Genomic DNA, 72,089 nt, shown 5'->3' with positions numbered 1-72,089 from the left:
TTTACATAGTTCTAAAAGAAAATTCATAGTCAAAGCAAAGCAAGGAGGCAGAATTTAGGCAACAGTTTTAGAATAACAGTAATTTCAAATGTTATCACACCACTGAGAGCCATTTTCCTCAGCTTTTTTTTTAATTCCTCCCCCAAGGATTTTCTTTCCCACATGGCCAACATTGAAATCATATGATAATTTCACTTATCAATCAAAGATCTTTTCTTTTTCTTAGGCTGGTGATGATGGAGATACCTAGATTTGATATAGTGCTTTAAGATTTGTGAAGTTCTTTATAGATATGATTTCATTGTATTAAAAATTTCCAGCAGCTAAATGATTCAATGCAAAGAGTGATGGACCAACCCATCATCAAGAAGAGCTAAATTCAAATACAGCCTCAGATAGTTATTAGCTGAATGTACCTGAACTAGTCACTTAATCTCTGCATGCCTTAATTTTCCTCTACTGTGAAATGGATATACTAATAGCAAGAAGATTTAATAATAGTTGTAAATTAATTAGCACAGTGTCTGGAACATAGTCGGCTCTTAATGCTTGTTTCCTTCCTTCCTTCCTTCCTTCCTTCCTTCCTTCCTTCCTTCCTTCCTTCCTTCCTTCCTTCCTTCCTTCCTTCCTTCCTTCCTTCCTCCCTTCTTCTTTCCTTCCTCCCTCACTTCCTCCCCCCTCCCTCCCTCTGTCCCTTCCGTCCTTCCTTCCGTCCGTCCTTCCTTCCATACTTCCTTCCTTCCTTCCATCCATCCTTCCTTCTTTCCTTCAGTCTTGGAGAGGAAGGGGAAGCAACTGGTTACATATTTAATAGGAAAAATATGAAATATTTCATTGCAGATCAGTATTTTCTTAAAATTTTAGGTATGATCAAGAGGTCATTAACAGGTAGAACAAGAAATTTAGAGCAAGATATCATGTTACATGCATGTATGCATACACATATACTTATGGACACATGTATATACATGCATAATTCACTATGTATTGATACATATGTGTACACATGAAAATATGGTAAATATGAAAATGTATGCATGAACTATGTGTGTGCATATGTTTGTGTCTCTATATATATGTGCATCTCTATGCATATACATGTAATATGTAGCCTAGAGGGATAAATAATAGTGGTGTGAAGAGGCAAAGAGGGAAATATATGTGCATGTGATTCAAAATTTGTTTGAATAATTGATAACTCCAACACTCCTCTTCTCACAGATAGCTAATTGCCATTTCTGACTGCCTTTTCACACATGATGTATTTACACTTGTCACTTGGCTGAAAATGTGACTTAAAATCAATTGAATTTATGCATCTCTCCCTGATTAATCACTCAAATATGGTTTCATTTCCCCCATTCTTTACCATGACTTGGGCTTAAAGATGCCTCTCCAACATGTTCCCCTTCTATTGTTGAATATCCTTCTTCTGATCCCAGTCACTTGATTGTAATGATGGCCTTTCAAAATGCTGCCTTGACCAAATATTTAACACAATGATCAGAATGTCATTACACGAGCTGAATAGAACAATAGCAATCATTAAAAAAATAATAATGTATCTAATTCTTTAAGATTTCTAAAGAACTTTATGCTGTTCATCCTTTTTGAACTTCAAAATTGTTCTGTGAGGCAGGGGCCAGAATTTAACCCAGTTTATAAGTGAAGAAAGGTTAAGTGTCTCAACTTGAGTTACTCAGTGGGTAACTGCTTAAGATTGGATTTAATTTTAGATCTTGCTGATTCCAAGTTCAGTCTTCTATCCATGGCACAAACATAATAAGTAAGGCAACAACAAAATGAGGCTCACAGCACCAATAACAACAAACAACAACATCTCTCTCTTAGCATTTCACAATCATACATGTGTATGCTTGCATATCTACGAAAGCTTGTTTCAGTGTCATGTTAAAAATATAAGTACATATACAAACGTAAATACAAGTTCATACATTTCGGTATATATGTGGTCCCATATATGTACATGTTTTGTGCTCATGTTGAATATGTCTACATGAAAATATGAATTATATATAAATATTCATACAAATATGAAAAATAAGTTGAATATCTTTAAATCCCATGGATGTATGCACACAAACTTACATATATAACCGATGAATGCACAAACACATATGGATATACAATTTATCTACACCAGATTTTGTACGTGTAGCTATACAAGTCTTCCTTAATAGGCTGATCCTTCTCCTGGAAGGTGACCATCAAGCTGAGAACCAGTGTGGCTTCAGAAATATGCATATATAGATACACACATATGTGTGTATATACACATATACATATATATGGATACAAGCTATATATCCATTGACAAACTATAGATCAGAAAAGTTTTACTTCTCATACAGTCCTAGATCAAGTATTTTTAGATAAAAATGCTTGTATTTGTTGATGATTTTTAGTTCATGATCAAATACAATTGAATGAATGATTAAGAATGCCCCACAAAAGCATGTGTGTGGGGATGGATATACATGGTACGTTATTGTTAGAAAATGAGATTTCCATATCCTGGCTCTAGGAATTACCACAGTCAAGGGTGTTGGCAATATTGAAGCTATGCTAATCCTTACGGATGGCTGAGCTCACTAAAGGGAGTACAACACAGGAATTAAAGGCCTTTTTGGACTGGGCTCCTGAGTGTTTCAGGAGATTTCTAGGGGAAAAAAAAGATTGAAGCTCTAAGTGGGAGGCACAAGTTAGGCAGAAGCAGAAATCCCTAAGCCTTACAATATACTCCTTAAGGATTATGAAAAATGGTTTAAAGATTACAAAGGAATTGTGAGAGGCATTTAGCCTGTTGTTCAGTCATTTCAGTTGTGTCTGACTTTTGAGGACCCCATTTCGGATTTCCTTGATTTGCCACTTTGTGGTTTTCTATTACCTTCTCCAGGTGATTTTACAGGTGAAGAAACTGAGGCAAACAGGGTTAAGTGACTTGCTGAGAGTCAAACATCTAGTAAGTGTCTGAGTCCAGGTTGGAACTGAGGTCTTTTTGTCTCTGGAGTGGTGCACTATCCACTGCTCCACTCAGCTGCCCTGAATTTAGTTTGGATAACAACAACAGAACTCAAATGAGAAGGGAATATAGAGTGATGACAGCACAGAGTATTTGAATGATCCATAGGTCTTTTTGAAGTTGGCCAAAAAATTTTTTTCTATACCCATAACTCTGGCAGGTGGGGTGAGTGAACCCCACACCCACCCCTAGTGAAGGTGATTGGGAAAGTGGTATCTTTCAGAATGAGGCAGGATTTTGTGCATACTAGGATATTCGAAGACCACAAAATAAAGAAATCTAGGATGAGAGGTTGTTTGTTACAGTGACAGAGCAAGGGTATAAGACAATGAAGTGGAATGATTATGTGTTATTAGATAATAGAAATAATTGAACAGTAAGAATGTGCTGGATAGACATAAGAGCCTGAGGTTCATAAGAACATAAATTAGAAATAGAAGGGACCCCAGAGATCAAGTGCAACTTCTTCATTTTACACAGGTATAAACTGATGCTAAAGGTGGTTAAGTGAGAAGCTCAGAGTCACACAGCTACTAAGTATCTGAAGCAGGATTTGAACCTGAATTCAAATGCCTGTAAGCCCAGCCCTCTATCCACTGGATCATGAAGATGCCAAAGTAAAGGTAGAAAGGGGGGGGAAGTATTTAAATGAAATCCATCTAACTGTACTCACATGGCTCAGTCTTTTTGTACAGTTATTCTGTCAAAAAAAAGAGTGGTGAGGTTGGTTTGAGATGAAAATAATCAGTTCTTTGTTCATTCGTTTGTTCATTCATTCATTTGTTCGTTCATTCCTTCCTTCTTTCCTTCCTTCCTTCTATCCTTCCTTTCTTCCTTCCTTCTATCCTTCCTTCCTCCTTTCCTTTCTTTCTTTCAAATAACTGACCTTAAAGTTATAGATTCTACTCTCTTCCTTAAAAAAATACATTTATCTTTCTTTAGATCTTCCCACATTTTTCATGATTGTTCTAAGATCACCAACATTTCAAAAATCTGTCCTGCCAATTCCTTGAGCTGAATTAATCTAAGGGAGTAGTGATTTGAATTCATCAACAGTATCTAAGAGCTGACTTATTTACTTCGAATTTATTTCATGGGGGCTGCTCACTCTGAAGCATGTTCTGAATTTCTCTTCCTGGTTCCAGTGACCATGTCAGTGCTTTAAGGGTTGCTTATGTTTATGTGGCAAAAAATGTAATATAACGAACCATTCATGGTCCCTTGATCATACTCCTGACCTCTGAGAGGTGCATGCAGCTCAGCCCTCTTAATGAGATTTTCCTGTGTGACTATCCAAGTGAACTATTAAATTTTATTTTCTCAAGTTGGGGCTAGGGAGGCCTTATATGATCCCAGATACAATTCAACAAGTTTTCAATGTCCCAGTTCCCCAACCCCACAAACAAAACAAAAATCCTCTTCCATGTCCTTCTTTGACTAGGTAATAAAATATGTTTCTCAAAGTAGAGATGTCCAGGTGCAGAGAGGACCTTAAGAGTTTTAGAAGTCTGGAGGTCTTCGCTAGAATCACAGATGTCTTTGATTGTAGAAACAGCAGAAGGTAAAAATAACAGAATTGGCGGGAGCCTAGCTCTTTTACCAGCAGACTTGTATCAGAGGTGGTTAAGATAGCCTAACGCCAAGGAAAAATTTAAATAAAGAAAGAACAACAAATAATTAGCAATCCTGCAAATTGTTTTTGGTTCTGATGAGGTTTAAGTGTAGTACATGGTGCAGAATACTGGATTTGGAGTCAGAACAATATTTAAACTTGAATCCAGACTCTGCTATTTAATTACTCCATCTATGACTTAGGGCCAATCATTCAAGTTCCCTGGGCCTCAGTTGTTTGTTTTTAATTTGTAAAATAAAAAGGATGGGCAAGGTGATTTACCAGGTTCATTCTAGCTCTAAGTATAAGATCCTATTGTTGAGGTCTAGGGGTACTAGGAACCCCCAAATTCAAGGGCAAATGATACAGGTCCTGCCTCAAATGAATTTGACAAAAAAGGTTTATTAAAACATTAGTTGGGGTGCGTGAGATTTTAAGAATTTCTGGGCATTTGTGATGCTGGTATTGACAAGTGGGCCAGATTGAACCTGAGCATTTTTATCACTAATGCAAGTAGGTCAGATTCTTAAGGAATCTGAGTTATTTAATGAAGGCAAGGTGGATCTTTTATATGGATACTGTGGAAAGATCTGGATGTTATCTAGGAGTGGCCAAGTAGTCTGATAACAGAGAAGGGGTTGGAATTAAGGAGTAGTGGGTTAGGGTTGGGGAAGGTGAAGACAAAGAGGACCACAATGAAAGTATTAACTGGGAAAGGCTGGGTACCCCAAGTGAATGCCAGGGATGTGGGCCACATGGGAAAGTCCAGGCGCTTTTCCTTTTTGGGGTCTAGATCCCAAAGACATGGTCTTTTCCTTTTAGGGGTTCTGATCCCATCCCCATCATTATGAGCTTAAATATCAGCCTTAAAGCAGATTGCGTTGTAACACTAGTTATGTTGTTATAATTTGAATACTAGTGGTGTGCTGCATTTAGCATTTCTTTTGTATGTTGTGGTTGTGGTTTGTCCCCTTTCTCCAAGGGAACCATGACTTCAGGGATATGATGACATGACTTGTGGTTGACTTTTATTTGAATGAGGAAGTTCTGTGCCAAGTCACAAGCTTCACTTTCTCCTCCAGAGCCATCTGGATCCAGTGGCCAGATATTCTTAAAGACTACCGGAGATAGCCCAGTAGCTCCTCTACTTTTGAGGATTCCCTCAGAATGAACCAATAAGTAAAATTTTCCCCAGCAAGGCAGGTTGGGGGACATAGTAAACCCAAGAGTCTGAGGACAATGAGTCCCAACTTGGCAGTGGCTTCACTTCCCAGAAGAACCGAGGCTAAAACAAAATATAGATCTAGGTACATAACAAAGAATTGTGCAGTACTCCAATCCCTCTGAGCCCAGCAATCTGTTTTCTCAAGGATAGACTTGGTCATCACCCTTCCATTAAACATTTTAATTCTCATAATTTCAACGACTTCTCGACAACTTTGCCTCCAGGCTTTCATTCTGTAGTGCTTCTCATCCTTCCTAGATAGATTTGACTTAAAGAATGTTAGGCCATAAGCCCAACTATAGTTTCCATGAAGTGCAAGAATTCCATTTTACTCATTCTCAGCTGCCTGGTCTTCCTCTCTTTAGTCACAACTTCAAAAATGGAGCCATCAAATTGCCCTTAACTTCCTGCTCATTTCTACTTTGGCAACTAATTCTTCCTTGTTAGTGATACACAGTAGTAAAGGTTCTTTTTGTTGCATCTACCAACCTATGAAAGAATGAAATTATCATTGTTAAGCCAAGAATATATTAACTACTTTGCTTTTGGCAGAGAGGAAGTGCCAGCAGATGTCTGGATAATTGAAACCTCCCATCAGTACCATATCATGCCTTCATGCCAGATATGTGATCTGTTTCCCAAGCTCCTCATCAGTTGTCTTTTTTTCTCCTACTCCCAAATTAGTCAACAATATACTTCCTTGAAAATATTCCTCGTTTTCATTTCCATAGATCTTTACCCAAATGATCTCGCCTTGTTTACATCCTGTTATGCCTGGATGTTTCTCACATAACTACGTCCTTAATAGCCAGTGTTATTTTACCCTCAACACCTGTTTAATTATTGTGTTTGTGTTAAATAAAATATACTCTTCTTGAGTCATATTCAGGTTAACAAGAGCAACCTGCCAAGAATCAGGGGTAGGTGTCTACTTTGTCAAGTTTTGCTCATTGAAAGGTGACATAACAATTGTAGCCCTAAAATGACCTGAGTTCAAGTCTTGGCCTAGACACTTTCTAGCATTATTAGGTTAGTCAAGTCCCTTCTCCCCTCCCTGCCTGTTGGTCTTTAATATAGAGATAATAGCCTCCATCTTACAGGACTGTTATGAAGACGAAATGAGGTAGGATACATAAAGTGATTCACCAAACTTAAATGACTCTGTAATTGCTAGCTATAATAGTAGTATTTGTTATTAATTGCCACCACACTTAATGCATTACCCGGATTTTGTGATTTTTTTTTGTACTGGCATCTGAGGGAATGAATTCTGTTGGCTTCTTTGTTGAAACCATCCTACTGATATCTATTGGCAATCCTTCCTACTACTCTTCTTAGAAAGCTGCAATTATCTCCTGATCTCTATGGAATCTAGCTTGGCAACTAAACCAAGATTTCTGCATCCTTCTTTCTCATTTTAAAAGCCCACTTCATCGATTTGCGTGACTCCAGGCAAGCATTCGTTTTAAAATCCTCTTGCACACACTACAAACATGGCCACAGAACTGCCATTCTTATATTTTAAGCCTTGTTCCAACAATTCCAGTCATTTCCTCAAAAACCGTCTTCTTAACCATCTGTTCATGTCCCATATGTACATTTCTCTTCTGAAGTTTCAGTCATCAATCAGCTCAAGTGATGAAAATATCACTTATGCCCCAAGGGTCTTCAGTTGCTTGCCTGGACTTCAACATCCCCAGTGATCCATTCAGGTATTCATCTGGGAAGCATATGGTGCTCCCCAGTGAATCACCAGCAGTTGGTACTGCTGATCATTTAGTTTTACACACCATGGGGCATTTTCCATAATATCTTTGAAACAACCCTAGAAAGATTGTACATGTCTCTATTGTAAATATAAGGTCAGTCAAGTTGCTTTAGTACCTCAGCAATGAATCAGCAGACCACAATCAGAATTCCCCCCCCTTCTAATTCTTACTGGATCATCTCACATTAATGACACGTATGGATCCTCATAATCTTTCCTTAGAGTTAATGGGATTCATTTTTCCTACGAATGTCCAGCTTCTCTCTATTTCTACAAGCAACTCATGCTCATTATTTATTTCTTTTTATGGATGGCTTTTGTTTTTATATCATATTTTCTTTTCTGAATTCCTTGCTCCATAGAGCCTACAAAAAGAGTATTCACTCATAATAATGATTAAGGAAAAAAATCTAAAAGTTCAACCAAACATCAAAACCCATATCAGTTGCCACTATAATCTATTTTTTTTTATAAATCCCTATTTCTTCACTGAAGGGAAGAAGGCATGCATTTTCAACTCTTCTCTGAGACTCAGATGGTCATTAAGAGGAGAGATTGGAGACAAGTATTTATTAATCACCCACTATGTTCCAGGCACTGTGTCCTTTACAAATATTACCTCATTTGTTCCTTACAACAACCTTGTGAGATAGGTTTTTTATAGTCAGGAAAACCAAGGTAGAAAAAGATTCTGTGACTTCACTAGTCTCACTCTGCTAGTAAGCATCCAAGATCACATTTGAACTCAGTTATTTCTGGCTTCAGATGCAGGACTCTATGCTCTGTGCCACCAGCTGTCTTGAAACTATACAATATTCAGTTTCACTCTGTTGAACTCTACAATATTAAATTTTACACTGCTGTTCTCTCCATTAATGTATTGTATTAATTTCTCATTCATTTCTATAAATCTCCAATTACCCCCCCACACACACAATTAAAATTTTTCATATTCATTTTTTTCTTATATTTCAACGCCATTCCATTATATCTATGGAAAACTATTCAGCCACTGAACAATTGATGGGCACCTATAAGGGTCTATCTATCTATCTATCTGTCTATCTATTCATTTCTTGTGAGGGCCATCTCTGGTCATCCTGATCTAAATCTTGCCACTGGACCCAGATGTCTTTGGAGGAGAAAGTGAGGCAGGTGATCTCGCACAGCCCTTCCTCACTTAAATACAATTCACTTGCATGTCATGGCCTCACCTCCCTGAGGTCACTGTCCTCTTCAAGAATGAAGGACAAGCAACAATAACAAGAAGAATTCCTAGTATCTGTCTATAAATTAGTCTTCTATTTATTTCTATGTTTATCAATCTACTTAGTTTGCATCTGAAAAAACAGAGCACACATTATTTTGGAGCCATTTTTTTCAATGTATTCATTCTCTTTATTTGTTCTTTTGTTAATCTCTTGCTGTATATGCTTAATAGGGAGATGTTTAAATCAAAGAGTGTGGACGACTTGATCACTTTTTGGCACAATGAAAATAACTTCTGGAATAGTTGAATTAATTCATCATTCCACCACTGTCAATTGTTAAGTTAGTGTGCCTGTCTTCCTTCATCTCATCCAATGATGATTATATCCATCTTTCATCATCTACAATATGATGAAAATGCTATGAAATCTAAGTTTACATTCAAATTTATCTTAATATTAATGATATGAGCTATCTTTTATATGTTTTAGTTTTTTCATATTTTGACTGCTTAGGAGTTTTAGTATAGATATTATTACTAGATATTTATTCATTCCATTTATTTCTTGGGTAACATACCCTTTACCAAGATATTTGACACAATTTCCCCAAAAGACCATTTCTCTACTCATCGTGGCTAAATTCATTTAATTCAGGAAAAAGAAGGCTTTTAAAATTTCATGTGTTGAAATTATGTATTTTATCTTTTACCATGCAATCTAGTCATTGTTTGGATAGGAATTCTTAGCCTAGGTAAAATTTTGAAAGATGCATCCATCTACTTTCCTTATCTTTTTCTACTAATGACATGACCTGTATTGGTTAGGTATTCATTTGTAACATACTATGGCATGTGGTATAATTTGTTACTTAATATAAACATAATTTGTGCTAACGCATTTTGCAGTTTCCCTTGTGCTATGCATCAAATTGGAAGGTCTTTCCCAAGCGGTTAATTCCGTTTGCTTTTTGATATGTCTCATGAGTATTAGGTTATTGGATTTGATTGTTTTATTGAATAAATGAACAAATGAACCAGTTAATAAGTAAGAGAATAAAAAAATACCATTGAGTCCTTACTATGAGCCAGGGATTAATCTATATTCTGTGGATACAGGTTTTGTTTGTCCTTCATTTGCAAAGAGGACCATGTCAGCAGAGAAATGATGACATGACTTGCAGCTGACTTTGATTTGAGTGGGAGAGGGCTGTGCAAGGTCACTAGCCTCACTTTCTCTTCCAGGGCCATCTGGATCCTGTGGCCAGATATTTTTCAGGAGGACTGGAGATGGCTCAGGATGCAATGGGAGACCTTGGCTTTTTTAGGCTAAGGCCTTTTCAAGTTCTCACTTTGAGTGAGGTAATGCCATTCAGTGAGTAGGCCTCTTTAAGAAGTGAGTCAAGGGATGGCCCCTTTAATTAGAAAAAAAACAAAAGAAAAATAATTAAGCTGGGAGGGGAAGACCCTCAGGGTTGTTGTTCCTAAGAGAAATAGTTACTATTGAAATTTACTCTAAGCAAATAGGGCCCAAAATATAGCCATTAAGTGGAGCTTTGGCAGGGACCTATTGTGGTCCTAACTATGAGCTTCATAGTGAACTGGGTTTAAGGTGTTGGCAAGGAAGGAAGGAAGGAATGTAGCCATTAAACCCCAAGTTAAGTAGGCAGCTTCTGGCCATTAAAATTTACCTTCCTTTTGGAGAAGGAGAGGGACAGAGAGCTGAGTTACCCAATTAGCTGGGGCCCCATTCTACAACTAAGGCAATGAACAAGTGGTAGAGTAACAGGGTTACTGTAAAGTGAAGGTGTAAGCTCCCTTGTCAGACTCTCCTGTGTCAGGGAAAGAAGCCCACATTCGACGTTTAAGAGGAAGTGGAGAAACTATTTTCAGTAAGCAGGATTTGGAAATAGCCAAAAAATCATGTTGTCTTGATTTTGGGAAAGAGAAAGTGAAAGTTCATTTATCAGAACTCAGAAGCCGAGGGAAGGGAGACAGAGTTCGTTTGGGGGAAAGAGAGAGAATGTTCAAGGGCAAGGACTGTTTTTAAATGGCCATTTTCTTTATCTAAACTTTGACAAACTTTTCAATTCTTTAACGATACAAAAAAAAAAAAAAACAACCAAACAAACATCACTCCAGAAAGACTAATGCCCTTTATTTCTATTTGGTTCACTATTACATTGGTGTTTAGGACTTCTATTTGTGTGTGTATGTGTGTGTGTGTGTGTGTGTGTGTGTGTGTGTGTGTGTGTGTGTGTTTTGAGATGCATGTGTATATAAATTCATATATGAGAATATATAAATGTATTTATATAGGTATATGGGCATATACACATGCATATAGGTACATACTGTTAAACCTGAAAATTTGGTTGAAGGAAACAACAGAGCTAGGTAATAGAAAAATCCATGTTGTTTATTATTTTCCCTTAAAGCATAGCGGAGCTAGCTTACTTGTACGTACAAGGAGTCAGAGTATAAACTCTGGCCGCCTGAACAAAGCAATGAGAAAACTTATATACGTTATTTTAGCAGAGCTAGCAAGCCTGTATGACCTCATTTTTATGACCCCCATGTATGTTTAACCATGATACAAGAAGAGGATTTTCCTTAATGGAATAGAGTTGTAAAGGATGTTGACAAAAGTCAGTTGAAACTACAGCCCAGCGTCTCTGTGTCTCATTACATTCCATAACATAGTATATACCTGTCGAATATTAAGCAAGGTAATCTCTCTTGGGGTTAGGGTAATGTCCTTAATGATCTAGCCTTGTTGACAGAGGTAAGAGCATTGCCTGAGCAAACTTTTAGAGAGAACAAAGAAGCCCAAGTCCTGGATCTTCATCCAGTTACTCATTAATGGAGGCTCTGGGTCTGGTAGAAATTAGAAATGATATAAAATAGTATAATATTTTCCACAATACAAATACATATATTCTAATATATTTCTAATATAGACATAAGTAAAATGATTGGTCGGTGTGATTACTATACATATGTATATATGCATAGATATTATAATACATATATTCATATATCCTTATGTGTGTATATACCCATGAATGTATACAAAAATCATATATCTATATCTACATAATTAAAAATCGATGGTATTTGAATTGGTCTTCCAGAATCTCTCTAACATTTTATCCACTATCCTACCTATAGGCATATATGCATGATGATGATGCTGATGATGGATGACTAAATCTCTCCCCATGTACAGTCTAATGATGGGCCAGTATGGGGTGTTGGCCAACTCTCTACTTTCCCAATCTGATGATTTCCTTCAAGATGTTCCTTCTGCCTGCAGTGATTCTCCTCCTCCAACTCTCTGCTAATTCCAGTGAAGTGCTTCCTTCTAATTATAAGGCAAGTTCAAATAACATCAATTCTATGCTACTCAAACTCATGCAATATTTCCTGTCCGTGAGATGATGGGAAACCATAGCAACTATCATCCAGGGTAGTATGCAGCTTTAATAAATAGTGTTGTTTTATCAGGCAGAGAATGTCATAATTCCTTATTGTACTGAAGCTGGAATGGAGATAATCTCATCCCACCTAATTGCATGGATCATAAGTCCTCTCCAGTACTCAAATGGATCAAGCTTTTCTCTTTTCCAATAAGAAAGATGACAATTCATCCATAGCTACCTATCCTATATGACTTTCATATATTTCCTCCACAAATTTGCTCCCAGGTCTTCCCTTCAACTTACTGAATGGATTTTTTTTTCTTTTTCCAAACACTGGAAAGGTATCAGGGTAGCACATTAGCTTTCTACTCACCGGTCATCACTTAAACTCACCATTTGATCAGCCCATCTCTTTTGGCTGACATCATTCTTTTTCCATACCCTGTGTGCCTATTCTTCCCAATTTATCATTGGGAATAGGTTGCATGCTGCTCACACCTGCCGTGTACCTTCCTGCCTGGCAAGTAGTAGGCACTTAATAAAATGTTATTGATATATTGGTTATTGGTTAATGCACCTTTCCATTGTCTTGAGAGTGATGATCATCTTCAGTTCTCTAGAAGAAACAATGTTTCAAGCCTCGTAGACATATAGCAATCTTGGCTGAATGTTTTCCCTTCTAAGATAGTCCTTTGTTCATATAGCAAGTTTATGATCATTAAATGTTCTTTGGAGTTTCTGCAAAGCATTCTTGCTCACATCATTTCTCCCTAGTCATTGTCCATTTCTATCTCTGTCATATCCACATGCACATGTATACATATGTGTGTATGTACATGTATGTATCTGTATATATATGCACAAATATATTATGTGTACTATATGTATATATACACACCTACATTATATACACAGTATAGTATGTAGGTGTGTAGCTAGATACATAGGTAGGTAGGTAGGTAGGTAGGTAGATAGACAGACAGACAGACAGACATTCTCTTAAGGGTGTCAACTCAGATCCATGTTGATATTGGGAAAGTAGGTTAACAGTGTCAAGTAGCTATTTATTGGGACTAGCTGTGTCTTTAGTATTTTTTTAACTACATTACTTCCATCCATTAAGTTTACATTTTGAACAAACTGGAATACAACCTTCCATTTCCTAGCTTCACGGATTTGCCTAAACAGTCACCTATATTCCTATAATTTCACCTTTCTGTAGGTGCCATTGCCTCTATGAAGTTTTTCCAAATATCATCCTCTTCTGCCCTGCCCCCCATACTCAATGGTGGCTCTTCAAATTAGATTTTATTTTACTCATTTGTTTTTATGTTCATTGCTATAACTACCTGCTCAGGTTCTTGAGGGTACACACTTTAATGCCTTTGGATCACCATCATTTATCATAATTCCTGGCACAGAACAGACACTTATAAAGGTTTGATGTGGAAGCCGAATGATTTTTTAACAAAACATCCACTAGTCAATTCAATTTTAATCAGTCCAAGCATTTAATGTGAGCCTACTGTGCACTAGAAAGCCAATGAGGAAGTGGGAATACATGCTGCTGTGATAATCACTTGTTAGCATAACAAGAATAACATTCCAGTGGTGTGTAGCAGAAGGAAACAACTGGAGAATATACCCTAGTGATTGTCTCCAATGTATTTACCAAAAGTCAGGTTACGGAGAATATAATATATAAGTGAAAAGAATTCTGGTAACAGTCTTGATGCACCCCAAAGGTGCATGCTTCTAGCATTTGACTGAACCTTAGGGAGGAACTTTTAACTTTCTCTTCATCATCTCCTGGCTTCACTGCATAGCTTGAAATTTCAGCCAAGATTCTGCAAGAATCCTTTCTCAATCCTCTTTTATTTTAATGCTTTGCCTCTGAGATATTTCCCCCAATTTATTTGTTATAAGTCCTGTTCATACAAGTTGTTCTATGTTATATCTCCTGATAGAGTCCTTGAGAGCAGGAATTTTTCTTATCTTTCTTTGTATTGCTAAAACCTTCACAACTTCTAGCACATAGCAATGGATGCTTTTAGAATAAATACTTACCGATGTGTTCTGAGAGATTGTGGTTGGGGCGGATTTAGATGAGTCATTGAAAGATGGTTCTCATGGAAGCAGCTTACCATCTCAGTTGTACATTCTAGACATCCAGGTCATTTACTTCTTTGGGTTTCCATGTCTCTATGAGCAGGTGGTCACCTGCTCTCTGGGGGAAGTGTCTAGCAACATGGTTGTTGAATATATGACTCAGGTTGCCTGAGTCTCTGATAGCATAGCTGTGTTACTTAGGGAAGTCTTTGCACCACCAAGGGACTTGTGTGAAAGACCTATGCATGGGATAGAGCCTAATCCTACAAAACTCTCTATGATGGCAGAAATCTCTTCCCTTCCTTGGGAGTCAGATCCCTTTCATGTGCCCAAGGAAATGGCACCACTAGCCCTAAGGAACATTGATATGTATATAGCATGGTCATTTTTGTGGCATATAGCTACTTAACAATTCTCTAATTAGGTTTCATTCATTTTTGCCATAGACAAGAATTTATCTTATGACTGTGATATGTAATTTCTTTCAAATTTATTCTAAAACAGACACTTGATGATTAATTGCCAATGATAACAAGAAAGAGATTCTCAATATGTATTGCCTTTAGATATTTGCCAACTCTTGAGATGCCATCAGCCTATGGAAGATGATGGCAAGGAGAGGTGCATTTATTAGTTGAAGGAACAAAAGACCTCTTGACTAGGAAACATGTGATGCTGAGTGAAGAAGATTTGGTGAGGGCATGATAACTTTCTCTAAGGATTTGCAAATTTGTTTATGTGTAGGAGTCATTAGATTTATTCTACTTTGCCAGAGAAGTCAGAACTAGGAACCATGTGTTGACATGGCAAAGAGAGAAATTTGGCCTGGTTGGAAGGAAAACAGCAAAAAAACAATAAGATAGAAAACAACAAGGAAGACAACAACTGAACTTTCTAACACATAAACTCATAACATCATGCTAAAGAGTTACGAGTTTAGTTAGAAGATAGGAGGTAGCTCCTTAAAGGACTTCCTTAATCAAAAGCTGAATGACCACTTGGTGGATATATTGTAGACACATTAAATTATCCTTGTGTAGGCACTGGGTGGACAAGGGTCTTCCAAAGCTGTTTCCACATTTCTGATCTTATGAGCATGGCATAAAAGGTAGGACAAAGAGACTAGGAGCTTTAACCATTTCAGGTTGGAGGAAGGGTATCAAAAGTCAGCAAGAACAATGAGGGTAGTAACTTTCCTAGTGACCAAGAAAAATCCCAAGAGATTGATTTGATTAAAGACCCCTTTAACCTTCCCACCCAATGGAGTAATTTTTCTTTTACCATCATACCACCCAGCCTAACAATCTTTAATGGCTATTAATTACCTACTGCACGGAACAGACTTTTTTGCCATTTAAATGACTCCCTAGCATTTCCATATGCCACCTGTCAAACCACATTTCTATTTGTCCCCATGGTATTCCACTCATATTATTCAAGTGAATTTCTTTGTCTCCTACAAGCCATAATCATCTTTTCCACATACTTTTCGACCCAACTAGAAAGCACTTCTTCTGCTCTCTGCCTGAATTAAAATCACATTCATCCTTCAAGGTTTAGTCAAGTTATTTGTATTTCCTTATGGACACTCAATCCCCTGCTTTTATAGTATGCAAAGCTAATTTAACAATAAGCTCACTGTTTAGCACTGAATTGTCCCTAACTGATTTTTGTGACGTTAACTTTGTCTCCCAAAATAACACATAAGCTTGTTCAAAGGTGGACATTATATTTTACATTTCTTTTATATTCCTTGATTTCTTGCCAAGAGGGATTTTGAATTATCCTTTTCTGTATGTCAAAATTAAAACAAAAATTTTTATCATTTTTCTGATCGTATATCAATTGTACTGTTTGGTTTGTTAGAACTAAAAAGCAGAGGGACAGTCTAAATGTTCTCATCTGAAGATTATATTATTCCACAGCATAGTAATAGAAAAATATACAGAAACGAACAATCAATTTAAGCTCATTTATTTGGGAGTCAGATTCCTTTCATGTGCCCAAGGAAATGGCACCACTAGCCCTAAGGAACATTGATATGTATATAGCATGGTCATTTCTGTGGTATATAGCTACTTAACAATTCTCTAATTAGGTTTCATTCATTTTTCCCATAGACAAAAATTTATCTTATGACTGTGATATGTAATTTCTTTCAAATTTATTCTAAAACAGATCCTTGATGATTAATTGCTAATGATAGCAAGAAAGACATTCTCAATATGTACCAATATATCCCAAATTAAAACACTCTTCAAAATGACCTTGAGCTTATGGTACTTTATCAATAGAGTTCAAATGTATCTTCCTATTCTTAAAGTTCAGTTTTCTAATTGAAAGTAGAAAGGTCCTGAAGTTGCATGGCAGACAAACAAATTGATGTAGAAGAAGAAAAGAAAGATGTGAAAACTTCAGATAAACCTGGTTTGGTCAGCATAATAAGTGGATGAGTGAGGAATGTCATGATGAATTTCTAAGGAACTAGATGAGAATAAAAGGAACAAGGAAGCTAGAGTGGTAAGAAAGACAAGCTTCTCTATTTTTTCCTTAACTTATATTTATGTCGGTTTTTTAAGGTTTGTAGAATACTTTCTATAAAGAATCCTTCTGAGGCATTGTACTGGTAATATAGGTGGGGCTCTTTTACTGTTTTAGAATGCTAAATTAAGTGTCTTTGAGTCTTACAAGGTGCAAACCTCCAGGCACTTACCCTTTTGCTAACGAGGTGCTAAACCCCAGGTGCACGCTTTTGCTGTTTAGGTGTGAATCCTTTGGACCCCGACATGGATATATAAGATCCAAGGTTGGTCTTTGACTTTTGGGGCTCTCAGTCACTAGAAGAGTGGCATGAGACTCTGGGCAGCTGTTAAGAGCCTTCCGGCTTGTCAATCCAGATGTTGATGCTTTCCTAGTAATTACGAATTGTGATTTGGTCTGTTTATATTGTGCATGTTTGTAATTTGTTTGTATTTGCTCTGAAGTTCAGGTTGCTGGCTTTTCCTTCTGAACTACATCAGTTTTATTTGTATGTATGATTAAAGTAAGATTGTTAAGCCCTTAACGTTGCTTTCCTTAGTAAAGCAGACCAAAGAACCTGTGTTAGTGGCCTTATGTGTGCTGGTTGTTGTTGGTTTTACACAGCCATAGTAGCTGTTAGCCAGATTGTTGCTACAGGTCTGCATTGCAAGTATAATTAGCCCCATTCTATACCGATGTGGAAGCCAAGAACAAGAGAGACAAAATAACTTGCCTAAGAAACCAACGCTAGTATATCCTAGGATCACAGAATTCTGAGCTAGAATTGATCGTAGCAATGATTTATTCCAAATCATTTATTTGCAGATGAGAAAACTAAGACACAGTAAATTTCAATTACTTGCCTAAAGTCTCAGAGATGGTAAATGACACCACAAAGATGTGAACCTCTATCTCTTCTCACTCAGTAGCCATTGTTCTGTCTGTGACCTTAATCACTACAAGTGTTAGTTGTTTGGGTTATTATTACTGGATTATTTTCTTATACCTCTTACTTTACTTTACTGCTGTAGAGAATTCCTAGCTCAGAAGCACCTTCTGACAATTAAGATCCCTTCCTGTTCTCCCACTTAAATTCTTAGAGATTTGAGTGGATCATTGAAAGTTTGTGAATTGCCCCAAGTAATAAGTTATATAGCTAAGAACTCTGAGAGGCACACGCGCGCGCACACACACACACACACACACACACACGCGCGCGCACACACACACACACAAACATACCATCACTCTGCTCATAGTTAGAATTTGTTCTTGTTTCATATAGCCACAAGCATACGTGTATGTAGATTTATATACATGTGTATGTATGCGCATATATACATATTATATATTGTATTGTACAGACATTAATGCTCCATACTTTATACTTTGTGCAAGATATTTCATTTCCTGTCTGTTCATTTATACTAATTGTTTCATATTCATGAAATTTTCTCCTTGCCTGTCTCTGCTCTCTAACTTCATCAGGTTACTACAAGTACCCATTAAATTATACCCATTGCCAGAAGCTTTTCCTGGTTCCCCTTAATTCTAGTGTCAGCATTAAGACCTCTCTGATTATCTCCTTATACATATTGTCTTTTCTGATTATCATATTATAATCTATGATTTTCTTCTTTTTACATTCTATATATCTTATTTGCACTAGTTGTTTATATGTTGTCCCCGTTGTTCAATTGTTGGCTCCTGGGGGCAGGGACATTTCTTTGGCCTTTTTAATCCTCACAGTCATCCCTGGGCTGGGCATATAAGTAGTGCTTGTTGACTTTATAGACACATATGTTATACATATGCACGTATTTCTATACCTATAGATATAGGTACAGATATACAGATATATGTAGGCAAATATATACTATGTGTGTATATCATGGCCATGATCATCATCATCTCGTTTCACATTTTCTAAATTTCAGCACTAGCAAAGAACGTTATTAAACATTTTATTTTAACTAAACGTGAGTAATAGCTTAATCTCTCTTTCATCCTTGCCATGGAGGAGAGGGACATGAAACTTTTACCTGCCTTTTAAAAGCTTTCCCTATATCCTCATATATATCATTATGCTGCCGTATCATTCTGGCTGATAAGTGCAGAGCTTCTACTGAAGATCTTTGTGCTAGAGTTTCAAGATGAAGGAAGTAAACTTGCCTGCCAAAGTTTGTTCCACACAACCAGCAAAGCTGTACTTTTCCAGGCAAAGCTTGAAAGCAGCAAATCTTTATACCTTCCACATTTTACTAAAGTAACTTAAAGCCATGGAAGCTAGCCTGTTATAAGTTACATCTATTTCAAAAACCATAGGTCAATTTTCTTACTTGGTGTAAAGGAAATCTCTGAGGGTGATTCCATAAGTATCTTTCTGTGAAGTTGGACTTTGCATAGAAAATAGCAGGCCTAAGGGAACATTAATTTTTCATACACATTTTCAAGATCCCATCAATTGAATGCAGCATTGATAGCAGTTAACGAGTCATAGATTTAGATGTAGAAAGGGACATAGAGATAATTTAAAACCTTCATTTTTACCAACAAGCAAATGAGCTCTAGAAATATGTAGGGCCTTATCTAAGAACAAAAGTCCTCTGACTCCAGATCCAGAATTCTTCTCTCCTTACATCACTTTTTAGTGCAATCCAATCCAATAAGCCACCAATTAAAACTTTATCGATTCTCTATTACGTGCTGGTGGCTACGTGTCAAATATAAAGACTGAAAAAATGCTTACTCTCAAGGATGTCAAATTTTAATGGCAGCCAAGACAAGACTACATATGTATGGATGTGTGTATGTATATGCATATGAGTGTGCACATATATACATAAACACACACATATGTATACATATATATGAATACATATAAATAATAAATGTATTATTTCAACATATATTTTAATTATTTCAATTATATAATTTATCTATAAATATAATTTAATAATTAAAATTTAATATATAATAATAATAAATATGAAGGGAGTGAATAAAAATAAGGAAACTAGGGAGGGAGGAGCTAACAGTTAGACATATCAGGAATGTCTTTGTATAGAAAATAACTTCCCAGGGCAGCTAGGTGGAGTAGAGAACCAGCCCCGAGTCACGAGGACCTGAGTTCAAATCCAGCCTCAGTCACTTGACACACTTACTAGCTATGTGACCTTGGGCAAGTAACTTAACCCCAAACGCCCTGCCTTCCTCCCTCAAAAAAAAAATAACTTTGAATCTAGCAGCCATTTATTTTTATAAAGTAGTAAATTTAAGATAATATGATAGGTATCAAAGATACTAATACCAAAAAGAAGCTAGCTATACTTTTTGAATTCAAAATTTGAATATGATTTTGCAATTTATAGATCAATGGTAACTTTGTAGAGGGAAAGGTTAGTTACAGTTAATGTTAGAATCCAGATTGTAAATTGAGAATCTAATTAAGAACCTAATGTACCAACATTCTCTTGGTACCAAGTGTGGACAACTTTCTAAAGAAGTTAATCCAGGAAATATACTAGAGTGTATGTTGTTTATTTTATTTTATGGATAAAGGAGGATATTTGTAGGAAAAGAGCAGGCAATAGTTGGGAGATATTTCAAAATTTGGGAGGGATTGAGCAGGATAGGGACAGACTTCTGGAGAATATGTGATGGGGTGGGATCACGTGTACATCTTGACAGGTTTGCATTGGGAAGAATGGTCACTTTTGGGGGAGAGATGGATTGAGGGAAATACTGGGAGAAGATATCTGAGTGATATTAATTGGAAAGGGAAGAAAGGGAATATGTTAATGGTCTCATGTCATTTTAGTGGCTGAAATAGGAGAAAAATTCCTTAGTCCATGATGGGAGAAGAGTACCAGGGAAGTCTGAAGAGAGAAGAAACATTTTAGAATAACTGCTAAAGTGAGGGAGAAAATAACATGATTAGAAATGTTGAAAATGATTGCCTTGCTGCTGTGAGGGACCAGTAGACGTCATGTAATATAATTGTGGTGGACATAGCACATTTTGTTGACTTCATCAATATCCATTCAGCAGCATTCAAATAAGGGTGAAATAAGTGATGAGAGAAATCCAAGAATGGGATTTAGTAAGGCATAATTGGCAATAGGACAGTGGGGAAAAGGATTCAGGCATAGAGGATAATAGGGGATTGAAGTGATTACACAAAGAATTGAAATGGGGAAGGAAAGAGATTATTATCTCATTTAATATTATCACATTTGATCTTTAAAAGAACTCAGAGGTTCCAGAATGTGTGATTTTGTTTCTCCTTTAGAGAACTCCTGAATGCAGAATCTCCCTCTGGCAGATGTTCTGGAATTTATATTTTTAGAGTTTCCTGGGGGAATCGAGAGGTTAAGTAACTTCCCTAAAGTCATATGGTTAGTGAGTGCTTGAGTTAGGATTCAAACTCAGATCTGAGCTCTAACTTCTGCTGCCTCATCCATTCATCATGGAAAACTCAAAGGACATCTCAGGGATGGAGTCCAAGGCCCTGGGTGGAAGTGGTAAGATGGGAGATATCTATGATGGCCATAATATTAGCAGCAATGTTGTGATAACCATGAAGTATAGAAACAGGTAGAGGCAGTGGGGTAAAGTATTCTAGGCAAGGCTAATAGTGTAAATAAAGGTTTAAAGGGAGGAAAGATATATGAAAGGAATACAGAATAGATGAATCTTTCTAATTCCTTTCAGTCCTTCACTCTTAGAATAATTCCAGGTGATGAATAAGCATGCAATTCCAATTCGATTAAATTCAATTTAATTCACTTCAAAATATTTATTGAGTGTTGACCACTGGAAGATCATATATTCAGTTCTGGTGATACAAAGACCAAGAAAAAAGGAGAAAAGGATTTCTAAGCTCACAGATTTCATTGTCTATTGGAGGAATATGGAATTTCCTTTAATAGAAATTTAGCTGAGTAGACAAAGACCATTGGCCACTAAACAAGGAAAGAAAATCAGGGAAGGTTTCATGAAGAACATGATAGTGCTATGATTCCTGTCTTTCCCACTTACTATCCTGATAGAACAAAAGATCCATGAGGGCAGGGACTAATTTGACTTATTTTTGCTTTTTGCCCTATAGGACTGAGCAAACACTTCTGGCATATAGATTCTTTTTAAAAAATGCTTCCTGAATTGAATATTAAAGAAAGAGAAGATTCTGAAAGGTAGAGGAGGAGAAGAAGGTAAACCTGGAAATGTATGTTGCTAATTCTCTAATTTCCAACCCCATCCCCTAAATGAACTTCATTTTCCCCTACTTGGACAAAGGAATAAGAGGTGTTGGTAAGAGCAGTGTGGCTGACTGTCAGACCTCTTGAGAAAATTCACATTTCAGAATGATGCAGCTAACCATGCAGGAAGCAATGTGTTAAATACTCAAATATTGTTTATTTTTTTTCTTAAATGGCTTCTTATCATCTTTCCATAGAGACAATTCTTCTCTGTCTTCAAGCTAAAGATGCCCTTTTCCTCTGCCATGATAAGGTGATGTGTAATTTGCTATTCTCCTAGTTAACCCAGAAGGCAGTGACCTTCTGTCATTTTCAATCTACCTGAAACCAGTCAAACCCAAACAAGCCCAAGACATGACTGCAGGGTGTTGAAGGGGCTCACAGTAAAACTCTGTGATTTTAGTTTTTTTCTCCTAAATTGAGCTTTTGTCTGAATAGTTTTCTAGTAGTTCAACAGAATTTCCAACTGGTCCTTTTAGCATGTGACACAGCATACATGTATCCAATGACTCCTATTCATTTTCAGGTATAATTACATTTTACTAGACTTGAGGGAAGGACAACTTGTTTTTCACTCTCTTCTCCCTCCAAATAAAGCTAGGGGAGGGGGAGATCAGCATCCAGCTTTGTCCCCTCCCCCACAGATGAAGCATAGCACAGAGGAAGGAATTCTAGGTTAGGAATGAGGAGACCTGGCTTCTGTTGTAAACATGACTTAGTGGAAAGTTTTGGACTTGAAGTCCAGAAAAATGATTCAAATGCTACTTCTGACCCATTAGATTGCAAGCCCTTTGAGAGTAGGAGATGTTTTGTGTTGTTTTTTGTTTCTTTGTTCATTTGTTTTGCCACTTTTTGCATCCTTTGGGATTAGCAGCCTAGCATGCAGTAGGTACTTAATAGATGCTTATTGTCTGACTGGTGCTGGTGTGACCTTGGGCAAAACACTTTATCTCCTTGGACCTCAGCATCCTCTGGTGAGAAATGAAGAAATTGGCTTAGGGGCTTCTGATATCCTTTCACCTCTTAATCTTAATCTAATTGTTTAAGTAAAGATAATACCTCACAGGCTGTTCTGAGAATCATTCAAGACAAGATATATAAAGTTGTTTATATGCTCTCAAGTGCTAGATAAATGTCAACTATGTTATTTATAATTAGCTGTATAACATTGATCAAAGTCATTTCAAAGTTCTGAGCCTCAGTTTCCTCTTCTCAAAAATGAGTAATTAAATAATTCTATGCTTCCCCTTTGTAAGTGGCATGTAATCTCCCTCTGCCTTCCATTTGAGAATTTAATGGTTAACTGGGCATAGACCTACATCTTACACCATATACCAAAATAAAGTCAAAATATGGTCATGACTTAGGAATAAAGACTGATACTATAAGCAATTGGGGAGAGCAAGTAATAGTTTACCTATCAGATTTATGGAAAAGCAAAGAATTCATGACACAATGAGAGATAGAAAGCATTACAAAATGCAAAATGGATAATTTTGATTATGTTAAATTGAAAAGTTTTTTTATAAAAAAGCCAATGCAACAAAGATTAGGAGGGAAGCAGAAAATTGGGAGAAAATCTTTACAACTATGGTCTCTGATAAAGGCCTCATCTCTAAAATATATAGGGAACTGAGTCAAATTTATAGTAATACAAGTCATTCCCCAATTGAGAAATGGTCAAAGGATATGAACAGACAGTTTTCAGAGGAAGAAATTAAAGATATCTATAGGCATATGAAAAAATGCTTGAAATCACTACTGATTAGAGAAATCCAAATCAAAACAACTCTTAGGTACCACATCTCTCCTGTCAGATTAGCTAAAATGACAAAACAGGAAAATGATAAATGATGGAGAGGATGTGGGAAAGTTGCAACACTGTTACACTTCTGGTGGAGTTGTGAACTGATCCAGCCATTCTGGAGAGCAATTTAGAACTATGCCCAAAGGGCTATAAAAATGTTCATACCGTTTGACCCAGCAATACCACTTCTAGAGTTGCATCCCAAAGAGATCACACAAGTGGGAAAAGGACCTGTATGTACAAAAATATTCATAGCAGCTCTTTTTGTAGTAGCAAAGAACTGGAAATCAAGGGGATGCCCATCAATTGGGGAATGGCTGAACAAGTTGTGGTATATAAATGTAATAGGATACTATTGGGCTATAAGAAATGGGGAAGATATGGACTTCATAATAATCTGGAAAAACCTATACAATGTAATGCTGAGTGAGCAGAGCAGAACGAGGAGAACATTATACACAACCAAAGATATCTGGATTCTGTGATGACTAACCTTGATAGACTTAGTTCTTCTCAGCAATACAATGTTCAAAGACAACTCCAAAGGACTCATGAGGGAGAGAGATATCTACATCCAGAGAAAGAACTATGGAGACTGAATGCAGATTGAGGCCAACTGTTTGCTCTCCTTTTTTTTTTCTTTTGTTTTTTTTCCTCTCTTTTTTTGGTTTTGTTTCTTCTTTCTCATGGTTCATTCCTTTGCTCATAATTCTTCTTTACAACTTGACTCTTGTGTAAATAAGTTAAATGTGAATTTATACGTAGAAGATATGACTATTCCCATGCCCTCTTGGGGAGGGGGGGTGGATACAATCTGGAACTCAGCATCATGCAGAACTGAGTGTCATAAACTAAAAATAAAAAAAACAGTTAATATAAAAAAAGAATTTAATGGTTAACAAACATGAAATGGCATTGAGATACCTTGATAGTATCACATTTTGTTGGCATATGCTAATATCTGTTGGTATATGTTGGCATAGCTCCAGTTTGAAACACTCTGAAGTGCAGCTGGTGATTGGTCGAGTCACAAAAACAGAAACTAAAAGAACTGGGGGAAAACCATGGGGATAATTTAGGCTAACCTACTCCACCTTCAGAAATGGTAAGTGAAAACTAGTAGTTGTAGAGGTTAGGCACAAGTCAAACAGCTTGTTAGAGACAGAGCTGAAACTAGAAGTGAGGTGTCTTTAATCAGCGTTCAGTATTCTTCTAACTCAACTGTGATGTCCAGGTTTTGGATGTGAGAGTGTTAGTGAAAAGAATTCAACAGTGTGGAAAGATGATTTTCCTAAGGAGAAACAGGATTCTAATGGGAACTATCAAGAACTTGGTCTTAAGAAAAAAAATAGGATAAATAACAAAAATAAACACACACTGTTGATAGTTAACAAGTACATGAAATATCTATTTCTATTTCAATATAAAAATTCTAAGTTATTAATAGTAATTCCAATATTATGAATGTATGTATAAGTATGTTATCAATAATAAGAAAACACACGATGTACAGAATTGCTTGTGAAAACATAACAGTGAATTGTTTTGACTGGCAGAAGGGTAAAACAGAAGTCTTTTTTTTTTCACTTCTTCTGTGTTCTCTTTCTCTTCTAGGGTGGAATTAAGTCATGCCATTGTAGGACTTTTTTTTTTGGGGGGGGGCAGAGGAAGGCATTTTTATTACGCTCCTTGAGAGAGCGGGTGTAGTGCTCAGGGGAACACTCACAGCTGCAGGGACAGGGGTAACCATTCCCTCCACTCCTGCTAGAGTCATGGTTAGTTTACAATCTTTGTTTTTTTTACATAGTTTTCCTAGGTTATACAGTTTATATAAATAGGATAATAAGGATACAGAAGCAAAAGTGAAGTTAATTAGATTTTCCTTGTCTTAGTTTAGGATTAAACTATATTCTTTTACTTCCCCTACTTTCCCTCTTTAACATATGCAAATTATGCAAATCAGTAGGCCTGGATTCTTGACCAAGACCAGACCCTAGATAAGCTTGAACTGGTTCAAGTGGGTTTGGCCTCTCTAATTCCCTAGACTGCCTTCTCAAAAAGTATGCACATGCTTACAAGCCTCTGACCTCTCACCTGACCGACCTTGAGGCCTGGTTTCTTCTAAAGCTGGGGTGGGGGAGGGTGGGGAAGCACACCTTTAGTTCTGTGGAAACAAAACTCCTCCCATTTCTTACAATTTCCCTCTCTTCTTTTATTCAAATTTTTGTTTCCACATTTTTAATATTCCCTTACTCTCTTTCTCATCTGAATTTTTCTCCTTAATCATGACCCCCTTAAATATGGGAATGATTGATCGACGCATTGACAAATCAAAGGGGGCAGTCCCCTTTGTAAATACAAATACAGAGACCCAAAAGAAAATGACAATGCAACCATCCCTTTAACATTCAAAAGTCTCTTCCCATAAGCTGTCTGGCAGGGAACATCAGTGAAGGCTTCTGGTCCTTGGAATTTGTTCCAGCCATCTCCAGCATCTTCTTCTTGCCTTCTTGTAGGAACCAGCTTTCTTTCCATTCTCCTACAAAAGTTACCTTGGCACAATTTCCTAATCCTTATACCCTGATCATTTTTATAAATTCAAAATTTGAACTTTGGTCAATTGCCATGTTTAAGAAATTTTACATCAGAACCCAGTTCCTCATACTTTACATTAACTCTTTACATACTTTACTTAACATACTTTGCATTAACATTTCCTCACCAGGAGGATGATTTTTCACTAAAGAATTAACAGCAGACTCCAGCACATACATAAATACATTACATAACCAATTCTTAACACAGTACATATAACATCATAAACTTTTGGTCATGCCATGTTTCTTTGATGGCATTTAGAGGATAATACACAAGACTTTCTTCTTTTAACATTATTAACTGTAACAAAGCTTTAGACAAGCATGATATTAACTAAATAACAAAATATTCTCACAAGCCCTTGACCTAATTGTCTCCATACCATTTCCAAGAAAAAACCTAACAACACTAGTCCCAGTCCTAGAGTAATCTAAGATGTTCCATAATCAATTATTTTAATAGATTTACAAAACCTTCTGATTATAGAAATTTGCCACCAAGAGAGTAGGGACTTAGAGTAAGGGGACTATATTTTCCCCAGCTTCCTGTCAACTCCAGGTAGAGGCTATGTCAAGCTGCAAGCTGCATCGAGCCAGGCCTAGTCTGCCAGGTTTCAGTTGAAGCATCAGGTCAAGACGGCATAAAAATAGATGATAATGGACAGGCTGTAAAAGAAATTACTAATAGTATCAGGAAACTAGCACATGTCCCAGTTCAGACATGGACCAGTCCATTCAATCCTTCTTGGTTTGATTGGTTCAAGGGTTCCTGGTGGAAACAAATTATTGGAGTCTTCCTGCTAGCATTATGTGGCCTATTCTTGTTACCTCTATGTATACCCTGTATTATACAATTGGTTACCAAAACTGTACAGAGTACATACCATTCAGGGTATGGGGGTGGTATATTTTAATGAAGGAGGGAGGGTAAAAATGTTGATTGCAAAAACAGATGATGGGAAAGATGATGAAGAATGTGAATTAATGTTAAAACAAATTGAGAATAGCAGTGAATAAGAAGTGTGGGAGCAAAAATCCGAAAAGGGGGGGGGGGAGTTTTATGAGAGAATATTATTGAATCTTTATCCCATAGACTAAGGCTGGGATTTAAAGTTATATTGTATCTATGTGAGATAGGGTCCTTAGATGTTTTAAAGTGATATAAAAGCAATTAGGTATTGATACAAATAGTGTAATTAATCACTGGAACTAAATCAGAGACATCTTCAGTTTAGGGAAAGGAATTTCAAAGTAAGTCTCTTTAGGAGAGAAGTTGTAGAATATTTATGTATTGATGGAAAAAGTTAAATGTGTATTGTTATTCATTCCATCGTCTAAAACATAAAGATAAAAATTATATGGTTCAATTCTTTCAGATCAGGTATAATTAGAGAAGAACAGAAAAATAGAGGAGACACTGATGCAAATGTGTTAGAGCAGTAACTTATGATCTTAATGGGAAGATTTTATGAACAAGGGAGGAAATGCTTGCAAGCTATTTAGAGCTAGCTTTAAGGATGTTCATGAAGCAATGCGACTTTATAGTCACCAATTATTGGAACTTGTCATTCAAAACTTAACGGGACTGTTAACTGACTGTTTTTCTGAGTCTAACTCCAGGTGTGAGTATCAAGGAAGGCTGACCCAAGATGGCAGCAGCCCTGTGGGAGGGCAGGCATGAGCTGCAGGTATGATTTCTTGGCAAAGTTGAGGGGGCAACTGTTCAGCATGTGATGAGATTGTAGGACTATTTCAATCCTTCTTCCTCCCTCTGCCTACTACTGTTCCATCTTTCTAAAGAGAAGAGAGACCAGAGCAAGAGAGCAGTGGCACCAAGTACCCAGTCCTCTAACCATTAAATAGATAAGAGGGCGGGAGCTGAGTCAAGCTGCTGACTTTCTAATGGTGAACCAGGTATAACAACAATGTTGCTAGCAGCTGCTGTGGAGGTGAAATACCAACAACAAGACGGACAACAAGAGCACACAGGAGGGATTCTAGTGCAGGTCCTTTGATCTGCTTTTCTAAGGAAAGTGACTTTAAGGGGTTACCAATCTTACTTTAATTAAACATACATATACCATTCACTTAGTTCAGGGGGAAAAGCCAGCACCCTGAACTTCAGAGCAAATATAAACAAAAACTACAAGCAGATCAACAGACAGGCTTTTATCTGTCTGACCAAATCACATTACATACACGGTTACCAGAGAGAAGCACCAATATCTGGGTTTTCAAAGCCAGGTTAGGGAGCTCTTTCAATGGCTACCCAAAGTCTCATCACCAACAGTCTTTCAATGAATGTGCCCTCAAAATGCTAACCTCTGAGTTTATACATACTTCTTCAGGGTCAAAAGGCATCACAACCATGTGACTCAAACCTATGTGAACTAAGCCTTCCCTTGACATAAGCAAGTCATCAAAGACTTCTGATTCAATCAAAGATCCCTCAGTGCTGAGAAGCACTCCAAAACAAAGACAACAAAGAGTCTACTTTGCTTGCCATTACATGTGAAAGGCAAAGCTCGTCAAAGTTACTTGATTACCCCAGCATTCCAAAAGAGAAAACAGTAAAACTAAGGCCCACCCTAATTACCACAACACCATGAAAGAAGAGAAAAATTAAAGATGGAAACAATTTTTTAACTTCTGTTTTCTATACTTCTCTGCCTATAGAGGGGAAAAAGGAGTTACGTTATGAAAAGTACCCCTAGAATACTTGAAACGACATCCACTACTTTTGGTTAAATGAGCTTAAAGTGCAGTCATTTTCCTATTTATGAAGACTCAGCATCACTATTATCTAAAGTACATTATACTGGTTTGGGAAGACTGAGGTAGAGTCATGTTATTCTACATGTCACCTCCATCTCATCTTGAATTTCCAGATGAAAAGACAGCCATAGGGTATCATTTATTTACTAAGATATTGCCAATGATGTATGACAAGACTTCTGATAGGAACCTGTATAAGTGGCCTAATAGTCTTTTCCATTGGCACACTAATGATTTCCATAAATATAATCCAACAAAATATGATTAAACAGACAAAGTCCTGGAAGAGCAATAGTCTGGCTAGTAATACTCCCTTCTAATGAATTTTGAAGCTGGATATCAATGTCAATGGTATTCCAGTGTGAACATTCTCTTAAATATATGATGTAGTCTTACCTCTTAATTTCAAAAAAAAAACATGGCAACTAAAGGAGTCAAGAAAGAAATGCTTCAGTCAGGGTCCCATGATAGAGAGAGAGAACTGGAAACCAGATTGTTCTTCTTAACTCAACAAGTATATTTCAAATGAACCATAACAATGATAACAGAATTTTTTTCTGAAATTATTAATGGGAATAATACCAATGATAGTTAAAATCAATATATGAAAACATACAAATAAACATGCTGGATATTCTAACACTTTCTTGACTTTAACCAAAACCCTTAATGAGGGCTCTTTCTGCCACATGAGAAAAAAAAAAAACTTAATAGTATAGATTATATATATATTATACATTAACCTGGAGAAGCTTCACATATTGTGTGGACACCTTACTAGAATTTGCTAGTCAATTTCATGATGGTTGTATATGCCCTCTTGATACATATTCCATGGTTGGAATTATTTGATGAGAGACAGAATTTAGGGCCAGTTGGACTCTGAGATTAGCAAAAACAGCATTTCAGATTTTTTTTTGTTATTGTTCTTTATTATAAGGCTGGACTTAAACATGGATAGCTTCTTGTTGGACTTAGAAGGAAAAATCAAGCCTGTTTTAAAAACAAAACAAAACAAAACATTGAGGCAAGCACTTATATCACTGCTTCAGAGCCAATTGTATGGAATGGTTTCACCAAACTGCTCACTCTTGCTGTCAGTCAGGAACTCGCTGACATAGTAGACAGGAAACTCCATCCAAGAACAGATGTTCAACTCCAGGCCATTTGGTGGTTGGTCTGAGACGCAAATCAGAGATGGCCAGTAAAGTTATAATCTTCTTTGCATTTTCACTAGCACCAATTTTGCTGATCTGGAGGCTTTAAGTCAGCTTCAGCAGTGACATTGAAAATATCCAGTGGCCATTTAAATCACCCGGCCATTTCTTGGTGTGATGTGGAGTTTCTCTTGCTTCTTTGAAACCATAAATTGCACAAAAAGCCTTTTCCAAATCCCCCTGAAGAACACTTCCTTTCCTCTGATAATTATCTCCAATTTCTCTCATATATATTTTGTTCGTACAAAGGTTTTTTTTAAATATTTTTTAATGTTGCCTCCCTCTTTAGACCATTAACTCCCTGAAAAGAAGGATTTTCTAATTATTATAGAGCCTAGTACATAACAGGTACATAATAAATACTTGTTGTTTGACTGGCTGAGTTATTGAAAACTAAATAACATAAAGAGATTAAAATATTTAAGGCCAAGTTGGAATTGCAATCAATCTGAGTGGTTGTTTCAACAATCCAGCTAGCAACTGTTGTGAGGGTGAAAGACCAACACAAGCCCAACAACAAAAATGCTGCCAAAGCCTGTTGCAAAAGCACAGGTTCTTTTGATCTGCTTAACTAAGGAAAGCAACGTTAAGCGGTTGACAAGTTTACTTTAATTCAGCATACAAATATCATTCATTTATTTCAGGGGAAAAAAAAAACAGAACCCTGAACTTCAGAGCAAAATACAAACAAATTACAAACATCGACAGACAGACCAAATACAGATTCATAGTTACCAACATCTAGGTTCAGCCGGGGAGCTCATAACAAGGGCTGGCCCAGAGTCACTCACACCACCACTGCTGTGGGTAAGAGCTCCCAAGAATAGAAAGCCAACCCCTGGTTTTATAACTTTTTTCAGGGTCAAGGGTGATTCACATGCAACTCACCCACGTGACCTAGAATTGTCACAAAGAGGCAACTTAAACCCAAGTGGTCTAAAAGCCTCTGTTGTCCCAGACATGTCACTCAAATTCATCTGTAAACTAGACCCTCCCCTGAGGCAAGGAGGCACCAAGGACACCCAAATCTAATCAAAGAAACAAAGGCCAAACCCCTCAAAGTCACTTTGGGTGAACTGAGTGCTAAGAGCCATTTGGCTTACCAACACAGTGGTCCAATTTCATCATTTTGTGGAGGAAGAAATTGAGTGCCATACATACTGTGATTTGTTCAATGCCGTACAATCTGTGTAGTAGTATAGGATTTGAAACCAGATTTTGTAGTACTTAGAAGACACTATTGTGCCTGCTTCATCAAAGAGCTGGCTAAGCTATTTTTTTCATTGGTATCTGTTGCTGGGTCTGAACTGGTTTTGCAGGAAAATTGCATGAGACAGTCATTGCTAAAGACAATAAGCCATTTTAGCCCATGCATTCAAGGGGAAAACATTAGTAAAATGTATACACTGAAGGGAAAAGAAAAAGCATAGATGAAAAGACAAAAATAATAACCAAAATGGAGCAATATTTGAAAGCACCAAAAGCAGGATGCTTATTGAGTCCCTGCATTGGAGTCCAGTCTAGCACTTGCAGCCCAGGATTGGGTTGGACAAGGAAAAGGAATATCACCAGAGATACAAGCAGGGATACTAGCAGATAGTGTTGAACATCTGTTCTTTAGGATGTGGCATGAGAAGGAAGTCCCAAAACATCCTGTGAAAATAGAGGTTACTCCTAGGACCTGGAAAATCATGTCACCAAGCTGTCAATAGAGCCCAAGGGTCCTAGATCTAAGGATGTAAAGCATCTTAGTGACTGTGCTGGCAATCCAAATGGGCTCTTAGCCCTCAGTTCAACCAATGCCCTTGAAGAGTTTGGCCTTTGTTTCCTTGATTAGATTGGGAGTCCTTGGTGACCTCCTTGTCTCAGGGGAGGGCCTAGTTTACATGGGTTTGAGTGGCATGTTTGGGACATCAGAGGCTTTTAGACCACGTGGGTTTAAGTCACCTGTTTGTGAAGATTTTAGATCATGTGGGTGAATCACATATATATAAAACCAGGGATTGGCTTTTTCTTTTTGGGAACTCTGACCCACAAGCAGGGGTGGTGCGTGACTCTGGGCCAGCCCTTGTTATGAACTCCCAGTCTGAACGTAGATGTTGGTAACTGTGAATTTTATTTGGTCTGTCTGTTGATGTTTGCAATTTGTTTGTATTTGTTCTGAAGTTCAGGATGCTGGCTTTTTCCCCCGAACTAAGTGAATGGTATTTGTATGCTGAATTAAATTGAGATTGTTAACCCCTTAACGTTGCTTTCCTTAGTAAAGCAGATCAAAAGGACCTGGGCTTTTGCAGCATTCTGTGAGCTGGTTGTTGTTGATTTTACACTCCCCACAGCAGCTCCTAGCTGGATTTTTGATACAGTGACCATCCAAATCCAAACATGTCATTTTACCGTTGAAGAAAGAAAGACCAAGGAATCATAAATGACTTTCCCAGGGTGACGAGTAATAATCATCAGGGTTCCTGGACCTATTTTGACTTGATGAATAAGAGCAGGTCCTAGGTCAGGGGCCAGTCCACATATTTGAGCAGCTGGGATGTTCAGGTAGTTTGTAGGTAAAGCAGAGTTCCTTTTAGAGAGGTTTGATTGGTTGCCAACCTCAGAGCTGAAAGTCAGGGAGGCTGTAATCAGATAGAAATATGGGCATGTTTAACTTAGAAGTTTCTGGTCACAGAAAGTTCCAGGTCTGTGGGTTCAAGAAAAGAGCAGAATACCAGGGCAAAGAAGAGGGTGTGGCTAAGACATAGATTGTTGAAAAAAAAAGTGTACTCTTTAAAATTATTTTTTTCCTTTTTCACTTGATACACAGATGACCACTTTTACTTCACTGGTGTACTTTCTATTTCAATGCATGTTAAGAACGTGTGGGGCAGTTAGGTGGTGCAGTGAATAGAGTCCCAGACCCAGAATCAGGAAGACCTGAGTTCAAATACCATCTCAGAGATTTACTAGCTGTGTGACTATGGGAAAGTCTTTTAACCCTATTTGCCTCAGTTTCCTCATCTGTAATATGAGCTGGAAAAATAAATGGCGAACTTGTCCATTATCATTGCCAAGAAAACTCCAAATGTAGTCATGTAGAGCTATACACAACTGAAACAACTGAAAAATAACAACTACATTTAAGACAGTGTGAAAGGAAAAAAACATCAACTTAATAAAAGAGAAAGAGGTCAGTGCACCTACTAAATAAGTTCCAAGCTTCATCAGGGAGGCCATGAGGTTGAAGCTTAATCCAGCTGACAATAACCAGATTATTCCAGGAGCAGAGCTCTCCTGTGAGGCAGCCAGAGCCCCTTACTTAGGTAAGTGTTAGAGGCAGATCATTAAAGTGAGAGGTCAAGTTGCAGTCTTTGTTCCCTTCATTAGAATTCACATAAGGGTGCCTCACATAAACACATCTCCTAGTTATTTTATGCAAACACATCTCCCTTTCTATTTCAAAGGAGTACAACTCCATTTCTGTCTCCCGAAGCCTCCCACTGAATAGCAAAATGGCAGTCACCACTGCTTGCATTGTTTATATAAACGGGTGCACTAGAAATGGAGTTCTCATGTGCTCATGAAAGCAAACAAAATAAACAAATAATGAGGTGATTTTTGTCCCCTAGATCAGGAGTCTATGGAGAGATTTTAGAATGAGTCTGAGAAACTGGATATAAAAAAGAAAAACTTTGTTTCAACATAATTGTTCTTTGTAATCCTGTAAATTTTATTTTGTATGTTAAAAGATATTATTTGGGGAGCTTACTCCCTAGCATGTACTCTCTGATCCGTTGACAACGGCCTTCTTGCTGTTCCGTGAACAAGAAAATCCATCTATCAGTTCCAAGGATTTTTTTCTAGCTGTCCCTAATTCGTGGAATGCTTGTCTCCCTCATTTATGTCTACCAGCTTCCCTGGCTTCCTTTAAATCCTGACTGAAATTCATCTTCTACAGGAAGCTATTCTGAACTCCTTAATTCTAAGGCCTTCACTCTCTTCATTATTTCATATATATATGCATATACATACATACATTTACATATGCACATACATACATATGTACTGTGTATGTGTCTAGTACATGTCTCTCTGCTTGTTTTCTCCCCCATTATATTGTGAGCTCCTGCAGGTCAGGGACTGTCTTTTTCCCTTTTGCCTTTTTTTGTATCCCTAGCACTTAGCACACTGCTTTGGAACATAGTAGATGCCCAATAAATGTTTATTGATCGATTGATTGGGTTCTTAGGCTTTACCAGCCCTGACAAATGAGCCTATGATATAAAATAGTCCCCAGCTATAAACATGACATTGACCTTTTAACTAAAAAAAAAAAAACAACAAAAACTATGATCCTGACTGAATATCACAGGAACATATATGTGGAGATGAAAAAGTTCTTAGAAATAACTCAGTGTCCACCTCCCCACCCCCAATCAATACAGTTTTCAAATAAGGTAATTAAGGCCTGGGGAGAATGACATCCAAGTTTACACATTTAGTAAGTTTTAGAGGAAGGGAATGAATCTCTCTCTTCCAGACTCCAAGGCCAGTGTTCTTTCCACTGTCCTAGGCTCCCAGAAATAAGGGAAGGTCCTCTTGTGTATTCAAGGCTGGAGACACAGAATCTTGAGACCTGAGAGTCTAGAGACACTAAAGTGTGCATGGACAGGAACTTAATAAGAGCTCATCTTGACTCTTTGGTTTGGAAGATTTCCACGTAGGGGGAACGTATGCGCCTCCCAAAGTCATTCCATTCGGAGAGAGCTCTAATTCCGAGGCACTGTGTCCGTACCTCAAGACATAATTTTACTCATGGAAAACTTCACGTCAGTCAGTCAACAACCATTCATTAAGCATTGTGCAAGGGAGCATTCTAAGAGCCGAGGGTACAAAAGCGTGCTGAGGACCCTCTCTGGTTGTAGTCCAATGAGCAAGTCAATGTGGGAACTGAGAGGTACAGATGAGCTACGCACAGGATGAACTGGAAACGATGGCGGGAGAGATGGCGAGGGGACTGAGGGAGACGGAGGAAGGCTTTGGTAAGAGGCTGGAGATCGAAGGAAGCCGAGGAAAGTAAGAGGCGCCGACAAAGATGGAAAGAACTCTGCACATGGGGAAAGCCACTAGAAATGTGCCGGTAGTAGTAGTAATAGTAATAACAGCAGCAGCAGTAGTACAAACAGCAGCAACCGCAGCAGGAGGAACAGCAGCAGTAGTAGTAACAGTAGCAACAGTAATGGTAGTAGTAGTAGTAGTAGTAGTAGCAGTACTAGTAGCAGTAGTAGTAGCAGTAGTAGTAGTAGTAGCAGTAGTAATACTAGTAGTAGTAGTAACAGCAGCAGCAGGAGACACCCACAGTTAGCAGGTATAACCTGAAAGATCTAACGTAGGAGACTGAGAAGGAGTGGGCAGGCAGATATGAGGTTAACCAAGGCAGATTGGGATCATAAAAACTTAGAGAATAACAAATATCAGGAAAAGGACTTTTCAAACTATTTTGATCCCATTTTACATTTCCCTTAGCTCCAATTCTCACTCAAACCATTAAGATCCTTGCCTCATATTTCATTGAAAAATAAAACAAAACTAAGACCATTTGCTTCGACCTCCCTCTTCTCTTTGCCTCCCAGTGTATCACTCAGACGCCTTCTGCCGCTGTCTTCCTTCACTTCTGCCTCACATGAATAAGTGGCCCTCCTCCTGGCAAACTCGTCCACATACACAAGAGATCCCATTCCAGCTTGTCTTTTCCATAGGACTGCCCCGTCTATCATGTGCACTCTCATGTCCATCTCTCCTTGCCTATAGGCTGCTTCCCTACTGGCTACAAACATTCTGTTATCTCTCCCATCCTCCCAAACTCTCACTTGATCCTTCTGTCCTCCCAGCTAACATCTCGTCACTCGTCTCCATTTTGCTGAAAGTCACCATTCATCTATTAATTGGTAAATGCAATGGCTTTTCCTCAGTTATCCCTTTTCTTGAGCTCTGTGCAGCTTTGGCACTGTTAATCCCCTTGTCACTCCTAATTCTTCCACAAGGAATTAAATCAAGGCAAATATGTCATTCCTCTTCTATGACAATCCTTCATTTCCTCCAACACAATCATCACGTCCTTACCGAGACACCACTTTTCTCTGCTAAGCGTCATCACTTCATGCTAATACTGATAATGCCATTTATATGGTTCTTTTAGCTTTGCGTAGCACTTTAAAATGTTACCTCATTTACTCTTCCAACCACGTTAGGAAGTAAGTAATGTTATTATGGCCATCTGTAGATGACAAAACTGTAGGGGGCTGATGTTAAGTGACTTGCCCATCATGACAGAGACAGCGAATGTCTTCTACTACATTTGAACTCAGGTTGGTTTTACTCAAAATCCATCACTTGGCCCACTGTGCTACCTAGCTGCTTCAGTTACTCTAAAAGATCTTCCTAGACTGTTATCTCTGTACCTTTTCTAACGTTGTGTCCCTCATCTTGATTTCTTCAAATTACTGAAATATTCTTCCTGAAAGAGGGTGCCTAGAATTGAATACAATACTCTAGAGTAGATGAAATCTGACCTCAGTTGAACACAGTGAGACCTTCCTCTCTGTAATATCAGAAACAATTGCTCTTTTAATGATACAGAATTTTAAATAAGCATTTTTGGGTGTTTAAGGTATTCTTATTTATATTATGTCCACAGAGTCATATGGGTTATTGAGTTAAATAATATAGAATCATAAATGATTATAATTATATACACTGAAAACTGCTTCTTACATATACTATTTCTTTTCTCCAAATTTTCTTTATAATTTTAAATGTCAGTATAATTTTAAAATACATTTTTCCTTCAAATCTCAGGAATAAGAAATGCAAATTTAAATAAAAGCCAAAAGACATATCTATAGAATCTAAAAATATCTGTTACACTATTCATTTATTTTCACCATCTCTTAATGGAGAAGGATAAATGTTTCTTCCTCTTTTCTCTAGGACCAGGATTAGCCATTATAATTAATATGAATTCCTTTGTGTTTTGATGTTTTTTGTTTGTTTATTTGTTTTTTTTTCTTTTTTTACATTTCAGTATATACATTTTGTATTACTCATTTTACTCTTTATGAAAGTATAAAATCTTCCTTTTTTAGCTGAAACCCTAACATGCACTGCATTCTTTCTAACACAATAACACTCCATTACATTTAATGTTAAGGCAATGATCAAAATCAATAAAACTAGAAAAATATTTTTAAAAACTATTGAAATGGATGGTGTACAATTAAAGGACATTCAAAAGGACCCTTTAAAATATGTCATTGATTCCAGAAATGAGAATCAGGTGGAGGAAAGGATACTGAAAGCAATTGCAAGAGTTATATTCCAGAAGTCAAATGATATAAACTAACTCTAAAAATAGTATTTCAGAAAAGGCTCACATATGGCCATCATCATCTCCTCAATCAACTCCTCTGTAGCCTTCATATGAACTACCTCACCACCCATACCAAAGAACATGACCTTACTAGGAAAACAAAACAAAACTAAACAAATAAATGAAAAAAAAGCAACTTTTTCTGGATCATTCTCTTTCATCTCACTTCCTTCTTATTTTGCATCCATGAACTATAATCAAAACAACTCAGTCATTTTTCCTGTCTGGCACGTGTTACTCTTCTTCACTATAGCACCACCCAGTACCCATGTAACTATCCTTACCTATCTCTCCTTATTCACAATATCTCTGTTTTTCCTCATTAGAATGTTAGCTCCTTGAGGGTATGGACTGTCTTTCTTTTATGTGTGTCCTTTAGTCCTTAGAACAGTCTTTGGTAGATATAACTTAATAAATGTTTTCAATTCATTGATTGATTATATTTCTGGTAGTATTATGGGTGAATTAAATAACATAAAAATAGAGGCTTTCTTACATAATTCCATATTGTCTTTCAGAAGGCTTTTGCCAATGTCTGTTCCATCAATAATGTACTAGTAGTTTTCCCCATTTCCCCCATATCACCGCCCCCCCCCCCCCATTCAGGCTCCACAAGCCTGAATGAACAACTTTTAGAGAGGTGGGTTCTCAAAGTTAAGAAAAACTGCTGGCTAATGAGAGATGATCCCTAACAGAGACAATACCTTGTGAGGACAAATACTTCCCATCATTAGATGTGGAAGAGAATTTGGATATCATCTGGTATAACACTCTTCATTCTAGAAATTAGTAAATTGAACCATAGAAAGTTAGAATGATTTGTCCCAAGATCCAATCCTCTGACTTTAAAACCAGAAATTTCCACTGCACCATATTCACACATCCTGCACCGGTAATATTCTAGGGAGTGGGATGAGACTTGTATATGTGTGTGAGGGTAATTTTAAACAACTAGACTACCTTAGAAAATATCTCTCTCAAAATAATACTTCTCTGAACCTCAAATGATAATCATGGCAGGAAACCCTTGGGAACACGGGGTTCTAGGTCATGAGATATGAAATGAAAAAGACAAGAGCCTACTGACAGACAGTCCATAAAACCCTGCCTGGATCTACTAGCCACACTCTGGAGGACCCCATTGATAATCATGGCAGGAAACACTTGGGGATGGGGGGTGCTAGGTCATGAGATATGAAATGAAAGAGATAAGAGCCTCCTGACAGACAGTCCATAAAACTCTGCCTGGATCTACTAGCCACACTCTGGAGGACCCCATTGATAATCATGGCAGGAAACACTTGGGGACGGGGGGTTCTAGGTCATGAGATATGAAATGAAAAAGACAAGAGCCTACTGACAGACAGTCCATAAAACCCTGCCTGGATCTACTAGCAACACTCTGGAGGACCCCATTGACCCAAGTGAGAGTTGGGACAGCGGCCTCAGAATATACATCAAAGTACTATACAATAATAGATTTGGAATGAACCTTAACATTGACCTCCTCTAATTCTATTATTTTGTAGATGAAAAAAAAAAGATAAAAGAAGCAAAGAGACTGGTGCAAGGTCACAAAACAAATTGCTAATGGGCCTAGGAGTAAATCGTGGTTTTATCAACTTACTCACACAGGTTACCTCAACATATCACTCCATCATGGAAATGGGAGGAAAGAATGGTTCATGAGGATAGGAAAAATATTTCCTCGGACTTTAGGAAGATTTATTACGAAGAAAGGAGTCATGTTAAGCTTTGATGGCTACACAGAGATTTTAATGGTAGTAATGATCAAACAAAGGCAAAAAATAAACAGTATATATTAATTCCCCAAGGTTCTCCACTTAAAGGAAGAATTGGTTTGAAAGCTTTTGTGTCAAAAGTGAAACAAACTGTGTGTTACACAGACAGGGCATGACCTAAATGATCAATGAAATTTAGTAATGATAATAGATGGTGGTGATGAAGATGATGATGATAGCAGCTACATGGCATCAAACAACCCTGGGAAATAAGTGCTATTATTATTCCAGTTCAATAGATGAGATAGCCAAGGAAGATAAAAATTAAGTGACTTGTTCAAGGTCATACAGTTAATAACAGTCCGAATGAAGCCACATTAGAGCTGAGATCATCTTGAATTGAAGTCTACTGCTCTATCAACTATGCCATTTTGCTCTCTCTCTGTAGAATAATTTGACACCAAGAACTCGAGGCACAGGGAATAATTGTTGGAGGGAAGGAACTGACTCAGGCAAGAAAAAGGGCCAAGGAATATCAAGGGATATATGTTTATGGGAGACATGTTGAAGTATCTAACATGTCCATAGGCACCCAAAGGTGAATTTAGGATATATTCTGACATACACATACATATACATATATTTTAATAATCAGAAACAAATAAAACCAAAATGTGTCTTCCTACAAATAGGTTTTTTTAAGTAATAGAAATACAGTTATCAAAAGGAGAAATACAATCTATTGATGAATAGATGAAAATAGTCACTAATAAGAGAAATCCAATTGAAAATGATTGAGCATCTTCTATACATCCATTAAATTGTCTAAGATAACAGTTTGTCATGAACCATACAAAAATACAATGCCTACAAAATAATATAATGCTTTATAAATGAACAGTGGAATTAGCATTTCCCGTGTTTTGTGCACAGTGTTTCTAATAATGCAGGGTAAGACTGAATCAATACTTTAGCTTGCATTTTAACACTGTTGTTTGATGGAGGGGGCAGTCGATTCAAGAACATGTCTTTATTTTTCTAGTGATTTATAGAAATAAATAATCCCACTTAATATATCTGGAATTGATTTTTTTAGTTTTGTTTAGGCTAAGATAGGCTAAGAGCAGAAATTTGTCTCCCTCAATCCTTTCCTTCCCTCTCTCCCCCCCCCTCTCTCTCTCTCTCTCTCTCTCTCTCTCTCTCTCTCTCTCTCTCTCTCTCTCTCTCTCTTTTTCCTTTCCTCCTTATTTCCTTCCCTTCTTTTTCTTTTTCTCCTTCCATACTTTCTCCTGTGATTTCACAAATATTTATAGGTTGCAGTAATACATTCCCTGTACCAAAGCAAGGAAACATATTCTTTGTAGCTTATAGTTTTGGAGAATCACATGGTGGCATTGAGAGAGTTAGTGACTTGGCTAGGGTCACATAAACAGTAAGCATAAGACAAGGGTGTTTCTCTTATCTTAGCTCTTCATCCATTACCCCATCCTGCCTCTCTCCACATTCATTTCTCTAACATTTCATCTAAATATAATTAGTTCACTGTTTCAGCCTATTGACATCCCTTTGGATGTTGGAAGTCATCCAGCATATTATCTATCTCTCCAAGCTTTGTATAATTCTTGAGTTTTAAAAGCATATAATCTATACCTTCATCCATGTCACTGATAAAAATGTGAAGGGAAGCAGGCTAGGGACATAAACCTGGGGATGCTCTTAATCCCTTCATCACCAATTTTGGGATCAGGTTATTCAACCACTTCAGAAGATAGTGATTTTGAAAATAGGAGTGAGAAGAAGACCTCAACACTGAGATAAATAGCTCTCAACCTAATAACATCTTCAATTCCTCTTTCTAGGATAGAGAGCAATCCCTACCTGTATCTAGCCCTGGGCCTGCAGGTGGGAAAAACAAAACAAACAAACAAACAAACACCAGATATGTATATCTGCTTAATTCAAGGGACAGGTATACACTGATCACTAACACAGCAATCACCTTGTAAAACCTTCTGATTTTAACTATCTTTTGCTTATAACCCAATAACTAGATGCTTGAATGACTGGTTCATTTATATGGACTGGTTCACTTCCCCTCTTCTGATCCACTTCAGGGGAAGAGTTAGATGGAGCTGAAAACAAAAATATGTTCCAGAGTATTGATTTGAATGATCACTTAGAGACATGAACTTGATCTTGCAAGGCCAATCATGATGCTGGGCAACTAAATTAAATATTAATGTTCAAAGATTATTTTTGCTGTTCTATTTGTTTAACATCCTCTTGAAGTCATTTTTTCATGACTGATACCTGTAACTAACAATGGTCTTATTACCAATTGCTTCCTTTTGAATTCTACAAGAGAATACAAATGCTATGATTTATAACTGTAGGGGAATTTTAGAGGTCATATAATCCAACCTCCTCACTGTACACATAAATAGACTGAGGCCCTGAAAATTAAGTGATTTGTCCAGTGTCACACAAGTACTAAGTGGAAGAGTAACAATTTAATGCCTGGTTTTTCTGGCCAAATCCAGCACTCTTCCTATACCATCAAGTGCATTTTAAGTATCTCCTATTTCTACTTTTCTTAAATTATTTTACATGACCACCATTCATGCTCTCTGAATTCCAACAAAATGATTGACTCATATAAGTTCCCAACTTTTTTCTATTTATGTGTCAGCTAAGGGGTCCATTCATTTCCAACATGCCATGATTTCCTAGTCTTCCTATATATAACTTGCTTTATATATATTTCTCTGCATGCTCTCTCCTCCATTACATGGTAACATCCTTCAGGTCAGGGACTATCTTTTGCCTCTTTTTGTATTCCCAATTGTTAGCACAGTGCTTTATACGTAATACGTACTTGGTAAATATTTCTAAAGTTGAATAAGCTTTTATTACTTCCTTTGTTCAAATAATCATGGGAGAGATGAAGTTTAGAGAAGCTTGGTGCTTGTCCTCAAGGAGTCTTGAGGTTAGTAAGACAATAACACAGGCCTTAATGAATGTAACACACAATATTATATCACAAGTTCATTGAAGAAGTAGGAAAGAAGGTGTTATGTGAGGTCAAAGGAAAATATAATAAGGCATTGCTAACAGGTGATGAGGGGAAATCTTCATGGGGACTGTAATATTTGAACTGATAGCAATTTGTAAAAGGAAAAAAAGAGAAGGATGATGTTTATTAAGGAACATCCCAGTTCCTGTAATCAATGGACCATTAACTCAGAACTAGAAAGGACATTATAGGCCATTTGTTCCAACAAAAACTTAAAAAAAACCCATACGAAGAAGCTAATGTTTGGAACTGCTAGATGCCTTGCCAATATCACATAACTAATGAGGGTGAGACTTTAATCCCAAATTCATTGACTTTAAATCGATAGCACTTCACCATACCACAATTGAGAGGCTTTGGGAAATCGAGATGGAGCAGCCAATACTACTGGGTCTAGAGTCAGGAGAGTGCAAATAGAAATCCAGCTTCAGACTCTTGGTAGCTGTGTTTCCAGGGAGGAGTCTTTTAACTTCTGCCTATTTCCTCAAAGGTAAAATGGGGATGATAACAATGACAGTAAGTATAATAAGTACCTACATTTCAGAGTGGCTGCGAGGGTCCAATGAAATTATATTTGTACATTGTTTAGGACAGTGCCTAGCAGATAGTAAGTACTTAATGAATACTTATTCTATCCCTGTCCTTGGTGGTGGTGGGGGGAATAAAATAGATCAGTTTGGTGGGAATGTTAACTACTTGTAGGACAATGATGTATTATAAATAGAATTCCTATGAATTATTCTTTCAAATGTTATATTTCTATCAGGTGTTGTCTGGCCATTTATTGCCTTGTGGGTAGCTAGGTGGAACAGTGGATAGAGAGCTAGACCTGGAGTCAAGATGATCTGAATTCAAATCCAGCCTTGGCCACTTACTAGCTGTGTGATCCTGCACAAGTCATTTAACCTTCATTTTCCTCATTTCCTTTTCTGTGAGGATCAAATGAAATAATATTCATCAAGTGCTTAGGACAGCACCTGACACAGAGTAGGCACTATATAAAGGTTACTTTTTATTTATTATTATTATTATTATTATTTGTCCTATTTGTGCCCTCCTGACTCTTGCTGGTTTCATAGTACCACTTTTTCTTAACCTACAGTTCTTAGGAGCAATCTAACTCTAAACTGGCTGCCTAATTTCAGATCCCCAGCTCCTTTTTTGATCATATATCCTTTTCTATTTTGGATGAAAGATTTTTACTTCTGTATTCATATTCTAAGTGGCACTCCCACCCTTCCTCAAAACCCACAGTCCCAAGTACTCACCTTATATCTAGATCCAGTTGCATTTCATAGTCTCAAGGGCTGAAAATGGTCTTAATGTATTGGATCTATCTTTATCTCAGTTTACACCTCAGTGAAAATGGTAGCAATGCAGTCCCGAGGAAAAAACACAGACTTTGGAATACAGGTACTTTGGGAACCAGACTTGAACAACAGTTCTGTCACATTCTAACTTAAAACCAGTGACAAGTGACAATCTCTCTGAGCATGTTTCTTCATCCATAAACTGGTTATTATAATATATTACTTACAGTACTTCACAGGCTTGTTGTCAGGAAAGTACTTCATAAATTTTGAAACATTCTAGAATATGGTTATGTCCCTGAGTGGGCTCCACAAAATTGATCCTCTAATCTTTGGCAACTTCTGATCATCTCTCCCATCACCATCATCGTCATCGTTAATATTTTCATCATCATCTAGATAGAGTTGGTCTTTCTTCCCTTTAGCACAAGAAGCAATTTCCTCCTACTTATAATTTAAAGTGCTCTCCAATATGGCTCCTTTATCCTTTTCCAGGAACCTTGTCCTGTATGAATCCTCACCTATTCTCTCCTAAAGATTTAACATATTCGCATACATGTCCCCCTTTGCTTCATTCTATGCCACCATCACCATGTCTATTGTTAAGTAATCCCACTGCTACCATGTCTGGAATCCCCTCTCTAAGCACATTAAACCATATGACCCCTGAGCTTCTTTCAAATCTCTGTTCAGAGGCTTTCTCCTAAACATGGCTTTTCTGAATCTCCCTATTCATCACCACTGCTTCCCTCTTGAAGTTTTTTTTTTCATTAATTCATTAAATTTTACATTTCCTTACTTGGTTAAATGTCAATTCCCCTCCTTTGGAACAGAAATATCTTGAGGACAGGGTCTCTTTCAGTTTTGTTTTTGGACCTCCATTGCCATTCATATAGGATAGAGATAAGGATTAGACTTTTGATTTCATTTTATAAGGAATATCCTGGTGTAGGAAATCTCTCTCTACCAAAGCAGTCCGGTACTTTACAATTTTTATTCCCAAGAGGTGCTTAGATGACTAAGAGATTGTGACTTGCTATATTCACAATGCTAGTATTTGTCAGAGGCAGGATTTGAACCCTGCTCTTTCTGACTTCAAAGCCAGTTCTTTCCATTGAACTATATTAAATAGCATATAAGAGGCACTTACTAAATGTGGCTTATATTGAATTAAATTAAAAATCACTGGACCTAACAAACTCTTGGATATTTACCATGGAAGTACCAGATGACTGGCACCTTGGCACAAGCAGAGAACCATTAGGATGCATAGATCTTGGCTACTGTACAGTATTTGCTCAGAAAGAGAAGCCCATAGGGACAGGACAGGGAATTACAGAATGGTTGCCTCTTTGTCTGCATTTTGAAAAAATATCCCTCTGTCTCTCCATAATACAGGGTATTTTAAGCAAGACTAAGTCACAGGCACATATCACATAATTTGCCCAGTGCTTCTGAAACATCCATTTCCTCTGCTCAAATGCAGAGGCTTGGTTGCTTCCCAAGATTTTGGTGCCAATCCCCCCAAGCAGGGGAGAACAGTGCTGGGGTGTATTTATTTCCAAGTTGAACCTGGTAACATTATACAAAAAATGAAGAGTTACCTAGCAACCCAGTTCCTGCGGGAAACAAGTCGTTTGCTATCTCAGGTGCATATTCTCACCAAATTCCATCCACCCAAACACCACCTAGAGTTCTTGCTTTGCTCTTCCGAGGGGAAAACGACAACAACAACAATTAAAAAGCTTGTTTCCATTACCCCTTCTCCTTTGAAGATGTGTGCAAGCCTTTGCCGGAAATACCTCTTTGGCTGTGGGTGGGCCACCTGTTGTCAGTCTGCCTAATGACAAGGGAATAGATCTTGGGGCTTGGGTCAAAGGTGTGTTGTGACTTTTTGCTTCAGAACACACCAAAGAAGAGCAAGACCACTGCTCAAACACTCAGGAGATTGCAGAATTGGGCAGAATGGACCACCTGCAAGTGGAGAATGAAGAGGCTACATATAAAAGGGTGGAAACAGTTCATTGTAAAGGGACTGATGAAGAGCAACGCTATACAGGATTTCAATAAAATGCGAATTTTACCAGTTGATGTGCAGGCTGAAGGCCAAGTTTGCCATGGAAAGCAAGCTCAGATTAATTAGCTTCAATGAGGGGGAACTGTCTCCCTTTTCAATACAATTTACAGGACATAGCAACAATCACAATCACAACGGCAATCATAACAGCATGTATCTATTACAGTGCAGGAAAATGCTGTCCACTCATTGTTTCTTTTAATTTTCACAACAACTCTGTGAGGTAACTACTCATACCACTCCCATTTTATGGATGAGGAAACTGAGGCTGAGCTAGCTCGGATGGCTTGTGCAGTGGCACAGAATTAGGAAGTGCACGAAGCAAGCTAGACCAAGCATTCGATACACTGTGGTACCTAGCTCTCTCTTCTATACCTTTCTAGGCTATATATTATGTTGGATCATGTTATGTTTTGTCACATCATGTTATAATTTGTTATAACATGGCATACATAGAATACTCTGTCTTTGGATTTGTTATACTATGGTTTTATTTTTTTGCTAATAACAAATAATACTTTTTAAATGTTTTGATTAAAATATGAAAACAGGAAGCTATGGGATAACAAACACCTGTCTTAAAAGTCAAGAAGATGTAGATCCATGTCCAAATGTACAGTGTCTGTCACAGATTAGGAAAGAGGAGAAGGAACAAGCATTTATGAAGCACCTACTATGTGCCAAGAACTGCGCTAAGTACTTATATCCATTTTATCTTAAGATCCTTATAACAACTTTGGGATGTTTATTATAATTCTTTATTTTACAGCTGAAGAAACTGAGGCACATAAATATTTAGTGACTTGCCCAGGGTCACACAGTTAGTAAGTATCTGAGGCTGAATTTGAGCTCAGGCCTTCTTGACTCCAGGCCTAGTACTGTATCTACTGTACTACTTGGCTGCCTCTCCTCTAATTAAATAATGATAAATTTATCTTGGTTGTTAGAATAGTCTCAGAGTCTCAGACAAAAATCTCCAGGCTCTAAAGCTATAACTTGCAGAATGGTGGCAGACCTTCAGTGACCGTTTCTTCACCCTGCAACTGAAACCATATCAGCGAAAGCAGAGATTGAGTTCCAAAGCCTAAGGGAATCAAGCTCAGGCACATTCCCTTTTGTGAGATATGACTGTGGCAAACAGTGTGAAGTGTATGCCTCCCCAGGACAAAAGTCGTGGAGTTTCCTATGGTTTGTGAAACCCATGTAAGAATTGTGGGTTTCGCCAGAGCATAGCCCAATTCAAATTGCTTTTGGATAGTTGAGGTCATCTCGCCTTCTGTATCTGGAAACAGCCCTCAAGTACTTACTGACTAATTTCCTCAAATGCTAAAACTTCATAGATCACAGATTAGAGAAGAGGGGGAAATGCCTCATTTTACATGTAAGAAAATCAAGGACCAGGAGGGGTGATGGCAAATTTAGAGTATCCATCCCAGATGTTCACACATACTACTTGTGCCTGACCTGTGGGAGATCATTCTGAGCTCATATTGGCCTCATCAGCCACAGTCAGGCACAATGAATCTAGACTCGAGCATAGTGATGTCATTTTGGTCCTCTTTGAGAGCAAAGCACAACAACTAACCAATCATGTACATATGTATGTATGTATGTACGTATGTATGTACAGCTAGGTGAATAAAGTGCTGGCCTGGAGTCAGGAATACCTGAGTTCAAATCTGGCCTCAGATAATTACTAGCTGTATGAACCCAGGCAAGCCACTTAACTTCTGTTTGCCTTAATCTACTGGAGAAAGGAATAGCAAAACCAGTATTTTTGCCAAGAAAACCCCATGAATAGTGTGGTTCATGTGGTCATGAGGAGTCATATATAAATAACAGGAATAAAGACCAAATATATAAATGTATACACATGCATACACATTGTATGTATATATATGCATATATATACCTACCTTCACATATATCAATATCATATATTTATATACATACATATCTACACACACTTATGCTATTGTTCATTCTTTATTTTCAAAGAGCACCAATGACATCGTGGCGACATCTTAACTCGCACATGAATAGGATTTAGGTGAAGCAGAGCTTCACAAAGTCAGCAGCCTCACTCTTTCTTCCAGAGTTATCAAAGTCCAGTGACAAGACAAAAGTCAAAACAACTGGTGACAGCCTAGGATGCAGTAGATGACCTTGGCATATTTGATGTCTGACCAAGCTTTAAGCATTGCACAGCAGAAAGAAGGGTGATTTGACTGGACTTCTGAGTGTGGTTGGTGGAATAATGTTAAATAATACTGTAAAGATGTGGTTGTTGGGCCATTTAACTTGTGTCTGACTCTTTGTGACCCTATTTTGGGGGTTTTCTTGGCAAAGATACTGAAGTGGTTTGCCATTTCCTTCTCTAGTACTTTTTATAGATGAGGAACCTAGATAAACAGGGTTAAGTGACTTGCCCAGGGTCACACAGCTAGTAAATGCCTGTGGCCTGATATAAACTCAGGAAGATGAGTCTTTCTAATTCCAAGCCCAGTGCTCTATGTACTACATCACCTTAGTGCCCTACTGTAATTAGATATAGTTAGGCTGAGCCTAACTAGAAAATGGCTGTAAAGTTAAACAGAGGAGATTTTCTTTTCCTTTGGAGACAATAAGAACACCTTGGAGTTTATTAAGTTGGAGAGTGGCATGGCCACATCTGCCTTTAAATAAAATCACTGTGGAAGCTGCGTGGAAGGTGACTGAGAATGATCCTTTGATCAGCTATAGCTTTATAATTAAAATCTTCTTCTAGCAATAATAACCAATGATTTATCCAATGAACGTTGAAAAGTTCCCTCTAGGTCAGGCTTTCCCTCAGCTTTGGTAAATCAAAGGGTTGATCTCTATGGTCACTGTTGAGTAGCAGATTCACACTTTAGGAGAAGGAGGATGGATTAAAGTGATGATAGTTGAGTCAGTGATCCTCATTTGGCATGTCTTGTAATAATATAGGTAATAAGAGCTAATGAAAATCATCTTTATATTACTGTGAGTAGAGAATAGTCAAATTTAAGAGATGTAGAAATAGAAATGACAAGATTTGGTAACAGAATGCATATGTCGGATGAGGAAGAAGAAAAGAGCCAAGGATAATGCTGCAGTTATGAACCTAGAAGATTGAACAGTTAATCCAATTTCTATTGAGCAATGATAAATGTCACTTTGGACACTGTATTTTGGGACCTGAATCAAGCAGCACAATATAATCTGAAAATAGAAACATTGGAAGAGCCTGGGGATTCTTTTTCCATTTTGAACTTGGTCAGCTAATGAAAATAGCAAACACATTTGGACAACACATATCTTACTGTTTTATTCTTGCCTTAATATTTTTGCAAAACTACTTTGGAATGAAACTATATCTGTTATTTACTCTAAGCAAGGAATTTGTGTGATCTTAATATATCTATAGGAGTTTTTTAGAAGAGCGATTTTTTTGAGATGCAGGTATTGCTATATATGTTTGTGTACATATCATCAACAAGATATTTTAAAAACACAGTATAATTGTATATTGTCTTCATGGTCAGTTATGAAATTGAAGATGTGATTGGCAATACAACATTATTTGCATTCTCATATTTTTATTAAATATCTTCAAATGGACAAAAAGAGTATTCATATAAAAATAATCCTTAAAGTAGGTCCATGGTTCTAATTTTACCTTGTTCACCATTATTGAGAGCAGGGGTATAGGGATAGAAATCATTTTATAAATTGTTTAGCATCTTCCCCCCTTTAAATGATTTCTAAATCCATCCCTTAGTCATATTATACTGCACATTTAGCACACATTTATTCTGTTTACTTGGTCCAATTGGACTGTTCTTCCACTCTTTACATTCTGAAATCTTATTGCCAGGTCCCCGTTTAGCACATCATTCATTAAGATGTTAATGATAAAAGTAGTGGTCCTAATATAATCATGTAAATGAATTATTATAAAACAATTATTTTTCTGCTCCAATTTATGCTCTTTTTGTCCTTTAATTTTCTGTGTTTATTTATCCTTCTAATATCATTGATAGATTAGATGGCTACATAGATAGATACATTGATACATAGATATAGTTACAGATATTTGATATCAAAATAGATATAGATAAATCCTCTAAATCTGAAAGTCACAGATAAGTTCCTGTTCTGTATTGTTTTCTATGTTGATGAAATCAAAGATTTTGAAAAAACCCAACAGTAACAATATCAAAGAATCACAGTCCAACTGATACATAAAAGGAATCACTACTATAATAAATCTGAGAAGTGATCATCCAGTCCCTACTTGTAGACAAACCAACCTCTAAGGAGGTGAGTACTTCTTAGCAGTTAGGCAGACAGTTTTACATTTGGACCTCTCCAATTTCTAAGTACTGAACACAATACTTCAGTGAGTACTGAAAAGTCATAATAATGATTAGTTCTGATGGTCCTTGTGAAAAATCACAAATATTTAATTCTCATAACAGGTCAGGAATATTAATCATTTTATTACATACACACACACATATATATACATATACATGCATATATACATACACACATATACGAGTATATGTGTGTATTTATACATCTGTATATATATATCTGTATATATATACATATACATATATATATGTGTATGTGTATATATACAAAAACAACAACAATGTAGCATGAACCCATCCAACGTATTCTTGATCACATACCAAGTTAAGTACAGGGCGTTGGCTACATCCCAGATTGTCCAACTCTCTGTGTACTTTCTATCACAATAAAATTTCTTCCTTCTTTACCCATCCAGGCACTGATGTTCTATCCTGTTCTCAATACCCAATAAGCAAAACTGAGAAAGCTCTTGTTTCTTTAGCAATGACTTCCCACCACTCCTTCCTCAACATACTGGAGTTAGTGCTGAACTCTGAAGACATGTCGTCATATCCCGGCTCATACATTTATATTTGTGTGAACTTGAACAAAAGACAACCTCCTTGGACCTCATAAAAAATTTATTTATTTTGTAAAATATTTCCTAATTACATATAAAAATTAACATTGACTTAAAAACATTAGTTCTAAATCTCTTCCTACCTCTAACCCCTCTACCAACACTTGAGAAGGCAAGTCACATGATATCAATATACTTGTGATGTCATGTAAAACATAATTCCATTTTAGCCATGTTTTAAAAAAGCACACACATGCACACAAACAAGGAAAATAAAGTGAAAGAGAATGATTCCTTCTGCACTCAGAGTTCATCAAATACGCAGTTTTCTAGCAACTTAAGCACACTTGCAAATTATTCTCCAGAATTTGACCAGTTTTCAACTCCACCAACTGTGTGTTACTTTCTTAATTTGTCATCTTATTTTTCTGTCATGTTAACCAATATGATAAGTATGAAGTAGAACCTCAAAGTCATTTTAGTTTGCATCTCTCTAACCAATAATGATTTGGAGCATTTTTATGTAACTGTTGATAGCTTTGATTTCTTCATCTGAAAATTGTCCATTCATATCCTTTGATCATTTATCAATTCAGGAATGGCACACACACACACACACTCACACTCACACGTAATGTGTGTATGTGCATATATGTCTTTCTGTATAGGTGTGTGTACATAGGTGTGTATGTGCACATATGTGTATACATACACATACATACATATATACGTGTGTGGGTGTATATATATATATGTATGTATATATGTGTGTATGTGTAGATAGATAGATAGATATCAGTTCCCCATATATTTGAGTAATGAATTGGCTCTCATTTAAAAAAAAAATCTGTACTGTTAGAGAGTTAGTCCAGATTGCCTCTAAAAATGCTTCCCATCCCTCTAAGTCTATGTCATTAAGACCCTGTGATCTTTACTACTTCTTGAAAAAATGTTATTATTTTACTTCAGTCTTTGAGGCCTCAAAGAAGAATCAGATCAGAAAAATACATCCCAGAGCAGATGAGGAGGTAGATATTTAGGAGGTACAAACGTTTTCAGCACATTCCCCTTCTCCAAACATTCAGTGTAGATAGCCACAATATCTCTTACTTAGTTTGACTAGTGGTATGTATAACTCTTTAAAAAAAACAGTATTCTTGAGATATAGTCTTTAAAATGCTATCTGGAATGGAAATGCTGAGTAACCAAGTAGCCAACAATGAAGAGGGGGTGAGAGAGCTTCTGTCATTAGACTAATGAGTAATCACTATGTGCCTGACAGCAGCCACCATCAGAGCAGAACACAAATCCCAGCCACACTTATTTTATTAGTAAAGTCATTCTTCTCCCTAAATAAGACACTAACAGTAATAGAAGTGGTCCTCCCTCATGAGACTATTTCCTATGAAATAGAGAAACCTAATTAGTCTTTGTGGAGAGAACATCTACATGTACAAGAAAGTTTATGGCAGATGTTTTTGTGGTGGCAAAGAATTGGAATTTGAGGGAATGCCCATCAATTGGGGAATGGCTGAACAAATTATTGTATATGAATATTATTATTCTATATGAAATAATGAGCAGGCAGATTTCAGAAAAACCTGGAAAGACTTACGTGAACTGATGCTTAGTGAAGTGAGCACAATCAGGAGAACATTGTTCACAGTAACAGCAACATTGTGCAATGACAACTATGATAGATTAGCTCTTCTCAGCAATAAATTGATCCAAGACAGTTCCAAAGGCCCCGAGATGGAAAATGCTATCTACATTGAGAGAAAGAACTATGGAGTCTGAATGCAGGTGGAAGCATGCTATTTTCACTTTCTCTTGTTTTTCCTTTTCATTTATTTTCCTTTTGTTCTGATTCTTCTTTCACAACATGACTAATATGGAAATATACTTAGCAGGATTGTATATGTATAACTTATATCAGATTTCTTCTTGTCTTGAGGAGGTAGGAGGGGAGAGAGGTATAATGAAAAGTTTGGAACTCAAAATCCTAAAAATGAATGCTTAAAAACTATCTTTATATAGATTTGCAAAAATAAGGTATTATTACATGGAAAGTATATTTCCATTATCATTTGATTTGAAGCATTTCTTTCACGTGGTTGTAAATAGTTTGTGAGATCTGTTTGTTCATCTTCTTTGACCATTTATCTTTATATTGGATATCGAACACACATTGGAGAAATTTGGAACACACATTTTTTTTTTCTTCATGTATCCAATCACTTTCATTCTTGTCCTATATGCATTAATATTGTCTGTACAAAACCTTTTTAATTTTAAGTTCCCTCTTCTGTTATAAATACAATATTATATCCCTTCAGTTATTTTGTTTTAATCTTTTTTAAGGTAGGCCTTTTCACATTGGTTTTCCTTCCCTTACCCTTCATCAGCCCATTTGTTTGGAAACTTTTGCCTTTTAGGGTTTTGATTTTAAGTTCTTTTTTATCTCTTGCTTTTATATGAGAATATATTTCTTCCACCTCTTCTTTTCCTCTCAATGAAGCAGATTAACTCTTCCTGCCCTCCCCTTTAGCTTGTCCTCTTCCCTATGTTTGTAATTTCACTTTTGCTCCCTTTCACACAAATATTTTTCTTCCTCTTTTTGTTTTCAGTCTATTTTTCTGTTAACTCTAGATTTTCATTCTTTGATTCATGACCTCTATTATTAACTGGTCGGTCTCTCTCTCTCTCTCTCTCTCTCTCTCTCTCTATCTCTCCTTTCTCTGTATTCTTCATGCAACCAAACTTTCCAAGGTACCTAGCATAGGTTCTTCTTTCTAGGTGCTTTTCCTAGCTGCATTGTAAGGTTTGATCCTGGAATTCCCCTTTTCCATTATACCTCACTTCCAGAATAATCCTTAGGTTATCCTGTGTATCTTTTTTTTCAGTTTGATATGTTTTGATTACATAATGAACATATTTTCCTTTAATGTTCTTTTTTTGCTTCTCTTTTTCTAGGTCATCCTTCAATTTTGTGTGTTTACATTTCCAACTTATTTCTCTCTTTTGGATCTTTGTTGAGATTTTTAGAGTGAGTTTTTTCCTGTTCTTTTTGTTACATTTAACATAAATTTTGCTCTTGCAATTAGCTTTTCTCTTTTAAATCATGTAGTAATAGTATACTGTGGTTCCATGTTCTCAAATTATTCAGGGTGTCTCTCATCAAATGTTGGTCATTTTCCTTTATTTTGAAGTATTTGTTCACAGATACATGAATTTATTTATTAGACCTGCAGGCCATATTCTCTTCTCTTACTGGTTTTCCTGTTGATTTATCTGCTTATTTTAAAGGTCTTAGGCTTTTCTTCTTCCTGAAATAGTTGGTACTTTCAGTCCTCCTTTTTATTTTCCTCATCACTCACTTCCTAACTCCTTCCCTCTGACTGTGATTGCAACAGGAGATGAATCTCAAATTATCTCAGCCTCTTTCCACAACAAGCAATTCATGATAAAACAACCTAGGTCTCTGCCCCTACTGACTTTTGGGTGGTCATAACTATGCTTTTTCCTTCAATTTTTGTGTAAAGCTACATAGATCACCACAATCAGTGCCATGGCCTGGTAACCTGTCCTCTTCCCTCTGTTTCTTATTTCTCTGAGCTGGCCAGACAGTTCAGAGCCCGATTTCCCCAGCAAAAGCAGTTCAGAATAGTTTGCTATGCCAGTGATTCTAGGTCACCATTTGCTTCTGAAGGACTCTGGATATACTAGATTTCAAGGCTGCAGTAGGATCCAAGGTCTCCACAGAACTGGAAAGTGGAGGGAGAGCCAGGGAGGACTAGGGTGGTATTTGATATAGGCCTGTCTCGTATCCCAGGGTCTGCTAGTATAATCTCAGTACTAGTAATATGGGAGAAAGAGGAACATTTCTGAGTGAGCTCAGGAACAGTGAGCATCAGTTCCTACTTTTTTTAACTTTCACTTGATTTTGGGGTATCCATGGAGACAGAGGTTATTTCTTTTTCTTTGGCGCATACTTTTTTTTGGAGATACTTGAGAGGTCATGTGGATCAGAGAAAATGTCTAGTATGCAATATTGTCACCCATGTGTCCTCAATCCTTTAAATAAATGTCTGCTGATTGATTGTTCTGCACCTCCGAATATGAGGTATGAGGACATAGGAGCCTGGAACCTAACACAGTTCCCGTTAGATAATAAGTGATTAATAAATGCTGCTCAAAGAAGTGAATCTTTCAGGGGGACCTCTTGACTATGGGTTTGAGTAGGTATAGACTCAAAGAGTGCTTTGAATTATTCTGATTGGTTTAAAAGTCTCATCATTATCCTACAAACATATTATTGAGAATAAGTTTGTTATCAATTAACTTAGCAAAACCCTGAAAGCTTAGAACTGAAGATAAGTGTATTAAATTAAAAAAGTAAAAGAGAGGTAAGTTCTGAGTATGGGGACATTGCTGAGAAGAACAGAACTATCTGGATGCAATAGGAATTTCTGGGCATCTAAGAGACAATATAATACTGGATACCTAAAGTGGGTTAGAAATGAGAATATGGATAAATGGCACAAGATCAAAGTAATTGAGAGAGGTTATTCATAATTTGTTAAAGGGCATAGCCAAATATTTGCACAAATAAAATTTTAAAAATTATTCACATGAATCAGATCATACAAAATATCCAACCAGCCAGTTCATGTATTCTAAAGAGAAATCACTTTGTTGCTTAGACCATGATTGAGAAAAAAAACCAGCTACTGTATTTACTAGATTCCCCCTTTATTTGTACTTTAGTGAGACATTGCAAAAGGGGGAGAATTTAGTCATTTCCTAGGAGAAGGGAAGAAAAATCTCTTTTAGACACAGTACCCAATTATTTTGATCCCCAGGCTACCAAAACACCGAGACCCAAGTCTCAGTTCTGTCTGGGAGACTCTACTGTCATTTACCTGTGGGAAAGATAATCTAGTTTTCTGCAATACTGTTGTTTCTGATGTTTTTTATTTGTTAGTTATTGTTTTTGTTTTTGTCTTTTTCCACAAAATCTCACTTGGGATTGGAATGTGGAAATTATTCATTCATTCCAGATCAACCTTGGAAATGGGTAACACATTTTGATTGTTGCTGTTGATAAATATTTGCTTGGATCATTTAGAAAAATAAGACCATAGAAGGGGACCACAAAAACGTCATAGTCAATCATTCCTTTGTTACAATTACTGATGACTGCTACTTGGTCTCCCTACTCCTCGGTTCTTTTTCTGGGCATTATGGTATAATGGAAAGAACTCTGGATCAGAATATCCGGGTTTAAATATCTCCAGTGATGCTTACTATCTCTAACACATGGAGCTAGTCAATTTAATCTCCCTAGGCCTGACTTTCCTATCTTTATAATGAAGGCATTGGAATATAAATCCTTTGTGGTTCCTTCTCGCTGCTAAACCTATGACCTTATGATTATCATTTTGGTCTCTTAATTCAATGTGAGGCCAAATTTACTGTCTAAGATCTTAGGTCAAAACTGTAATTTTCCCTTACAGATAGCCACCTATGTGATATAATTCCGAATCTCTCAAGAAACCACCCTATCAGAAGCCATGGCACTCACGTGGTGTACGAAACATTGGAGTGCTAGAGTGAAAGTCAGTGAACCAGGATTCAGATTCCACCACTGACACAGAGTAGGTATGTGAACATCAGCAAACAACTTGTCTGTTTCCTTATTTGGAAAAATTGGGAGGTTGGACTACCTGTCCACTAAGGTCTCTTCCAGGTCTAATTTAGTTATTTTATTATTCCTTTCAATTATATAGCACCTGCAACTCTTACTACCCTCCCCACCCCACCACCACACAAAGTGGCCACCTTATTGGCTATTACCAGGTCCATGGCATGCAAAGGTTAATTATCTATATATAAATTATTAGGTTATAGCCCTCATTTTAATTGAATCTTCTTGATCAAGTCAAAATAAAGCACATTGCATTACAAGAAAATAAATAGTATTTTCTTAAGACAGAATAGAAGAAATCCAAAAGGAAAAGTAAAGAATCAACATACTGGAATACAGAGGCCCATTCTCCTCCAAATTATCATGTCACTGAAGACAAATGGAATATACTGATAGCCTTCACAACTCATGCTTTCATTGTTTCTCAAACAAAAATATTGTATCTCTCAAAAGCTGTGACTACTATCTCTGGGTCCCCTTTCCCCCTAAAGCTAGTAATGCTATCTTGGTGGTTACTTGCTCAATTGATTACCTTCTGTTGTGTCCCCAGTAGGTGGACAATGACACATTCAGCTTTACCATTCAATTATAATTGTTAGGTGAATGCTTTCCAGCTAGGTAATTTTTGAAGCTTTCCTTTGATGTGGCCTGTAACTTCAAGGTTGTTTATGTTCTATTTGTGAGTCAGATTCTTAGCTGTACCCAGGCAGCTCAGCAAAAGACCTCAGGTATACTCTATTCTTTTGATTCCTTCATTTTCACTCAGTGTGACTTTCTCCTTTAGTTCCATTTACAACTGAGACTTATGTGAGTATATTTTCACTCCCATCTGTCTATCTCCCTACTGACTTAGTACACATGTCATATATCGCAGGTATCAGATACATGCCTTGAGGGCCACATACAGCTCACGATACTCCTGAGTATGATTCAAACCAGATTAAAATGTAATTGGAACATATTTAATAAAATGAATGAAATAAAACAAAACAGATAATATTCCATTTAAGCTATGTAAATATGCAACCCACAGAGATCCTAATGTATTATTTAGTCAACCTTGTTTCTATTTGAGTTTGACGCCATCGATGTACACATTACCCTGGACGTTTATCTAACAATTCAGGAGAGGTGGAGTAAAATCACCAACTTTAATCTTGCATTCTTTTATTGGCATTAAAATGTCTATCCTCCTCACATTTTAGCAGTGATCTTTATTAAGATGTGATACACCTTGGGAGAATAACTGCCATGGAATCCAGAATGTAAGGAACTGGAAAAGATTTGAAGCACCACTGTATTACAAGAATTGCAATTGTGAAGGACTTCAGAGAGATCTAGTTTAGCCTTCTGATTTTACAGATAATGGAACAGGTTCAGAGTCATTGAGGAGACTCACAGAATTACATATGTTTCATAATAAAACTTGCATTTAGGTAGTGGTTTACATTTCACAAAATACTTTATATGGATTGGCTAATTTGATTGGATCACGAGGTAGGTTGTATTATTATCCCAATTTAACACATGAAGAAAATGATTCTAAAGGAGATAAAACTGATCTCCCCATGTCACATAGCTAGTAAGTTTTTGAGGCTGGATTTATACATAAGTCTTCTTGCAGTCCAACATTTTAGTTCCTGTGCCATTGGTTAGAAAAGCTATTAGCAGTCACCTTTTCCTAGGGTGTTTTTAAACCAATTCAGAAATAGGAGTTCAGAAAGCAGAGTAACAGGCCTAAAGACACACAGTCTGTTACAGGATCAGAATCTGAACCCTGACTCTTTACTCTCTATCTAGAACTCTGCTGCCCCCTCATATTAGTGTGTTTTTTTTCATGTAGCTGTTACTCCTCCAGTGCGACTTTAGCATCTGAGAATTGATTGGAAGAAGAAGGAGAGAATAAATATGTCTCAAGTGAGAGCACATTCCCAAAGAGTGAAGGAAAGGTAAAGAACTGTGTGTTTAGGCCTAATTCCTAACACTTAACAGTTTCACCCCTAGGCCATTCTTGATTGGAAAGCTCTTTTTTCTGTCAAGTTACCGAGACATTTTCGTACAGTTTAGGCACTGGGAAAATTGAGGCAGTTTTACCCTGTATTGGAAACTGAACCGGCTGCATGCTGTGGATTGAGACTTACTCCCCATGCTCACTGTTTACATCTTTTCAATAAGGTACCTCTAGGTTATTTAGCAGAGACAGCACAGTCCATTTTCCCCACATCATTCATGCAGCAGGGGGTTAGCATCACAGAGCCCCACCAGGGAAGGCAGAATGAAAAGATCTATTTGAGGTTTGCCAGTTGGGGTGTAGAATCAATTTGAGTCAGTACTGAAAGACAATGAGTATCCATTTTCAAACCAATTTGGAAGCTGAGATAATTGTGTGATTCTTACATTACATGCTAGGTATCTTGGATAATTCTATTTACTGCCAAGATGGGGTTTATAACTTGGCTGCAGGAGCTAATGCATTGATTACCTAATGATGGAAGCCTGATTTTCTTTTTGTTTTTAGCTTTTAACTGGAGATTTTAATCATTTTAATTTTAGTGGAGGAAAAACACAGTAATATCAAATTATCTCCCCCACAAGTATTTAGACTATAGACTCATAGGATGTCAGCACCAGAAGGTAATTTGTAAATTCTACTCTACACTCACTCCTCCTCATTTTACACATAAGAAAAAGAAAACTCCAAAGAAGGAAAGTGACATCCTTCAAGTCACTTACATATTTAAAAAGTGATTTCATTATATATGCCTTATATAATTTTTTGGATAGAATACTAGGCCCAGAGTCAGGAAGACCTCAGTTCAAATACAACCTCAGATGCTTACTAGCTGTCTGATCCTGGGCAAATGATTTAACATCTGTCTGTTTCAGGTTCTATATCTGTAAAATGAGGTTAACAATAGTACCTACCTCCCAGAGTGAGGACCGAACGAGATCATAATTGCAGAATATTTATACCAGTGCTTGCAACATAGTAAAGACTATAGAAATGTTCATTATTATTAATAGTATGATTACTTTTTTTTATTCTTTTACATATTAGCATTGGAAAAAGATGAATGAGAGATCATCGTGTGTAACTCCAACTCACAATTTACAATAACAAAGAGTAATATGACTCACGCAAGATCACAAGTCTAATTAGTGGTGAGCTGATAATGAAACCCATTTCTAAGTATCCAGATCCACAGACTCTCAGGATTGAAAGGTCCTAAAAAAATCATTCTAGCTGACACAAATCAAGCAGCATTGTTACAACTTTCCTGATTGATGATGATAATGATTTAGACTGTGTTCAGGAAGATGGAGCATACTAACTTTCAGGATTGGGATAGCTAGGTGGTGCAGTGGCTAGAGTGTGGGGACTGGAGTTAGAAAGACTCATTGTTACGAGCTCAAATCACCCTCAGACACTTATTAGGTGTGTGACCCTGGCAAATCACTTTCATCCTATATGCCTCAGTTTCCTCATCTGTAAGATGAGCTGGAGAAGAAAATGGAAAACCATTTAATTATATTTGCCAAGAAAACCCTATATGGAATCACATAGAATTGAACATGACTGAAAAAGACTGAACAACAAAAATAAAACCTTTCAGGATAGCCTCATGCACATGATGGCCATTCAAATACATGATTGTCTTATCATAAATGTGCCGTTTTTCTTTATAAATTTATGCCTACAAAAGAATGCAAGCTACTTAAGAAGAGTTACAAACTATAAATGGCATGAAAGCATGTTACAGATAATTAAGAGAAATAATCATTAAAATAATGCTGAGGTTTCATATCATAAAATGAAAATTGACAGTAGTGAAAAAGACTGGAATGATCAATGTTGGAGAGATTGGAAAGGCAGACATACTAATGTATCATTGTTATAGTTGAAAAGTAGGTTAGGCATTCTAGATAACAGTATGGAATTATACAAAAAAACTAAATAACTTATACCACTCATCCCACTTCTTAGAGATATACATCAGAGCAAGTCAGAGTTAGAAGGTCACAGCAACATTATTTGTGGTGAAGACCAATATGATATTTTTACTTAATTGTATTTCGTTGTCTCGAGAGATGATTTTCTTAGTAGGAGGAGGTGAAGCAGACTGGGATATATAAAGAAAAGTAATCATGGAATGCTCTGTATCATTTCATTTTTAAGTAAGCTTCTTGCGTATAAGGACTATTTTTATTGGTCTTCACATACCTATGGGGGTAAACACAACAAAACAAACAAACAAACAAACAAAAATCAAGCAAGTAATTTATGCCACACACAAAGTAGGCACTTAATAAATACTAAGTAAGGGCAGTGGAGCCAAGATGGTGGCATGAAAAGAGGGACTCACTTGAGCTCTTCCCTAAATCACTCCAAACACCATAAAAAATGACTCTAAATAAACTCTAGAGATACAGAACCCATGAAATGATAGAGTGAAACAAGTCTATAGCCCAAGACAGCCTGGATGGTTGCTGCGAAGTGTCTATCACACCATGCTGAGAGTGGAGCACAGCCCAGTGTGGGCCCTGGCTGACGAGAGCAGGTGGGAGTACACCTGACAGAGCAGGCTTCAGGGCCCTGAATCACCAAGCTGTGGTATTTTCCAGATTTCTTGACCCACAAATGGCAAAGACAACTGAGCAGGTCAGTGGGAAAATTGTTGGAACTGGGTGAGAGAAGTTCGAAGTCCAGCCCTGGCCCCATGGCAAAGGAGGCAGTGGAGGCAGCAGCAGTGGCAGCAGCAGCAGAGCGGCTGCTTCTGCACTTCCAGGCCCACAGACTGTGGGGTGAATCAAGCAGCTTATCAGAATGGGAGTGCAGAGATCTCTTTGTTGACACTGAGGGAGCTTTCTCTTGCTTTATGCTTCTTGTATCTGGGTCACAGTCCTGGTTGGAGGTCCTTCGAGGAGGAGAAGTGCTGGAGTGGCAGAGCTTGTGGTGGAGTTGGAGAGGGAGTCCTCCTGGTAGTTCACAGGTCAGGAGAGGAGTCCCCTTTCCAAAAAAGAAAAAACATAAATAATACCACCTCAGAATAGAAGTAGTTCTGAAAACAGCAGTGCAAAACCCCCGAAGCTTGGGACATAGCACTCTCCATTCTGAAAGCAGTCATACCCTGACAAAAAAACTCAAAAATCAAATAATTCACTGGGAAAATGACCAGGCAGTGTAAAAGGATTCCAACTATTGAATCTTTCTATGGTGACAAAGAAGATCAAAACGTACAGCTTGAAGAAGTCAACAAAGTCGAGGCTTCTACATCAAAAGCCTCCAAGAAAAATATGAATTGGTCTCAGGCCATGGAAGAGCTCAAAAAGAATTTGGAAAATCAAGTAAGAGAAGTAGAGCAAAAATCAGAAAGAGAAATGTGAGCAAGAAAATCATGAAAAGCGAGTCAAAGACTTGCAAAAGGAGACCCAAAAATACTGAAGAAATTAACACATTAAAAAAATAAACTAACTCAAATGGCAAAAGAGCTCCAAAAACCCAATGAGGTGAAGAATGCCTTGAAAGGCAAAATCAGCCAAATGGAAAAGGAGGTCCAAAAGACCACTGAAGAAAATAATGCCTTAAAAATTAGAATACAGATAGTGGAAGCTAGTAATTTTATGAGAAATAAAGAAATTATAAAAAGGAACCCAAAAAAAATTAAAAATGGAAGACCATGTGAAATATGTCATTGGCAAAACCATGGACCTGGAGAATAGATCCAGGAGAGATAATTTAAAATTATTGAACTACCTGAAAGTCATGATCAAAAAAGAGCCTAGACATCATCTTTCAAGATAATATGAAGGAAAACTGTCCTTGTTTTCTAGAGCCAGAGGGTAATATAGAAATTGAAAGAATCTACCAATTGCCTCTTGAAAAAGATCCCAAAAAGGAAACTCCTAGGAATATTGTACCCAAATCATACCCAGGTCAAGGAGAAAATATTGCAAGCACCCAGAAAGAAATAATTTCAGTATTATGGAAATAACAAAAGACTTAGCAGCTTCTATATAAAAAGACTGATGTGCTCGGAATATGATATTCCAGAGGTCAAAGGAACTAGGATTAAAACCAAGAATCACCTACCCAGCAAAAATAAGGATAATACTTCAGGGCAAAATATGGATTTTCAATGAAATAGGAGACTTTCCAGTACTCTTGATGAAAAGACCAGAGCTGAATAGAAAATGTAACTTTCAAATACAAGAATGAAGAGAAGCAGGAAAAGGTAAACAGGAGAGACAGATCATATGGGACTTACTAAAGTTGTACTGTTTTGTTTACATCCCTGCATGGAAAGATGATATTTGTAACTCATGGGACCTTTCTCAGTATTAGAGTATTTGAAGGGAATATACATATACATATACATATACATACATACACACATACATACATGTATATATACACATACATGCATACATACATACATACATACATATATAATTATGTATGTATAATAGGCAGAGGGCACAGGATGAGTTGAATATGAAAGGATATCTAAAAAAATAAAATTAAGGGGTGAGAGAAGATATATTGGGAGAAGGAGAAAGGGAGAAAGAGAACGGGGTAAATTATCTCACACATAAATGTCAAGACAAAGCTTTTGTATTGGAAAGGAAGAGGGGGTAGGAGAAAGGGAATGAGTGAATCTTGCTCTCATGAGATTTGGCTTAAGGAGGGAATGACATACACATGCAATTGGGTGTCTTACCCTAAAGGAAAGTAAGGGAGAAGGGGATAAGAGAGGGATGATAGAAGGGAGAGCAGATTGGGAGAGGAGATAGTCAAAAGCGAACACTTTTGAAAAGAGACATAGTCAAAGGAGAAAACTAAATACAGGGGGACAGGATAACATGGAGGGAAATAGTCTTTCACAAGATGACTATTATGGAAGGGTTTTACATAATGATACGTGTATAGCCTATTTTGAATTGCTTACCTTCTAATGGAGGGTGGGTGGGCAGAGAAAAAGGGAGAGAATTTGGAACTCAAAGTTCTAAAGAAACAAATGTTACAAAAATGTTTTTACATGTGACTGGGAAATAATTTGTAGAGGCAATGTCGTATAGAAATCTATCTTGCCCTACAAGAAAGTAGGCAGAAAGGGGATGGAGGAGAGGGGGTGATAGAAGAGAGGACAGATTGGGGAAAGGGGCAATTAGAATACATGTTACCTTGGAACGGGGGAAGGAGCATAGAGATGGTGAGAAATTTTGTTGAATGTAGAAAACTAAAAATAAATTTAAAGAATTTGGTTATTTAAAAAAATAAATTAATTTAAAAAATAAATACATGTTTGATTAGATTGGAATTTATATTTGTTTCTCAGTCTTTTTTCCATGTTAAATATTACAATTCCTTTAACTGCTACATTCATGTAGAATATCCCAGTTTTGCAATGACCTTACTAAATGATGGGCAAAGATCTTAACATAAATCCTTCATATTGGGTCTAACATGGACAGAGTTTATTGGAACCAAGAAGTATCTACTTTTTCTGGACATTATGTTTCTCTTAGTGCAGACTAATTTTGGATTCATTTTTTTGGCAGCTAAATTGTCTTGATTCATATAAACCATCTAGCCTGCAAAAAACTCATTTAAAAAATAATTAATTGCATAACTAATTTTTCCCTACCCTATTGTCCTTTCTGTTATACAATGTGTTTATAAGTACGCCATATAACTACTTCCAATATGAAAATTGTTTGGCCAGAAAAGCTGGCCTGAAGGAGGTAAGATCAAAATCCTGTATACTTGTTGGATTGGAGTGACAACTGTTGAAAGGAATGATCAGATGATAAATACAGTGTCCCTACCCCTCCAAACATCATCTCCTCCACATTTCTACAAAGGAATGGCTTTGACAGTAGATTTATGTATCTTCCCAATGGCTCATGATGTCCCTAAGCTGAAAGTGTTTAGAGGAAACCTTTCCCTTCCATTGTTTATGATGAGACAAAGTCATGGAATGGATAGCCTTGAAATGCACTTAATAGGCAGACCATGAAAATTAGGTAATAACTCAAATTATCTCATTAATATTTCTGCTGAAATTGCTAGATAAGCTGTTCATCTTAATAAATCAGCACTTGTATAATTGCATAAAATGCTGCAACATCATGAAAAACACTCTAATCAACACCAGTACAAACACATGGATGGGACTATTTGAGAATTCCACAACTATGACATCAACCAAAGAACTAATGATAAAATTACATTACTAATATGTTGTTCATGAGCTTATAAGCATGGAATAGTACATAGAACACTGGAATTTTATTGCAGAATACCTGTGTTAAAATCACGCTTCAGGCAATAGCGGTATGACCCTGGACAAGTCGCCATAGAACTCAGTTTCCCAATTTGTAAAAATAAATGATTATTAGCAATGACTTCTTTGGCCATTCCAGGCATTAAACTATGAATGATGAAGACTACCACCCAATGAATAAAGTATAGATAGTTGGTTATCTGCATTGGTAAACAATATATTGAGAGGAAGACATTGAAACAAAAATCATTCTGAAAAATGTCAGTCCAATTTCCTTCCCTGTGCTATTTTACCACTTACTTGATTCTTCTTTGTGTTTTTTTTTTATCTTTGGATTTTCTTTCTTTCTTCAAAAGTAGTGCCTAATATGGAAAGGTGTTTTAGATGATAGCACATGTATAATCTGTATAAAATAGCCTACCATTTTTGGAAGAGAGGAGGGGAATGAAGGAGGGAGGGAGAAAAATTAGGACTCAAAATCTGGGGAAAATGAAAGCTAAAAATTGTATTGAAATGTAACTGTGGGAAAAAATAAAATGATATAATAAAACCAAACTATGTTTAAAATATTAAGCTATTTCTTTCAGACCAATTCAATTCGACTCAGGAAATATTTACTAAATTTTATATACTGTTCTAGGAGTTGAGAATACAAAAATAATTCAAGAACAAATCAAGCAAAATTTATTGGGTGTATTATATGTCAGGCATTTTGTTTAGCACTGGGAATACCAATAATATCAAAAAATACAAACAGTCCCCTTCCATCAAGGAACTCATTTGTCGATAAGAGGACAATATTAAAAAAATATGTACCTACAAGATACACATGTAAATTGTACACAGTTTTAGAGGGAAGGCACTAACAGTGAATGGGACCAGGAAAAACATCTTGGAAACTTTTGGATTTAATTTGAGACTTGAAAGAGGCTGAGGAAACCTAGAGGCTTAAGTACAGAGGTAGATAATTTCAGACAAGGGACTATCCATGGAATATGTTGGCCAGGGAATGAGGAAAGTTGATGGAGTGTCCTATAGAAGGAATTTCAGGGAGATCATACATTTCCCTGATACTCTCTCTTCCCAACCAGATACCTAGACATTTCCAGTGTCATTGTTGAGAATGATTTCTTAAAGAATAATAATTGATTTTTCATGAGATCATGAAAACACAATCGAGATCTAGCAGCAATTGCCCCACCTCTCCAGTATTGTACCACAGTGAAGAAAGCACTGACATAATTACTTTTTCTTCCCTTTCCTTTTCAATGCTATTGTTTTCTGCTTTAAAAATTGCAACAATGTACAATCCTTGTTGTTCCTGGAGGGAGAGGAGTAGAGGATAATAGCAGTAAGAAATATTTAGTTATATGGCATACAATTCTTTCAAAGAAAGCACACATCAAGCACTCTTGTCGACTTTGTGGAAACTAATAAAATTAGGAAATCCTACCTTAAGTAATTGAAAGAAAACTTTCAATTGAAAATGATTTTTGGCTCCATGATTTAGAAATGCAGATTATAAAATATTTCCTCTCAGTAAGAGCAAGATTAGGGGTAGAAATATTTTTGAAACTGCAATAAAATAAGCTGAAATGATGATGATTAATATTTCATTTTCCATCATAGGAGATGATAAAGCTACAAAAGAATGCCTTTGGGCAGAACCACTTCAATTCTTGCAGTGAGTAACTAATGAGTTTATCTCTTTATCCAAAAATAAGCACTTCAGTGGTTCACTTTCTGAAACAATCTGAAATCTATAGTTTTCAAATGCTGAAACAGGAAAACAAAATAAGGAATGATGCTAGAATAACTATGAGAAAAAGATGGTCATCTTAAATTATTGCATAGATTGTAGGATGCTAACTTCAGCTCCCAAATGTCAGGTTATATAGTGGTTTCACAAGACTTGGCCTGTGGAGGCTTTGGGGGGGTGTTCAATTGTGGGAGAAGAGAAATGCTAGACACTCAAATATTAGAGGTCAAAGGAATTCCAAGAGATTATCTAGGTCAATTTATACGTGAATATAAAATACTTTCATGTTCATATAATATAAATATAAATCCCTAAAATATGAATATAAAATCCCTTTACAAAATTCTTTAAAGGTAGCTATACAATTTCTATTTAAACAACTCCATTGATGGAAAATTTATTATATCCTCAAACAGCCCATTTTATTTTTGGCTGCCTCAAATTGCTAGGAAGGTTTTTTTTTTTTCTTATATTGAGTTAAAATCTATCTTTTTTCAGTGGTATAGTGTGTTCGGGGAAGACTAGTACCTCCACCGTGAGGGCTATTGAGCCCTTTTCAGGGCTGCTTTCCACTTCTGGTGTCCACCTGATCCACCCAATTCTTACATGCATCTCCAAAAAGCTATAGCATGTGCAGCAGCACACACCCCAGTAAACCATTTGAGCCAATGGAATCAATCAGGTTGAGTGTAACCAAAGGGTCTTAAATCCTTTGATAACTTAAGGGGGCTGTCTACCTGTTTCAACAATCTGGCTAGCAGCTTCTGTAGAGGTGTAAGATCCACCCATAACCAGCACCCAGAAAGCTGCCGGCACGCTGGGAAAGCACAGGTTCTTTTGATCTGCTTAACTAAGGAAAGCAAGGTGAAGGGGTTGACAAGCTTACTTTAATTCAGCATACAGACAGCATTCACTTAGTTCAGGGGAAAAAACAATCACCCTGAACTTCAGAGCAAATTACAAACAAATTACAAACATCAACAGACAGACCCAATACAGATTCATAGTTACCAACATCTAGGTTCAGCCCAGGAGCTCAGAACAAGGGCTGGCCCAGAGTCACGTGCCACCACTGCTGCGGCAGAGAGCTCCAAAGAACAAATAGCCAAGCCCTGGTTTTTATATCTTTTTCAGCATCAGGGGTGAGTTACACATGCAACTCACAATTGTCACAGAGAGGCCTACATGGTCTAAAAGCCTCTGCTCTCCCAGACGTGTAAACTAGGCCCTCCCTGGAGTTAGCCCCACCTTGGGCCCCACCTTAGTTGCCAATCCACACCACATGGGTTTTACACCTAATAGGGGTCTGGGCCTGGGGCTTAGCACCTAGTAAGACTTGATCAAAGACACTGAATTAATCAAAGGAAACAAAGGCCAAACTCTTCAAGGGCACTTGTTGAACTATGTGCTAAGGAGCCCATTTTGATTACCAACACACTACCACAATCATGTGATGACTTCCCCCAACAGAATGGCCAGATGAGAACAATTGCCATGGAGGTGGTGGAAGCTGGCACAGTGGGGCATGATAAGTTTGGTTAGACATTTAGGACAATAAGGTCATCTACTATACCCTGAGCCATTGCCAATTATCTTGACTTTTATCTTGCCAATGGAGTAATGATTTTGGAAGAGAGAGTAGGCATAGCTGGTAAGTGTCAAGCGTCCGAGCCTAGATTCGAACTCAGGTCCTCCAGGGCTGGGACACTATCCACTGCACCATCTACCTACCCCTGAGTAGCCTCTTTTAAAGACTGCACTGCTCACACACTGGCATGAGAATAGGGCTAGAAAATGTGCCCTAAAATTGTCTGCTTCACTAACCCTGTGTAATGGCAAGAAAAGTGGGACTTTTTGTTATCTTTTGTTTTGGAGTACTTCTCAGCACAAGACAATCAAGTGACTTTGAGCCTTGCCTTTGTTTCAGTCAAGAGCCTTTGATTGAATAGGAGCATTTGATGACCTGCTTACTTCAGGGGAAGGCCTAGGTCACATGGGTTTCAGTCACATGGTTGTGATGCCCTCTGACTTTGAAGAACTGCATATATACTCTGAGGTTAGCATTTTGCTTGGGGCTCAGTCACTGGAAGAGTATCATATGATTTGACCAGACAAGACTCTGGTTAGCCAATAACTAACACCCCTTCCCCAACTGTCCTTGAAAAACCAAGATGTTGGTGCGTCTCTCTCTGGTAACTATGTGTATAATGTCTAGGTCAGATAGCTAGAAGCCTGTCTGTTGATTTGTATTATTTTGCTCCCTTTATATATTTTCCACTTGCAGTTTCTGTTCGTGTTTTTTCTGAAGTTCAGGGGGTTGACTTTCCCCCTGAACTAAGTGAATGATATATGTATGTTTAATAAAAGTAAGATTGTTAACCCCTTAAAGTTGCTTTCCTTAGACAAGCAGAACAAAGAGCCTGTGCTAGTAGCCCTCCTGTGTGCTGGTGTTATTGGCCTTACACAGCCACAGTAGCAGGAAGTAGCATTGATATTACACCCTGGCCTGATTAACTGCAAGCAGTAAACCCACCTTGTGGTTAAAACACCAAGTAAGGTACCAAAACATTTGTGAAGATGATTCCTCTTACCATCATTACACAGAACATGTGCATACTTATAGACAACACACAGACTCTTCTATCCTCCACTATCTCCTGAAGTCTGCCTAGTTCATGCTCATTCTTTCCATGATGCTATCTATCCATCTCATCCTCTGCCATATCCTTCTGCTTTTGACATTACTGGATATCAGGGTCTTTTCCAATGAGATCCATCATCCCGTTATGAAGCCAAAATATTTCATCTTCACCTTCAGGATATGACCTTCCAGTGAATAGCCTAAATTAATTTCTTTAAGTATCAACTTCTTTAATCTCTTTGCTGTCCAAGGGACTTCCTAAAGTCTTTTTTCCAGCACCACAATTTGAAACATTGATCCTGCATCTCTCAGGTTTCCTTATAATCCAACTCTCATAGCCATGCATTGCTACTGGAAAAATCATAGATTTGACTGTATGGATCATTGTGGGCAAGACAGTGTCTCTCTGATTTTTAGCATGCTGTCCAGTTTGAACCATGACTTTTCTTCCAAGGAACAAGCATCTTTTAATTTCATGGCTGCACTCACCATCTGGAGTGATTTTTGAGACCATGGATATGAAATCTGCTTCCATCTCTTCTCCCTCTGATTGCCAAGAAGTGATAGAACCAGTTGCCAATATCTTAGTTGTTTTTTTTTTTTATGTTAAGCTACAAGCCTCCTTTTACACTTCCCTCTTTTACCTCATCAAGAGGCTTCTTTATTCCTCTCACTTTCTGCCTGCAGAGCATTGTGTTACCAATAACATCCAGCAACAAGAGATGGAAAGAGAAATTCAATTTAAAATAATCAAATAGAAAATGAAATACTTAAGAGTCTACCTGCCAAGACAAACCCAGGAACTATATGAACATAATGAAAAAACATTTTTCACACAAATAAGGACATATTTGAACAAATGTAGAAATATTAATTGCTCAAATGTAGGCCTGTAACAACAACGTGGCTAGCAGCAGCTTATGAGGTGTAAGACCCAACAAGACCAGCAACAAGAGCTGCCAGCACAATAACTTAGTTCAGGAGGAAAAGCCAATACGCTGAACTTCAGAGCAAATACAAATAGAAATTACAAACATCAACAGACATACCTTGTCTGATTCAAATCTCAATTCCTAGGTACCAGGGAAGCATCAACATCTGGATTTACAAGACAGGGGGCACTTAACAACAGCTGCCCGGAGTCTTTTCAAGTTGAACCACACTCTTCCGGTGAGCGATAGCCCTAAAGGAAAAATATCAGCCTCTGAGTTTATATAACCTTTTCAGTGTCAAAGTGAATCACAATATGCAACTCAAACCCACATGACCTAAAAGCTTCTGGCATCACAAACATGCGACTCAAACCCATGTAAACCAGTCTTTCTCTTGAGGTAAAGAGGTCATGAAAGACTTCTGATTTAATCAAAGAAACAAAGGCTGGACTCATCAAGGGCACTTGATAAATTAAGTGCTCCAAAAGAGAAAACAGTAAAAAAGTCTCTCTCACCTTAATTACTGACACAAGGTCAAACAAACATAATAAAAATGATAATTCTATTTGTTACTTTACTTTTTCAGTGATATGCAACTCAAATTACTAAAGAACTCTTTTATTAAGCTAGTAAAAATAACAATTAAAATCATCTGGAAAAAAAAAAGACAAGAACATCAAGGTAGTAGATGGGAAAATATGAGGAAGACCATATAATAATACCAAATTTCAAACTATATTACAAAGTGGTAAATAACAATAAAAAAAATAGGCTGGTGGATCAGTGGAATAGATTAGGTACATGACATACTGTAGTAAATGACCAGAGTAATCTAGCAGTTGATAAACCCTCAGAACCACACTTTGGGGGCAAGAATGCATTGCTTGTCAAAAATTGCTGACAAAACTGGTAAGCAGTTTGACAGAAACTAGGCTTAGATCAACATCTTACACTATAAACCAAAATTAGGTAAAAATTGGTACATGATCCAGATATAAAAGGCGATACGATAAGTAAATTAGATGAGCATTGAAAAAACGTACCTGTCAGATCTATGGATAATGGAAGAACTTATGACCAAACAAGAAATAGAAAGGAATACAGGAAGTAAACTGAATAATATTGATTACACAAAGTTTAAAAATAAAACATTTTTTACACAAACAAAACCAATGAAGCTAAAATTAGAAGGAAAGCAGCAAACTTAGGGGAGTGGGAGAATTTACAGGAAATTTCTCTAATGGTATTCTTTCTCAAATATATAGGGAACTAAACCAAATTTATAAAAATAAGAGTCATTTAAGTGAAGCAGAATTGCATAAAATCATTAGTTTCACTTGTTCTTCCAGTGTCATTGAAATCCAGTGTCAAGACAAAAATCGAAATAACTGGCAATGGCATGGAATGACGTGGATAAACTTTGCATCTTCTATGTCTGAGCAAGCTCTAAGCTCTTCACAGCATCTCCTTCAGCCCCCTTCATGGCTGTTGGAGCAAATTGTTATTAAGCACCCATTCCACTTGGGGAAATCTCCACGTTCTTGGGGTAGACAGCTCCCTAACTCACCAATGGGTTTTAACCTGGTTTAGGCTGTCTGCCCAGTTTGTTTACGGGGATACGATCATTGCATGTGCTATAATTTCTTG

Source organism: Trichosurus vulpecula, chromosome 3 (assembly GCF_011100635.1).
Source record: "Trichosurus vulpecula isolate mTriVul1 chromosome 3, mTriVul1.pri, whole genome shotgun sequence".
Lineage (NCBI taxonomy): Eukaryota > Metazoa > Chordata > Mammalia > Diprotodontia > Phalangeridae > Trichosurus > Trichosurus vulpecula.
This window is presented reverse-complemented; position numbering follows the sequence as displayed.